This window comes from Phaseolus vulgaris, chromosome 7, assembly GCF_000499845.2.
Source record: "Phaseolus vulgaris cultivar G19833 chromosome 7, P. vulgaris v2.0, whole genome shotgun sequence".
Classification (NCBI taxonomy): domain Eukaryota; kingdom Viridiplantae; phylum Streptophyta; class Magnoliopsida; order Fabales; family Fabaceae; genus Phaseolus; species Phaseolus vulgaris.
In genome coordinates, this window is record NC_023753.2 from 27,081,252 (window position 1) to 27,153,340 (window position 72,089).

At 33.8% G+C, this 72,089-nt stretch overlaps 3 protein-coding genes and 1 long non-coding RNA gene across 4 annotated transcripts; 1 reads left to right on the forward strand and 3 right to left on the reverse strand.

Annotated features, from left to right (window-relative positions):
• Window positions 1-14,420: 14,420 nt before the first annotated feature.
• Window positions 14,421-15,775, reverse strand: LOC137829631 (probable membrane-associated kinase regulator 4). Its single transcript, XM_068636480.1, has one exon. The coding sequence runs from the start codon at window positions 15,618-15,620 to the stop codon at window positions 14,580-14,582; it is 1,041 nt and encodes a 346-aa protein (XP_068492581.1). The 5' UTR covers window positions 15,621-15,775; the 3' UTR covers window positions 14,421-14,579.
• Window positions 15,776-18,113: 2,338 nt separating this feature from the next.
• On the forward strand, window positions 18,114-19,782 carry LOC137829731 (uncharacterized). Its single transcript, XR_011084065.1, has 2 exons — window positions 18,114-18,252; window positions 19,405-19,782. It is a non-coding gene; the product is annotated as an uncharacterized lncRNA (long non-coding RNA).
• On the reverse strand, window positions 19,094-43,881 carry LOC137829730 (intracellular protein transport protein USO1-like). The gene is made up of 18 exons (XM_068636617.1): window positions 43,481-43,881; window positions 42,695-42,928; window positions 42,407-42,502; window positions 41,971-42,023; window positions 41,728-41,824; window positions 40,500-40,573; window positions 34,635-34,746; window positions 34,164-34,277; window positions 32,531-32,607; window positions 32,211-32,277; window positions 28,534-28,599; window positions 28,354-28,461; window positions 20,460-20,590; window positions 20,238-20,304; window positions 20,089-20,153; window positions 19,923-20,016; window positions 19,677-19,747; window positions 19,094-19,565 (listed from the first exon to the last, which is right to left on the reverse strand). Exons 1-18 carry the CDS (start codon window positions 43,619-43,621, stop codon window positions 19,238-19,240), a joined length of 1,995 nt encoding a protein of 664 aa, XP_068492718.1. The 5' UTR covers window positions 43,622-43,881; the 3' UTR covers window positions 19,094-19,237.
• Window positions 43,882-60,163: 16,282 nt separating this feature from the next.
• On the reverse strand, window positions 60,164-68,794 carry LOC137829536 (phosphatidate phosphatase PAH1-like). Its single transcript, XM_068636357.1, has 11 exons — window positions 68,409-68,794; window positions 66,628-68,227; window positions 65,947-66,527; window positions 65,790-65,863; window positions 64,426-64,510; window positions 62,874-62,960; window positions 61,999-62,071; window positions 61,161-61,204; window positions 60,922-61,050; window positions 60,742-60,840; window positions 60,164-60,638 (listed from the first exon to the last, which is right to left on the reverse strand). Exons 2-11 carry the CDS (start codon window positions 68,078-68,080, stop codon window positions 60,585-60,587), a joined length of 2,679 nt encoding a protein of 892 aa, XP_068492458.1. The 5' UTR covers window positions 68,081-68,227; window positions 68,409-68,794; the 3' UTR covers window positions 60,164-60,584.
• Between the last annotated feature and the right edge of the window lie 3,295 nt (window positions 68,795-72,089).

The following is a 72,089-nucleotide window of genomic DNA, read 5'->3' on the forward strand; positions in this document are numbered from 1 at the left end:
TATGATGGGTTCTCGTGCGTCCGGTTTCTGGATGACCGGCGGGGTTGATAAAAAAGTTTTCAAATCGAGGAAAATTTCCTCACATTCGGTCGACCACTCGAAGCGGAATGCTTTTTTCAGTAGTCGGACGATTGGCCTCGTTCGTTCGGCGAGTTTAGGAACAAATCTGGATAGTGCGGTGAGTCGGCCGATAAGTCTCTGAATTTCCTGAATGGAGTTGGGACTTCGCATTTCGGAGATAGCTTTGCACTTCTCGGGGTTAGCTTCTATGCCTCTATGAGTTAGCATAAAACCTAAGAACTTCCCCCCTTCGACGCCGAACGCACACTTGTCCGGATTGAGTCGCATCTGGTGTTGGCGGAGGGCCTGAAAAACTTCTTTTAGGTCGGCAATATGTTGTTTGCATGAGTCGGACTTGACGACGATGTCATCGACATAGACTTCAACATTCCTACCAATCATGTCGTGGAATACGTGGTCCATTAGTCTTTGATAAGTGGCTCCGGCATTTTTGAGTCCGAAGGGCATTACTTCATAGTAGAAATTGCCGGAATCAGTCATGAAGGCCGTCTTCTTCCGGTCGGCCGGGTGCATTTGGATTTGATTATAGCCAGAGTAGGCATCAAGGAAGCTGAGGATGTGATGCCCGGCTGCACCGTCGACGAGACGATCAATGGTAGGCAGAGGATACGAGTCTTTTGGGCAAGCTTTATTGAGGTCTGTGTAGTCAACACACATACGCCATTTTCCGTTCGCTTTCTTCACCATAACCACGTTGGCTAGCCATGTGGTGTAATGGGCCTGCCGAATGAATCCAGCCTGTAACAATTTGTCTGCTTCCTCACGTGCGGCTTGACGTCGTTCCTCGCCTATATGTCTTTTCTTTTGAGCTATTGGTTTAGCTTCTCTATACAGTGATAATCGGTGAGTGATAACCTGTGGGTCTACACCAGGCATATCAGCGGCTGTCCAGGCGAAAAGATCGGAATTTTTAACAAGTGTCGTCCCGACGGCCATTCGGTCGTCCGGTTTCAGCGAAGTACCGATGTGCGTAGTGTGGCGATCATCGCGAAGCGGGAATGGATGCAAGTCTTCTCCTGCTTCCATACGGGGATCGTCCATGCGAGGGTCGAGGTCAACAAGGGCTATCATTTGACGACGGGACATGTGTCGTCCGGAACGCCGTGTGGGGGAACGTCCTCGTTTTTGCGGGACTCGGTCGTCCGTATTGGTTGTATAGAGTCGTCGAGTTGGCTCACTTTTCAAACTTGCTACATAGCATTCCCTAGCGGTTTTTTGATCGACATGGATGGTTGCAATGTCGTGGTTAGCCGAGGGGAATTTCATGGCTAAGTGTGGAGTGGACACAATGGCTTTTAATCTGTTAATGGACGGACGACCGAGCAGGATGTTGTAGGAAGTTTGTGCGTTAACCAGGAGGTATCGTACGTTTATTGTTTTATGGAGGCCGTCTTCCTCACCAAAGGTTGTGTACAAGTCTATGTACCCCTTAGTATCGACCCGTTCACCTGAGAACCCTACAATTTGTTCGTTATAGGGCTGAATATGTGCTTCTGGGATGCGCATTTTCTTGAAAATGTCCCAATACAATATGTCGACCGAGCTACCCTGATCTACCAAAGTCTTGGCAATTGCGAACTTGTCAATTTCTACAGTGATGACCATGGGGTCGTCCTGGGCTGGATCTATGGCTGTAAAGTCTTCGTCAGTGAAAGTAATCGGAGGTATATGTGGACGCTTCCTCGTGGTAGCATGAGCGGACTGGATGTCACGAAGATGTTTCTTTCGGGCGGAATTTGAGCACCCGCCACCGGCAAATCCTCCAGCTATATAATTTGTTTCGTGGTTCGGTTCGCCCAAGTTAACGGGTCCAGCAATCATGTTGATGACTTCGCGGACTCGTTGGCGAGGTCGGGCGTTTCGGTCGGGACTTGTGCTACGGGGGCGTGTACGCCGAACGGGGCTTTCGCTGCGTTTTCGCGAAGTCTGGCTACGGTCAGTGTGGCGTTTGTAATCGTTACGGTACGACCGGTCGACACCACGGGAAGGACGGTCAGTATTCCGTGGTGGGGATCTTGAACTCCTTGTCCTCTTGACGAACTGCCGTAAATGGCCAGCTTGGATGAGTTCTTCAATTTTATCCTTCAAAGCTTGACATCCTTCGGTCGTGTGACCGAAATTCTGATGGTATTGACAACGCTTAGCAGTATCTGCATTCGGTGGTGTTTGATACTGCTTCAATGTCGGGATTAGGTCCGTTTGTAGTGCTTCATCTAGGGCTCGTCCCCTCGGCACAGTTAAAGGGGTGTAACTGTTAAACCTGGGGATTCGGCCTCCCCTATTCCGGTCGGACCTCAGAGAGGTTCGGACGGTTCGTTTGGTTTCGACTTCTCTTTCTTTACTTTGGGTTTGGTCTTTAAGGGCTCCGAATCCGACAGCTTTGAACCGTTGATGGTAATCAATGTGTTCTTCGATTTGCATGAATTTGGTTGCTCGAGTTCGAAGGTCCTCCATGTCTTGAGGTGGTTTCTTGATGAGACTTTCAGTGAAACGGCTCGGTCGGATGGCCGAGACCAAATGGTGCAATGCAACCTCTTGTTTGAGCCCTCGGATGTTCATGCATGCTTTGTTGAACCTATCTAGAAAGGTTCTAAGAGATTCACCTTTTTCTTGTTGTACCGCTAGGAGAGACATGGAGGACATGTGATGCGGTCGGCTAGTGGCATATTGAGTGGAGAATTTTGCGGCTAGGGTGTCAAAATCGTTAATGGAGTTTGGAGGCAGCTCTGTGAACCAGGTAAGAGGTTCTCCCTGGAGCGACGTGGGAAATACTTTACACCACACATTGTTATCTGTGGTATACAAAGTCATTTGCGTCTTGTAGACATTTAAGTGTTCGTCCGGGTCGGTCGAGCCGTCATAGAGTTTAATGACGAGGCCTCTCCATTTGTCAGGAAGTGGAGTGGTGATAATTTCGTCTGTAAAAGGATGACCCCTTTTCCTTGACTTTCTTTCGACTGTTTCAGCTCTGGAAGCAGGATTGGTATTGGCAGGTGTAGGTATGCGAGAGGCGGTTCGGTCGGCCATATGGGATTGGCCTTCTCGTTCGGGATTATCGACCTGTTGTTGGAGTCGTGCATTCTGCTCTCTTAATAAGGCGATTTCTTCTTCTTGGCGGCGTCTATCTTCTTCTTGGAGGCGTCTATCTTCTTCATGTTGACGATGGTCTTCCATCCCCTTTTGTCGCAGTTCCTCCATCTGAGCTTGGAGGATTTGAATCATAGTCATCTGTTCTGCCATAGCGTCGTTGTTGTTTCTTGTCGCAACCATTATAGCTTCAAAAATTGAAGATTTGCCTTGGCCCCACGGTGGGCGCCAATTGTACCTGAGTGGAGAGATGGGGCCCAGGCACGGTCGGTTGACGTGGTGCAATTGCTGACGTGTTGACCTTCTTCTCCTCTGGTCGACTGTCCTTTCTTGCTGTCTCCTTTGGTCGGTCGTCCCTTCGTGCTATCAACTTCGGTCGGGCGGGGGAGGGTACCTGCGAAGGCAATCCGACGCTCAAGTAAGTATGAGATTCTAAGCGCAGTTTCGTAAGTGAATGAAAACGTACCTTTCTCTGGCTTGAGCACAGTATTTATAGGATTGCCTAATGGGCTTTCTATCCCTTGGGCTCAGGGTGGTTATGGATATGTCTTGTCAGTCGTGCTCCGGAATACCCGGGGAACATATCTTCTCTAAACGCATATTCCTTATTCTTCGGAGGTGTATCTTAACCACCTTAGCTTGTCACATAAATGCCCTTACATTTATTGTGTATACGGCCGGTCGGCCACGTGCGTTCGTTTCCATTTAGTGTATAAGGCCGGTCGGCCACGTGCGTTCGTCCGGTGCCTACCAGTACAATTCCCAATTACAACGTGCTCTAATTGGGTTTCTTTTTTATGATATTATATATTTTATGTATTCAGTTTATTTCAAATTTAAATTTATTGAGAGATAATATCGTGTTATCAATCATCAAATTTAATTGAGTTATTCTGTACATAAAAAACGTCTCAATAAGTGATTTAAGACTATTGAATAAAAAAAATTAGATTTATTTTAAAAAAATAATTTATTTTCAAAATAATATCTAGAATTAAAATTGTAGACATGAACCGAAAAAGCTTGTTAGAAAAACAGATTTAAATTAATGAAAACAACTCTTGATGCACTTTTCCTTTCTCATAATGAAATGTGCACTTTAGGTTCCGACAAGTTGCAGCAAGTTGCAGGCGAGTGGGGTAAGAAGTAGTTTTGTGAGTATTGTGTTTGGATTTTAGGGTTCTTAAGCAAAGACATGCAATGCAACCCTAAAGATGGTGGGAGAGCTGTGAAAATGTTAGAAAATTTCAGTCCAAAACATCCAAATCCCCGCAGACATTAGTATTAATCACGTTTGTCCCTGTTCCTGCTTCTATATTCACCGAATCTTATCTATTTTGAAAACGATATTATTCTATAAAACACCACTTTTCACCTTCATATCACAACCAAAATTCACTTTTAGCATATCGCATCTACTAAAACACCAATATCCTAAGAATATAGATATTTTACAACTCCAAAAAGTGTCTATGAAAAATTATATATACGTTTTTACAACATAAACGTATCAAGAAGAGCCATATTCAGATATTTACTAAAAGGCACTTTTTATTAGAGATAACATGGTTTGGCTTTTGTGATAGGAAGATTCAATCCTTAATTATCAATATTTATTAAGAAAAATATTTAAAAGAATAAGTTAATCTTATTTATCTCTTTCACATCAAAATTTTAGGGTCGATATAGATTGAACAAACTTTTGTTAAATCATTTTGATAAATAAATGAAAAATCAATTTATAAGATTAGGTTTGTATTTATTTATGTTATAATATGTTCTTATTTGAGATCTTAAAAAAAAAATTTACAAAACTAAATTTTTAATACAAACATGAATTATATATATAATTCATATTTAAGAGAAAAATGTTCTATAAAAATGTTCTTAATGCACTCAAGGCTAGCTCATACTACTAAAAGCTGCAATTTGTGTTCTAGTTTGCCTATTAACTTAATCCTATTTTTTTTCTTTCCCTACATTTGTAATTAATCTAATTGAAAATTTTAATTGATTTGGACGAAGTTAGCCAAATACAAGTAATATATATACTGATTAAAAAAAAAACATCACTACAAAATCACTCTAGATTATACTTCGAAATCCCTCTAAATTAATTCACAATATAATCCTGATTCAAGAGAGTGAAAAACGTAAATAAAAACGGGCAAAAAGAAATATGTGTTCTGAACAAAACAGTAAAAAACTCCATGTTTATGATTAAAATGAATTTTGAAGTCTCTCTTAACTTGAGTTCTCAATTAATTATTATAGCATGATATTGTTATTAATAAGTAACTCGTTTATATCTTAATTATTAGATTATTTGTATCACACTAATATATTTTTCTAAATATGTAAAAGAAAAACTATTATACATCTTAAAAAAATTACGAATTAAAAACTGAAAAATTATTTAAACCAAATCATAATTTTTTGGTTCATAAATAAATTTTCTGTTTGGTTCAAATGTGTTTTTATTTTTAAACTAAATCAAATAAAGTTATATATAAATTTTAAATTTGATTCAACTGCATATTAAAAAAAACTAAATCAAATTATACAGCAAATACCTCTCATTATCACAGTTTAAAATTAATTAATGCCATGCATGTCGTAATAAGTACAATCGTATAGCAAAGTTTGAAATTTATAGAAGATTATAAATCTTTTAGGGACACAAAATAGTAAAAAGGGTGGTGATAAGGGACAATATAATTTATATACAATTTCTAGACATGAATAGTTATAGAAGAATTTTCTTATTCTTTTTCTACGAAATAGATGAATTAAGATATTTTTTTATCAACAAGAAACAATAAATAAATATGAATCATTTAAGGAGTGACTTATCATTCACACAGAAAATAAGAAGAAAAATATAGGACCTCACTCCCCTGTCTATCCCAAACTCCCAACAAAAACTACCAACAAATCATTATCCCAAAAAACAATAAAAAAAGTCCACCTTTAACACCAACCAAAATATATCGTCATGTCAAACTCCAAAATACATACAAATATAATCAGTTCACCGAACATTAACATCCAAAAGTAAACGACATTTTTTTAACCCCTTTACATAAAACATAACACCTTAACATACTACGAACACAACAACTACATAAAACGTACATAACCTTTACACGACACAATTATTCCACCAAAGAGTCACATTATTCAAATGTAAGAAACAAATGCTTTTATTGCAAAAATATTCTCTTAATCCATCCAAGAGAGTCTGCTTACAACCAATTACGACTCTTGACTAATTTAGAAGATAAGTTCTTTTTAAGTGAGTGTAACAAAAAGATGTGAGTTTGTGGGAGGAGATAAAAGAATAATGGAAGTGAGACATTGAAGATGTTGTTTTTGTTTTCTTTGATACTTACAATGTATTTATGATTTTGGTAAATTAGTTAATACTGGTATCTTTTAATGAAATTCACTGTTAGCTTATAGAAAATTAATGTCATATCATGTCAGATATACTTTTTATTATTTGTTCCTTTGTTGTTTGTTGTTGATGAAGAATATCTTTCTGGTTGGATATGAGACACTTTTATTGGTTTCTTCTTATGTTGTACTTTATGCAAAATATCTAATGCTACATTCTATATACTTCTATTTTTGTTCTTTTCTTTTGAGACTCAACACACATTTTATATATATATATATATATATATATATATTAAAATAAATAAATATTTGATTTTCTTTATCATAGCTGTTTCGGTCCTAATAAACATGTTTCTTCAACCTCGATCAGGCAAAGGATAAAATGATCGCTAGGTGGTAACTGATTTACCCAAAAAAATATTTAAAAACTCAATATTATGTGATTATTGACGCAATTTTAACAATTTAACTTTTTTTTAATAATAATGATTCCTACTTATATTCATTTTTATTTATTTAGTTCCTATTTTTTTTATATTAATGTTATGATTAAAAGGTGATTCCCAAATTATCAAACACAATACGAATCAGTAGAAGATTGATGATTAACCGACTTAGAGAAAACACGAATATAATTCAGAAAAATAATTATTTTGAGATTTTCTGTTTTTAATATGTAAGAATGCACAGAGTTGGTTTAATAAACTATTCGGTGCATGTTAGGTGCATAAACAATGAAAAAGTACACTAGAAACGTTATAGAATACGAATTGATTTTGTTAACTTTACAAAAGCTTTTTTATTATATTTTAGATTAAATTTTTAAGTTTTGAGCATCAATCGTTTAAGTGGTGACAAGTATATATAAAAGTTTTATTATTATTTAAGCAAAGACGTTATGGTTTGAGATTTGGGCAAAGAAATGTTAAGATTATTCTTTTTTTTTAAAGCCATGGAAAGCAATAAAAGTCAATAACTTTGGTAATTCTTGTTGTTCGAACATCATTTTGTAACGTTCAAGCGAAGAAAATCAATAATTTCATGTTGAGACCTTAGACAATTTAATCCATAAAAGTATTATAGACAGTTTAATACTGACATATCACCTATGAGTTTTGATGATAGTAAACACTCTTGAAGATGGTTGGTGCCCCTTAAAGATATGTGTTTGATTAAGCCATTTGTGTAAATTTCATTTGTATTTATATTTGTTTTAAGAATGTCTTAGATATAGTTTAGAGGTTATTTAGGGTAAGTTTTTTGCTAGGTAACTCACCTCTTAACCTCCGACCATGTGATAAGAGTAAGCACAAATTTTCTGAAACTGTTTTTCACATGTTTTGCAAAAACATCCTTACGGCATAAAAAATAAATCTGTTCTTTTCTAAATGAATAGATTCTTTTTTAATCTGATGCATTGATTAAGTCCTTTTGAAAATCTGGTTTTATGCATCATGTATTTTGACTAAGTCTTCATTCCATCAAAACGACTGTGTTTTACATGTTAAGAATTGTCTGTTATCGTTTTGAAAAATAAATCTGTTCATCTGTAAATAAATAGAATCTTTTTAGTCTGGTGCTATGTTTACCTTAAAAGTTTTTTCGTTTTATCCTTGCACCAGAGTGTTTGACTAAGTCTCCTTCACATAACAGATTCTCTAACTGCTTTTGAAAATAAATTTGTTCTTTTTATAACAGCTTTAACTGTTTTTTGAAAATATGTTATAAGTTGTTTTTCTATAAAAAGAAAGGATTTACAGAGAATTAGCATGTGTTCTTGAAAGATTTTACAAATCAAAAGTGTGCTTGTTCTTGGTTGGCTCTAAGGCTTGGTTAGAGGTGTTGCTACTGGTCTAAGTGTGTTTGGTACGTTTTGTTTAGTGGATTTCACCTGGATTAAACTAGATGTAGCTCATTTGAGTGAATCAATATAATTGTTGTGTGTTCATTTCTCTTCATCCCGACACTCGAATTCTTGCTTATCTGTCAATCTGTTTAAAATTGAATCTGTTCAATCAAAAATAAATCTGTTCTTTCTGGGCCTGTTAATTACAACTGAAATGGTTTGATTGTGATAGGTTACCCAATTGGTTGACAAGCTAATAATTGAACCTTTATCACTTGCTTAAAAATTTGAAGTTTCTCTTTAAAATCAGTGTGTGGCTTGCAAATTAATCTGCATAACCTCAAGAATAACTTGGCTGATATAAACGTTTTTAAACATAAACAGTGTTAAAATAAATTTGTTCATTGCCAAATAAATCGATTTATTTTCTGTGTACTGCGCGAAACTTTTAAAAGGTCAATTCATCCCCTCTTGAACTTTGACACTATTGAACCAACAAACACTATGTGATTTATTTGTTTAATAAGTATTTATTATTTGAGCATTCTAATGTGTGTTTTGTGCTAGCCGAACAATCATTAGACCATTCAATGATACACCAGGTTGATGATACATTGTCTAATATTTCTTATATATTCATACTATGAATTAAAACATGCAGAGTTTACTTATTATGAATGGTGCATGGAACTATTGGTTTGCATCAAATATATTAAATAGAAGTGTCTTATTTGAATTGGTCTATAAGTAGAGTAAGGGGTTGTTTTGTACTAGTAGTTCCTACATTAGAACAAAGAGGATTTATGGACGATTAGGGTCTAAAGCGGGACCGATTTTGTTGGAGGGTCTGCTAATGATAAGAGTATTGTGACAAATGGGTACTTGTGTATGTTTGAGTATGTTGGTGTATTCATATTGATTTAACTAATGGAGTTTTTTAAAGATCTATCCTGTTTGATGGGGTTTTGATGGTTCTTTAGATTTTGTGAAATTTGATGTGTATTATCTATTTGACTTCTGTTAAGGGTGGTATATGTTGATAGTTTTGTTTTTGGATTAAGGGCTTTATGTGTTTATTTGTTGGTCTTTTAGAGACATAACATGAGGTATTTAGTGTGGAGTTTGAGATAGATAAGGGTGTGAGATTTGACCTCTTTTTATTTTTCTTATTTTGTATAAGAGTTGAGTCACCCATTAAATGATCCATATTTATTTATTATTTCTTCATAAAAAAATTACTACGAATTAAAACCGTAATCAAAATATAATGATAAAATAATTTCTATGCTAATATTATATGACGCTATGTGTTATTTTCATTAACTTACCCTTTCATGTTGTGTACTTATTGGATGTTACCGCTATAATCGTATTTAGAATGCAAAAAAAAATTGTTCTATAACTTACACGATAAATAAGCAGGCTTCTAAAAAATAATAATATAAGATTTTTTTATATTATAATATATTTTCACTATAGGAAAACATCAAATTAGTTTTCAAATCATAAGGTTGGCGAAAATAGTTGGCTTGACTCTAAAGAAAAAAAGGTTAATTTTTTTTGAAGTTAAAAAGTATAAATTTTTATATATATGTAAAACATAAATATTGATTAATTTGACGTTAGTTATTTAATAAATAAAAATATGTGTTAGTGTTGAATTAACATCGACATTAATAAAGTTCACTTCCTCTTGAACACTAATATAGTTAGCTTATTCGACTCAATGTGGCAGCTAACTATTTTTAATTTTGTTTAATGAGAACAAATATAATTTTGTTTAATGAGAACAAATATTTGTGTTAGTATCAAATCTATGTACACATATATGTTATGAATTTGTATATTTTTGTGAGAACAAATAAAAATTAATTGGAATTTTTTTTTAATTCAAAAACTCAAACTTAAAAGTGATAAATGTTTTCGATTACAATTTTTCTCACTCATTTTTTTATATAAACTCTTCACAATCATCTCTTTCACTATTTTTTTTTCACATATTCATCTCCATCATCTATCATATTTTTTACTTTTTTTGTTTGTTTTAGTTTTGTTGAAAATAGAAGTATTTTAGGAGAAACTCTTTTTTTTCATTTAGCTTCAGCCACATACAGACATACATTAAATTCATATTTAAATAACTTTTATGTTAAATTAAATACTTAATATATATTCAACAGTATTCACTATATATATATATATATAATTACTAATATGTTTTAAGCTAGATGTAATAATTGTCTGTAACCTTTCACACATTTTAAAATAATTTACGTTAATAGTGAGATATATGTGTTTAGATTATCTATATCTCGAATTCAAATTTATTTATAACAGTCATAATTAAAAAAAACTGTATTAAAACTAACTATCTAGATTTTCTAGCAAAAACTAATCAGTAGTAAACTAATGAATTTTAGCATATAGTAATATAATAAAAAGTGGTATATATTCTTAAATTACATTTATATTTTTTTTCACTATTATAATGATTTTTTTATTAGAAATTATAAATATAATCACTAAAAAAAATCATAAAATAAAAACCGATCAAAATAATTAGTTACAATAGTAACTAAATTAGAGACCATTCTAGAAACTAAAAATAAAATTGGTTTTTAAATTAGTTTATATTACTGTAAAATAGTTTCTAAATTGGTATCTAATTAACAACAAAAAATTTTGCTACCAAATTTAGAAACTAAATAATTGGTAATTTAACAAAAATAGAAACTAATTCATAAACTAATTTTTTTTTTTAGTTTTTAAAATGTTCTCTAATTTAGTTACTATTGCAACTAATTATTTTGGTTTCTAAAAATTGGTTTTTATTTCATGATTTTAAATGTTTATAAAATTTAAGAGATATGGGTTAAAAAAATTAGAAAAATTTAATATTTTAAAATAAAAAATTATGTAAAAATTGAGTAATTTGAAAAAATTTCAAGAATACGACGTAATTTACTCTAGGAAAATTAGACATATTCAGACTCCTTTTCTCAAGGTTAAGCCTGAAATCATATTTAAGTTATTTTTTTTTCTTTTAAGTTTTTAAACAAACGACTACTTACCCTTGAATAGAATAATAGACTTAACAGGTCCAAGATTCAGATAATATATATATATATATATATATATATATATAATATCAAAATTTAAAAAAAAAAAGAGATTATCACAATATTATTGATTATGTTTTTTCCCTTTTTTAAATGTCTGGTTTTACTTTTATTTTAACTGAACACAAAACCCACCATTTTAAGGAAATACAAGACTAAAAAGCTACTATTTTCTTTTACGTTGTGTAAGATCTAAAACTAATTTCAGAAAACACTTTTACAGAGTAGGGTATTTGTCTTTTAGTCTTTATTTATATTATTTTCACAACAGTTATAAACTCTTAATTAAGTTAATTTTGAGATATTTTTAGATTTTTTCATGAGTTTGGTTTAGTCCCTCTTTCTTTGATATTTTTCATCTTTACTTTATAGTATCTTTCATATAATGGTACTGAATTTATGGTGTCTTTCATATAATGGTACTGAATCTATGGTATCTTTCATATAAAGGTCCCTGATTACTGAACTTTGGGTATCTATCATGTTTGATAGTAATATCAAATATGACTTTTATAAAAAAGAAGCATCTTTCCAAAGTTGAGATATATTTTACCTTGAGATGATTCTACAATGCTCCAAATAGATTAACATTACTTAGAAGGAGTAACAAGTAGTGTAGAATAGTCCAAGAAGAGGGTACATATCCTACCACAGGCCCCTACAACATTAACATCTATCACCTCTTTTCCTAAGGGTCGAGTCTTATTCATAGGGTTACTCTAGATATGTTCACTCTTCTGCAACATTCCATATCAATGTGTCTTTTGCATGTGCCCCAAACACCCCGTCTTCATTCGTTGGATTCTCATAAATAACTCACAATGCCTTTCACAAAACGATCAAACCATCCCTCATGCACATGTAGGAGCAACTTCATGCTTGCATTTCAATATTTCAGGATGCATGTACTAATCAAACTAACTGGTTTATCACATTTCTTCCTCAACTTATAACCTTCATCAGATTTCTATGTTACCACTTTACCACTTCACTTCATGCATGTACAAACCAGACTAGGAATTCTGATAAGGTTTTAAACTTGTTGGTTGATAAATTACATGAGGTAAACTTTGACAAGTTAGAGATATGGACAGAAGAGAGAAAAGTACAGTTGCTTTATGGCTTGATTAGGACAAATTGGTGGTGGGGAAAAGAATTGGTTGTTCTTTGTGCTTGTTCTATGTGTTTGTATAATTGGTGCACAACAGCATCCACTTATACTTGCAACTTCAAAATTTTGGGCATGTGATTCGCCCTCTGAACTATGTACGCGTATTTTAATGTTTAGTCAAAATCAAGTGAAAGGAAGAAATGCACGCCTAGTGAGGATTAATGTCTGTCTGTAAAGCTGTACACTGGGTTTTGTTTTTTATATCACTTATAGAATACAGATTTTGAACTACCCAAATCACCTATATATACATACGATCATGAGCTTTAAGAATACATACATACATATATATATATATATATATATATATATATATATATATATATATATATATATATATATATGCAAGCCTAGCTTAGGGTGGGACCATTACATTGCAGAATGAAAATCAGAATAATTATTATTATTAGTGCTCCTTTTAAAATTATGGATATGATCATAATCATTTTCTGTTACTGTTGTACTTTGGTAATTGCAACAAGGATACATAATTGCACTAGCTAGTTGTGCTTTGATCTTCAGTCAACCATGCTGCTTTGCTGGGAATTCACTATTACTAATCATGACTGTTCTCAATAAAGTATATATATAGTGGCCAAACAACAACTTTCAGGTACCATATGTGACATGATTTCCACATTTTTAAAATAAGGCTATTCCATTTGTGTTTAAGCTTATCTCCCCATCAAAGGGTTGTTTCTGATTGTAATCTTTGCTCTTTTGGTTGGTTACAAGGTCAGTTTTCATTGACATTTTAAGATGGACACTTTTACTTTTTCAACTTCATAGAGAAGACTGCAAAATATATTACAAAGGAAGGGTGGGAGAATAAAATATGTCGTTCATCACTTTTAATTATACAGTACTATAGTCTATCTGTTTGTTATCTGTTGAACACTGAAAGAATAATGGCACATAATCTTAAGCAGTCATTGGGAATCTATCTTGGGAAAAAGGGTCAGTTTCAGAACAAGAGGACTTACTTTTTACAGTGAATTATAGAACAAACAAAAAATATGGTCAATTAACAGCAAATAATTGAGTTTTATAAGTAAAGGTTTTCTTTTTGTATGTTGAAGTCCCAAATCCACAAAATTCACCATAGAGCACACATGTCAATCATAAGTTTGGACCAACTTCTAAAATAGGATTATAAAAATATATACACTTCCACCTCCACCTCCACCTCATTTATACCTTGTTTTCTTCAAATCCCTTACTTTCTTTTTTATTATATTGCCTATTACATTTCTATCTCTCTTTTTCTACCATCCAAATCCATCTCACAACAAAGATGAGGATGAGGTAGATGATTCATGGATACCAAATACGCGTTACAGGTATGAGAGTATGCAGGTAATTCACGTATAGTTTATCACTTTTAACATTATAATTACAGAACATTATCTTAAAAAGAACCTGAAATGCGATCCAGTAAATTCTGTACCATCAGTATTTTCTTTTGTAAAAATGAGAAGACTCTTGCAAATGCCTATTGGAGAAATTTTGTCATGGTGGATTCTTGCTCGTTAGTGATAAGCATAGTTCTTTTGAGAAAAATTGAAAGTTACTTTTGGCCAAAGGAATTACTCCTCTGAGATAAACAATAATAGTATAGTATTAATAATAATTATAATAATAGTGAAGCTGCTAAGTGTTCACTTCTACTACACCTGGGTAAAGTATATGCAACAAGTACAAGAATAAGAGAGAGAGGTGTAGAATATTATTTTATTTTTTAACAATTTAATGCTGGAAAACCCACTCTATTAATTCAAACAGTAAACTCCACCAAAATGCAACAGCATTTCAAAATGAAAATGCCTATTTCTTCTCTTACAAGGTTTTCTCAACACTCTTGGGGTGGCTATTATAGCTATTCTTTAACTCCCACCAAGTGCATTTTTGTAGCGAATTGAGAACAAATCCGGCTATCATCTGAACCATTCTTTGAACTACAGTGCTGCTGAGACTGTTTGCAATGAGCAATGGCTCCCTCAATTGAACCTTCCAACTCATAATTTGCGCTGATGCTTCTCTTGAAAAGTTGCAAATCATAGTACCCAGCTGAGCTGAGAGAAAAAGATGAAGATGAAGAAGAGGACCCGGATGAAGATGTGGACAAAGATGAAGCCTTGGTGGCACAATGTCGATGACCAACCCCAGAGAAAGATCTCCTGTGGTCACAGAAATCATCTTCAACTTCAAGCATCTCTCTTTTAAGGGTCTTCATCACAGCACAAGTTACTTGGTGCTGCTTGTTATCATAAAAACTCTCAAATGGGCTTCTCCTAGCAACCTTCATGTACTTGTTCTGACACTCTTTGCACTTGAACGGTGTTTTCTCTGCTCCCATGTTGCTTGCAGCACTGGCACAGAACTTGTCTGAGCAACCAGATTTGTTGAACAAAGTTTTGAGATAAGCTCTTGAGGCCTTGAGTCTCTTACCAAGCAAGAACTGCTTCATCTGCATCAGTTTCTTGGGCCAAGACTTCTTGGGAAGATCATCAATGAGGTTGTTCATGTCAGAAAACAACCCAAGTGGATATTCAGTTGGGATCACATCACTGCCAACTAAGTGTGATTCCGAAGGTGAGATATTGGATTCAGTGAAGGGAAAAGTTCTGTGTTCCAACGATGAGGCTGTTTTCACATACTCAAAGTTGGCATTGGAGTTTTCTATGAGCTTTTGAACCATTTGCAAACGAGGGGGAAGGTGAAGAGGAAGGAGTTTTCCCTTGTAGAAGAGGTCATCTGCAGGAGAAGTTGACGACTCTTTCTCACTCATCTGGAATTCAAACTCTCTATTGGATGGTGGAGAACTAAGGGAGTATGAGAAGAAGTTGGGGGAGGAACACAGTTCCATGTCAATGTAGTCATCATCTACATGAACCAAAGTAACTTGTTTTGTGGCCATTTCATGTGACTCTCTTGTGATGATGGTTTTCTCTATTGGTGTCTGTCAGAGTATGGAGATAGATGCCTATGGGAAATTGAGCTTCCTCAAGGAAAGAGGGCAGGGTATTCTATAAAAAGTGCTGATGTTGCTAAAATACAAAACATATTTTATTCATTTATTTATTGCGTTTATTAAGATTTTAATCTTATCACCTTTGTCTTCACTTTACTCTTCTACCGTGTCAAATAAATACATCTACGTTAATACAAAAAACTCTGTGCTTTAACTTATGTATGCACGCTACTTTTCAAGCATGAAATAAACCCATTATTTTATCTTGCCTTACTATTATTTATTTATTATTCCACCCTTTTTGTTTATCCAAGTGTATAAAAAAATATTGGCTCCCAGAACATGCATAACTGTGAATCATCCAGAATATTCGAAAAAGCTTAAAGGGGATTCAAAATTTGTGGTCCTATGTTATGCAGAGATATTGTTAGTCAGTGAGTGAGTAGTCATGGGTGAGGGGTTTCATTTTTATATTTTTTTTTTCTTCAAGTTTAATAGTTGTGTTTTTCCAATAAATTCTATAAATCATTAATAAATATGACTTGAAAGTAAATTCTATAAAAACCAATTAATTTTCCATGCATAACCATTTTGTATTAGATGTCTTTGATCAGTGCATAAACTATTTCCTCATTATTTTTTTTAATCTCTTTTTTCTCCCGTTATGTATATAACTCAAGGCACTGGGAATGCACTGTAGAAAGAGATGCTGCTATCTGCACCAATATCTGTCAAAGTAGTAATAAAAGAGAGCAATGATGAACCTTGAAAGTACCCTGGTTGCTTTCATTATTCTTTTTCTTTCCCCTTTTCTGCCATTTCTCCTTTGTGCACAAGTTCAATCTATGATCTAATTCTTACCCTTCCCATGATAGATTTGGTTTATTGAGTACCAACAGTAACTTTTACAATGGATAGCTAAGGCAAGTTCTACTTAAGCTGCACATGAGCATTGAAGTCCAGTCCCTATGAATAATTCGTAATTAGTGGTTAACATAATTGGGCCATGCCATGTGTTAGATGAACACTTTCATTCTTCTATTGTCCTGTTCCATATGAGTTTGATACGTCAAAGTACAAGAAGAGAATCTGCAACTCAAAGGAAGATGTTGACACTGACCTTGTTTTTATTGAAAGTTTCAATGTAACACACTAAACCTTCCAATTCGTTCCATGACAAAGAAAGTATGAATGGGATGATTTATATACTAGATTGATATCTAGTGAGGAAGCAGGTACATAGGGAGGTCTCAATGAAATGAATCTAGTATCTACATCCCTGTCTAGCCCACTGATCCTTATCTTCTTATACATGATTAAGGGTACTTGGCCAGCACAATACGTGTATGAGAGAGGCCTTAATGCATAATTGTTCAGTAAGACACTAAAAAATGATTGAACTTTGTAATGGTTAAGTTAAATGGTGACTTGAAAGGTAAATGAAACATGGTTTGTCAATTTTTTTTCTAGAAGTGTTCTTCAGTTTGCACATTCGATAAGGATAAAAAAAAATTATGAAGGGAATTTGTTTTTCTAATTTACCTTTTCATGCATAATCTATAAACTGACCAATTCTACATTATTCATCCTTCCGGAAGGCCCCATCCATCTTTCTTTCTCAATTGGCTTATGGCCAATAATTCACCTTCATGGTAAGTGATATGTGCTCATTTGACCAGGTCAAAAGGTAAGATATTTTTAATCTTTCAACTTTGGCTCTTTGCATGTGTTATATTACTGATATAGGGATTCAAACTTTGAGATTTGACCTCAAACAAATACAAAAATGAATGCATTGGGAAGTGACAAGTAGGATCCTATAGCCTATAGCATAGTACTAACGAAATGGTGAAGCATAAGTTGATAATCATAACCCTCTCTCCAAAGCCAAAAGGACTAGCGTTGGTTTCGAGATTGAGAGGGGAAAAAGCCACTAACAATGCTCGAGGGCAGTTGTTTCTGTCTCCCTTTGTCGAGTTCTCAGTCTCAAGCAGATTCCCCAACCCAAGTTGAGTTTAAGTAAAACTCACAAAGAAAGAATGTTGCTTTCATTCTGTTTTCAAGACCTATTTTTTACTAGTCTGATATGATGAGTTGTTCAACAAGGCCCACAAAAACAATAGAAGTTAAAAGCTCATGACATCATATGATTGTTAGTGATGTTGTAATGGAAAGTTTCTTCCACCCCATGTAAGAATTTATCAATTAATAATGAAAGTTAAGGCCTTTACAAAAGCAAAACACAATTTATACCATGAAGGTAAATACCAAGTGCAATTTATAGCAAATTTAAGGGAAGGAAAAAGAAAAGCCTGCTGGTTTCAGACTTTTTTCTTTAGTCATCACTAAAGGACTAGAAAAATGTCAGTGCCACACATCACGTGCTTCTTATGAGACTACGTTCACATGATCACTTTTCCAGAATGGCCCTTTTATTTTAAAGCTCATTGGCTAATTGTGAGAGAAATAATGGGCCATCCATAACAAGAGTGGCAGCAGCCGGATTGAGTGGAGAGTGTCATCGCAGAGATAAAGGGTCTTTCCTTCTATCTTCCACCCTTCCAGGTGAGCCCAAATGGTATCAACCTTATCTTTTTCCTTTTACTTTTAATCCATCAAAAGGTTATTTTACTTTTCATAATTGGCTCTCATGATGCCCAGAAATGCATGCAAGTTATTCGTTTGGAGGGTAAGTAAACAATAGTACTACTACCACTGATGTCCGTCCCCTTGGAAGGAGGGAAAGAAATTTTAGTACAATTCTACCACAACAAATGTCCCCTACACTTTGAATCAACAATCATTCAAGTCAAAACCCAAACTTATCAGTAATAGAAATAGGGTCATGGAAACCAGTCAAATCAATTTAAGCCCTATGAAAACCAATACAAAAATTATGTCTACCTAGCTTAATATGTGGTCGCATTAATGCATATTACTTTACTAGTACATTAGTCCAATGTTTAGTATATTACATAAACTTCAATATATATTTTATTCCATTTGGTTTTATCACTCTTTTTTTTATCACTGAATATGTAAATTAACTCACTAATTGGATTAACTGTGTGAGGTTATTCCAGCTTACTAATGGTTTTGATTTGAATCCTATGTATAACGAGCTATTTCTACCCAAAAGAAATTATCTCAGGTTTTATTACAAGAAATCTTACTTGAATTGAATAGGTAATTCGAGCCGTATTTGTATTGTACATGACCCAAAATCATCAAAACCATCAAGGACTAGGTACAAAACAGCTTGTTACTCTAGTCAGTTATGTTATAAAAACGATTTTTCTCAGTGACAAAAATGTTACACAAACAAGGCTTATCTAAGCAAGTTACATGGTTGAATATATCTATCTACATTTCATCAATGATGAATATGATACAAAATACGACTATGGGTGTACCAAAGCTGTTTCATGTACATCTGTTGAGCGAAGTAGTCAGTTATCTGAGTATTGGAGTAAGCCAAAATCACAGCCTTCCCAAGACACAGCACAGTGTTGCCTTTTCAATTTCATTCTTTTTACAATATCAGTGGTTAATATTTTTTTTATTCAACTCCTGGTGTGACGATCTTTGTCAAGATCATCAAACTCCCATTCACTTATCTCTTCTGCTGAGTCATCTTCACTTAATTTATCAAGTTCTATTTCTATTTCTGATCTTCCAGGCATTATTGAGAAAGAGTTTTTTCTCACTACATCTTGCTTGTGTTTTTTAGCCGAGGGAGGAGAAGGAGTTCTGGAGACTATTTGACTTGATGGTGTTTCTGACCTTTCAGTTGGAATCTCAAGTTCCATTTTTGGCCTCTCAATAGATTCAAATTCGTCTTTTATTTTCTCAATGGCATCAAACAGTTGTGTCACCTTGTCGCTGTCTTTTCTATATCAAAATTGTAAATGTTAAAGGGAAGAAACATTTATATATGTATGTTAATATGGAAAAAGAAAAAGACAAGAGGCCAGGGAAGAAAGAGAGAAAGACACAACATACCTGAAAATGCCTTCCTTTTGAATGTGATATTGCTTGTTAATGGTGTCCACTATATTCAGAGTGGCTAAAAACTAACAAGTAGAATAAGAAATAAGCATTTGTATAAGACCACAAAATCTGGCACAACAGTTTGACTGAATTTAGCCCTATCATGTCATCTCACAAATAAAATTATCTTCTAAGAGAGGCCTGATACATGTTCACTTCACATATAGTGATATAAATCAACATTGAAAAGAAAGATACCTTGGATTCAATATCCAAGTATTCGTCTTCAAGCTTTTTCCTTGGATTTGCTAATTTCAAACCTTCATTGTCTACTATTGATGACACCGGTAACCTGATATAAAAATCAATGGTTGGAAGCATGGTTTTTACCCAATAGACAATTCAGAGAGGCATGACACCATACCCTGGTCTGAATCTTAAATTCTCCACAAGTATTCTTATTTGAGTAACAGACGAAGCCAATTTTTCCTGACATATAAGCAAGCCGGTGATCAGAAGATTCGGAAAATGCAGTATGATAAAGATAATGATCAATCTAGGGTGATTTGTTACCTTGTAAGAATGCAGAAGAGGAACCACCAAATCCACAAAATGATAACCATATCTCTCCAGTTCAGCACTTTTATGTGCAATAAGAAAATAGACAATACGAATATTAATAAATGAAAACATGCACTTTGCAAAGCAATTTGCATAATAACTTTGAAATTTGTTATATCTCCACATTTATTTGATACTATTTGTTTGCCAATGCGATTAAACTACAAAACATACTTGACCTCCTCATCCTTTCTCTTTATTTCTGAAACTTGGAAGACCCATGTGCTCTCTAGAAACTTGATCCATCTATCAACAACCGTCGCTTCTACTGTATAAGAACCAATGGCTCGCACCATCTCATCTTCCTGATATCAGAAAACTTTATGACAATAAGACAAATAACAAAATGCATTATATCATATTATTGATTCTAGGCTAAATGAGAGATGAAAGAAACAGTTTTCAATTATGAGAAACTTACTTCACAAGAAGTACAAGTAGTTTTTCACATAAAGGTTATTGATATGAAAAAGTGACAGTTGACTAAAACTTATAGCTGTCCACAATTTAACAAATGTCCTATACACTAATAACCCCCTTCAACTCAATTGGCTGAAAATTAGAAACAGGTTCTTATCTACAATAGGGATATGATAAACTTAAAGCTTCTTAGCTAAAACTTTCTCTTTAACAAAGAATATATCAATTTCCATATGTTTAGTTTTGAAGAACTAGATTATGAGTAACTACTACAACACTTTGATTATAACTGCACAGTGCTGGAATGAGAGAGGAAATTGATAATTCAATTAAAAGTGTTTGAATCTAGGTAGGTAACTTCAGCAGTAGCGTGAGCAAGACAACGATATTCAGCTTCCGTGGACGATCTAACTACGACGGTTTGTTTCTTGAACCACCAAGAGGTTACTAGGTTTGCACAAAAATAAATCATTACACCTGGTGCAGAGGCAATCATCAAACAGAGGCCCAAACAGCATTAGAAAGAGTTTTAGTGGAAAATGGTTGTGAAGAAGGAGCAACTTGAAATGTAAGAATGATGCACAAAACCCTTTTAAGTGTGTCAAAATATGCTTAACAACCATCCAATGAGAATTCATAGTATTTGTCATAAATTGACAAACTTTATTCACAGCATAACTCTACTTTGGTCGTGTAATGGTAACATATTGGAGCACCAGCAACTAATCTATAAAGAGTAAGATTGTTGAAAAAATTTTAGCAACCTTTTGAAAGTTTGCAATGAGATATCATAGGAGAAGACACAAATTGAACTTCAATAATCTTAGAATGTGTTCTTCATCTACTTTCTTCTCTTAGACATTAAACTTCTTCAACAGATATACATATTCTTTTGTTTTAATCCTTCTTTTATATTTTTTTCATTTAGTCAACTCCTCTTTCGTCAAATCTGAAGTAAAACTTTTGTCTTGCATATAAATTTGAATATTTCTAGGTTGTTTGCATATTTAATCACACAAAGTTTGTTTTCAAAAGACACCACCTTATAACATTTCTTTAATAGTTAATACTTTACAAATTTTGATTAATCTCAAAAACATACAAGACATCAAAAATTAATTTAACACCTGAATGAATTTTAATTGCAATTGTTCCTCTACTTTTCACAACAATTTGTTCACCATTCCCTACTCTTACTTTAGAAATATCATATTTGTTGAAATCTTTAAAAAGTTCTTGATCATAACTCGCGGTTTGTACAACCACAATCAATAAGCAACCATTGTAGATTTGTTGGTTGTAAAACATGATGTTGCAAGAAGTAGTTCCTTTTCTGATTCGTCATCAACAATCTTGACAACTTCTTGGAGATGTTGGGATTTGCATATCTTTTCTATATGTCCCATTTGACCATATTTCTGACATTTTACATTTGGCCTTCACCAACACTTGTTGTGTTGATGATTATTTTTGTTGCATAATCAGGAGAATTATGTTATAATTAAGTGCAGATTCCATTTTATATTTATTAGGACAGATTTGTTAGTGATTTGATTTTATTTGATTTGTACAGCTTTAAACACTCATTATTTCTGACTTTCATTGCCTATTATTTCTTTCCTTAATTAGGTTGCAAAATAGTCTATAAATAGAGACTGTAATCACATTTGTAAGATATCTCAGAAATATATTTCATCTATTTCTTTCCACTTGGTATCAGAGCTCCTGATCTGGGAGACTCTGCTTCTGCAATTTTATTTTATTTTTAGCCGCCTTCATTGCTGTAATCATTTTCCTTGACAGCCTTCATTGCTGTAATCATTTTCCTTGGCAGCTTTCATTGCTGCAATTTTATTTATTTTTGGACAGCCTTCATTGCTGCAACTTTCTATTTTCCTTATCTTTTCTCCATTGACCACCACCATCACCTTGCACCATTGACCGTTACTGCCACCACCATTGACCGCCGCTGACCACCACCACCGCCGTCGCTCGCCGGAAACTGCACCGCTCGCCGGAACTGCAACTGTTCGCCGGAAACCGCCATCGGAAAATTTTTCCGGCAGATTTTTTTTTTGTGAACAAGATAAAATTTTGCCAATCTGAAAAACTCAATTGGTTTTGAGCTCTCATGGACTCCCTTAGTAAGCCATCTAGCTATTGTTCCTTTACTATGAGTGGTAAGACTTCTAGTTTTTTATCCTTTAATGCTTCTAGTACTGAAAATATCTGGATTATAGACTCTGGTGCTACTGATCATATGACACCTCATTCCTCTTCTTTTTCATCCTACACTGCTTTATCTGGTAACCCATATATTACTGTTGCTAATGGTTTCACTACCCCCATTAATGGTCGTGGTAACATTCACCTTCAACCTTCATTTCCTTTAAAAAATGTGCTTCATGTTCCCAAACTATCCAATAACCTCTTGTCTATTCAAAAGATTACCCAAGATTTAAATTGTGCAGTGGTATTTTTCCCCTCCCATTGTGTTTTTTAGGATCTTGCCACGGGGAAGACTATTGGAATTGCTAAAGAGCAGGGCGGGTTATATTATTTACAGCATGAAGAAAGTAAAAAGTGTGCTAGACTACAGGCACACACTTCTAATCTTCAGCAAGGTCGTGAATCTTGGTCATCCTCTCAGATATGGCTTCAACCCAGACGTCTTGGTCATCCTCCATTTAGTACCCTAAAGTCCTTATTTCCTGTTGTATTTACAAAAGTGTCTGCTGAGTCATTTCATTGTGATGTTTGTTAGTTTGCTAAACACCATCGGACAACTTTTCCTCCCAATGGTAATAAAAGTTCTAAACCTTTTGATCTTATTCATTCAGATGTATGGGGACCTTCACCTATTCCTAATATCTCGGGTGCAAAATGGTTTGTTTCATTTATTGATGATTGTACTCGGGTTACTTGGATATTCCTCATGAAAGATAAGTTTGAAGTTTTTCACTTATTTGTAAAGTTTTACAGAATGATTCAAACACAATTTGAAAGTCCAATTAAGAGATTGCGTTCTGATAATGGAAGAGAATATGTGAACCAAAACCTTTCCAAGTTCCTTCAAGAAAATGGATTTGTTCATGAATTAACCTGTGTGGACACTCCTCAACAAAATGGGGTTGCTGAAAGGAAAAATCGTCATCTCCTTGAAGTTACTCGAGCTTTACTTTTCCAAACATCTGTTCCTAGATCTTACTGGGGGGAAGCAGTCCTAACTGCCACTTATTTGATTAATAGATTACCCTCTCGGGTTCTAGAGGGTGTTACTCCTATTCAGGTTATGACCACATTCTATCTTTCTATTCCCATGTTGAATAGTCTTCAGAATCGTGTCTTTGGTTGTCCTACTTTTGTCCATGTTCATAGTCCTTATCGGGGTAAGTTAAATCCTCGCGCCATCAAATGTGTCTTCATCGGTTATGCCCCCAACAAAAAGGGGTACAAATGTTATCATCCTCAAAGTCGTAAAGTTTATATTTCCAAAGATGTCACCTTCCATGAAACAGAGTCTTTGTTTCCCAATTCTCAGCTTCAGGGGGAGAGTATTCAAGAAGCTGAGGACCTTGAGTTGCCACCTTTTCCTTTGTTGCAGGATTTTGTTCTTAGGGAGAATGACAAAGACCCTATGCCAACATCATTGCCAGAGAAGAATAATGAGGACAAATACTTTGGGAAACAATATCAACGAAGGCAACAAGAACCCGTCCTGGTCGAACAGCAACTTCAATTGTCCGAACCGGAGGTAAGAACTCATACCTATGAGACTTTTGAGGACACCTTAAATGAAACTAACCTAGACGATTTACCTATTGCCTTGAGAATAGAAAAAAGATCTTGTGCCAAATATCCTATATCCCAATTTGTGTCTACAGAAAAACTTTCTATGCAGCACCAGAGTTTTCTTTCAGCTATTGATTCTATCAGAATCCCTACATCGGTACAAGAAGCCTTAAAAGATGAGAACTGGATTCGAGCCATGAATGAAGAAATGAGCGCATTAGAAAGGAATGAGACTTGGGAGATTGTAGAGAGACCAAAAGATAAGAAAGCAGTGGGTTGTAGGTGGATATACACAGTTAAGTATAAGTCTGATGGCACACTGGATCGGTATAAAGCAAGGTTGGTTGCAAAAGGGTACACTCAAACCTATGGGATCGATTATGAGGAGACTTTAGCTCCAGTGGCAAAAATGAATACAGTCAGGATTATTCTCTCCCTGGCAGCACACTTTGGTTGGGCAATGCATCAATTTGATGTTAAAAATGCCTTCTTGCATGGAAGCTTGGAGGAAGAAGTATACATGGAGATTCCACCTGGTTATGGTGTTGTTAATGAAGGGAATAAGGCGTGCAGACTTAAGAAGGCCCTATATGGTCTTAAACAATCATCCCGTGCTTGGTTTGGAAGGTTTACTCAAGCTATGGTATCTTTGGGGTACCGACAAAGCCAAGGTGACCATACTCTATTTATAAAACATTCTCATAATGGTAAACTCACTCTACTTTTGGTCTATGTAGATGATATGATTATTACAGGTGATGATGAGATTGAAAAACAAATTTGAGGGAGAGACTAGCTGCTCAATTTGAAATGAAGGATCTTGGGAAGCTGAAGTACTTCCTTGGGATAGAGGTTGCTTAGTCGAGACAGGGCATCTTTATTTCTCAAAGGAAATACATCCTTGATCTTCTCAAAGAGACTGGTAAGTTGGGTTGTAAGCCCACTGGAGTGCCAATAGAGCAAAATCATAGGATTGGGAATGATGAGGAAAACCCAAAAGTGGAGAAGACACAATATCAAAGACTTGTGGGAAAACTCATTTATCTATCACACACTAGGCCAGACATAGCCTATGCAGTTAGTGTGGTTAGCCAATTTATGCATGATCTAAGAGAAAGACACTTGCAGGCTGTAAATAAAATTATTATTCAGTACTTAAAAGCCTCTCCAGGAAAAGGATTGCTATTCAAAAAGGGGGAAAACTTATCCATGAAAGTATATACTGATACTGACTATGCAGGATCGATTGTTGATAGGAGATCCACCACAGGCTACTGCATGTTCTTGGGTGGAAATCTGGTAACATGGAGGAGCAAGAAGCAAAATGTAGTTGCAAGATCAAGTACAGAAGCAAAATTTAGAGCCATGGCTCAAGGGGTGTGTGAACTCTTATGGATGAAGATCATACTTGATGACCTAAAAATAAAATATGAAGCTCCTATGGGCTTGGCGTGTGATAATAAGTCCGCTATCAGTATTGCACACAATCCGGTTCAACATGATCGAACAAAGCACGTAGAGATAGATCGACACTTTATTAAAGAGAAGTTGGATGATGGTCTTATAGCCACTGAGTACATCCCTTCAAGACTCCAATTGGCAAATATGTTTACTAAGGGACTTCCCACAAAACAATTTGAAGATCTTACTTGCAAGTTGGGAATGATAGATATACATTCACCAACTTGAGCGGAAGTGTTGCATAATCAGGAGAATTATGTTATAATTAAGTGCAGATTCCATTTTATATTTATTAGGATAGATTTGTTAGTGATTTGATTTTATTTGATTTGTACAGCTTTAAACACTCATTATTTCTGGCTTTCATTGCCTATTATTTCTTTCCTTAATTAGGTTGTAAAACAGTCTATAAATAGAGACTGTAATCACATTTGTAAGATATCTCAGAAATATATTTCATCTATTTCTTTCCACTATTTTTCTTACAATAGGGACAAGACAGAAAAATATGATTATTTTTGTTGTTTTGGATCTATTTGCTTCTTTTGTAGTTCTTGACAAGTAAAACACCTTTGATAATATTAAGTAAAGTACCTTCAACAACATGATCTTCTCTCATTAATCTTGTTCTTATTGTGCTTGAAAGGCATGTATCACTTCTGCCAAAGTAATTTTTGACAGATCTTTTGTATTTTTCAACGAAGTAATAGATGTTTCGTATCTCTCTAACATAGTTACCAAAATTTTCTAAATTAGTTTAGAATCCGGAAACTCCTTATCCAATAATTTTAAACACCCAACAATTATTTTGAGTATTCTTTAACGGTCTCGGACTCTTATTAAATTTAGCACTTTCATGTCTCATTTCCTTCATATTCTTCTTTCAAACAGTCCCAAATTTCTTTGGAGGACTTTAGGGTCATGATTCTAGTGAGGATCATTTCTGAAACACCAACAAACAAACATGACTTCACCTTTGCCTTCTTTGTTTTTCTTTCATTTTGACTTTTGATAGGCCATGGTGGGATTTTTAAGTAGCAGATCAACAATATAATCCTCTTCCACAACTTCCCATAAATCAAACCCCTCTAGATAGGTGTTCATTCTTACAACTCATAGATCGTAATTTTCACCATCGAAGAGTGAATAGTGACCTTGAGAAATTTCCTTCTCCTTCCATTCTATAGGTCTAATAAGAACAATGACTCTAGATACCACTTACTAACTTTTTGTGTTTTTGGAAAATATAAGAGATATTTATTCATGTACTCTATGTATACAAAGCAAAAAATGTAATAGAATATCAAAAACTAACAATATCTCAATCCTAAATTTCTAAATTTAAATAATAATTATTTTTATCTTTATCTAAACAATATTTAAATTGAAAAATTTCCTAAAAACTAATTTAAATAAAAGATATCAAGCAAATATTCTTAATAGGAACAGACACTATTTCATAGTCAGTATTACTTTATCAAATATTGATATACTCACCAAGGCTTTCAAAGTTGATGAATGAACATTTCGAGCATGGTGTTAGTTCATCCAATAGTGAGTGGCACAACAACTCCAATGAACTTAACTAAGATAGGCTCTAAATAACTATGATATCAGCTTAGTAAGTGAGTTTATACATAACTCAGCTTCACAAAACCAACTTATAAGATATATATATATATATATTATGATTTGGCCATTTCCCTAGTTAATGTGGGATCTTCCATGGGAGGGATTGTTAAAAAAAACTTATCTATTTTGTTTTAATTCGTAAATTGAGTTAAAATAAAATAGATAAGTTTTTCTAACAATAAGTAACAAGTTCTTTCATGGCAGGTTCAAACTCTCCATGTTTCGCTTTATATAGTTTTTGGGAGTTTCTTGTTTTTCACCATAGGTTTTGGCCTAGTCCTTCAATATTTGTTTGTATTTTTTTTTTATGTTATTTTTCATGTGATAGCATATGATAGTTGAAACATGGACTGTCATCTAACTGAAATGTCAGGTTTTATTATGATGCTTAACATGGGTTTTATAAAATAAAAGTAACAAGGTGGTCCACTGTATCTATAATTACAAACTTGTGCCTTTCGAAACTGTCTCACGATAAGAAAAGAAAGGGAAGAGGTGACTCTAGACAAAGAGGAGGGATTTTCATGTAGTGGTGGTTCAAAACCATCACTGTGTTAATTACACACAAATATAAATATATATATAAATATATATATATATATATATATTGCTTTGTGTCGGTTTTTAACTGCTAATAAATTTATCATAAAAGAATCAAGGATTAAATACACAATTGAGCCTTAATTTTAATATAGCCCTCTAAACGTGAATATTTATTTGTTTTCATGAAGATGTGAGCCTAGGGCATGAAATAAACTTGTACCTTTGTTTTTAGAAGTGCAATAATTTCATTGCTTGCTTCATCAAATTGCTCTTTTTCTTCTTTTGCATTATGCAGGCGTATACGTGCAGATGTCAACAAGGTGTTGACCTGCACAAATATTCCAAGCTAATATAAGGCAAGCAAAGGATGACACCAACAGATCATAATGAAGACTAAAACCTTTTTCAGTTTGTCTTCAAGCTCGTTTTTCTGCCTCTCAAGTTCTTCAATCTCTATGGATAATTCCTGCAAAATGGCCATTGTATATCTATTTCAAAAATAAGTATGTTTCAGAAGTATGTGGATTCCTCCAAATTTCTTTGGAGACATCATCATTCAAACTCCTACAACTAAAAAAATTGTCCAAAAATTAAAAAATTGTACATTAACATGACTCATGAGAGAATAAAATACATTTGAGTATGACTTTATTAATTTGTACTTCGATAATTATGAATTAAATTTATTTCACAAATAAAAAAATTGTGCTGAGCAAGTTTAACGCATACAACAATTCATATAATTGTAATTTGCTAATTAATAGAGATATTGGCTAATCGGATTAGTTTGGTTTTTTATTAAATAGTCACTCGAACCAATTACTCGAACCAATGCAATATATTTATAATTTTAACTTTCTCAAATTTAGAAATAAATTACATAATTTTGTTTTTTAAAGTTCAATATAAATTTATTATTATGTTTTTCTATAAATATATTGCATTGCATGTAAAATATAATTAAACAGTAAAAAAACCTTCAATAGACATGCTCATTTATATTGTTAGTTGTTAATTAACTCTAAATATATAACATTGTATCTAAATGCAATAAGTAGTTTAGTTTGGTTCTTTATTTTCATTTATATTCTTAGTTGTTAATTAACTCTAAATATATAATATTATACTTCTAAATACAATAAGTAGTTTAGTTTGGTTCTTGATTTTCCATTCAAAATCTGAACCAAACTGTCTCGTTGAGAAAAATGTATCTAAAAGTAAAAAAGAGGACAAATTCTTCTTACACCCAACCTTTTTGAACCTCCACCCTACATACTTTTAAATTTCTAAAAATATCCTTCATTTTGCAAATGAAAATTCAAAATTGAAAAAAATACATTTTGGAAAAGTAAATCTGGTATAGATTATTGTGTTCTGAAAATAAAAATCCAAAAAAGAATTCAAAAATCAAAATCTCATTCTGGAAAAGCAATTCTGGAATGCAAAAAAAAATTGCAGAAAAATATTCTGGAAAAGGAAGTCAGAAATGTATTTTTATATCTCCCTTTTATTTTATGGGTATTTTTATCATTTCACATTAAAATTGGGTGTCAATTCAAATTTGATAAGGTGATGGAAGTAAGGCCGCTTCTGCCTGCACCTCCATACATTCTTGTGCCACCCTCATAAGTTGTATTCCAAAATGGTCCTTCTGTAAAAAAAAAGTTAAAATATATGAAGTTTATGGTGTGGTGTAGTTTATATTCTGGATTAGCTTCCGAATTATGTAATCTATAAGCTTTTTTCAGATTTGGGATTAGCTTCCGAATTACATGATCTAGAATTCTTTTCTGGATATGAGATTAACTTTCGTTCCAGATTATGTAATCTGAAATACCATTTTTTTTAATATATTCTGGATAACATAATCCAAAATCTATTTCCAAATCGAGATTAGCTTCCAGATTATGTAATCTGAAATTTATTTATTTTTAAATTGCTTCTGGATTCTATAAATCTGGAGAACACTTCTGAATCCGAAAATATCTTCCAGATTATATAATCCTAAATGTTTTTAAAAAGTGAAAAAAACGAAGGACACTCAAACCAATGCAAGAAAAGAGTGGAGGTCCTTGAGGGTGTCGGGGTAAGATAAAATGGAAGAAGAAAGAAGGTGAAAAAGGTGTGTGAGATTTTAAAGGTTAATTTATTTTTTTGCTAAAGGACAAAAAGGTATTTTCACATTTAGTATGGGGTGCCGCAAGAATGTATGGAGGTGCAGGAAGAAGCAAGCAACTTGGAAGTAATGGTTTTGATGGATGTTTGATTTTTTGGACCAATTTAGTTTTGAAGACCTTTGTTTGCTAGCATGGAATGTATTATGTATAGTTCCTATCTAGAAGCAAATTTGCAGTAGCTTTTGTAGAATCTTTCTCTTCAAAGGCTTCTATTACTTTATTTTTAATTTTGTTATTGCTCTCATTGATATTCATGAAGAGGATATCACTATTGAGGAAGATAAAGGTCTCATTCTTGCTTCGGAGTTGCATTTGCAAAAGGTACTGAAAAAAGGTGTCTTCAAATTCAGTGTTTGCTTATTTTGTTTCTCAACCTATGCAGAATGATGTTGAATAAACATTTTCTGCTTTTGAACAGAATTCTAGTTGAAATAATTATAATGATTTTCGTGGTTGATGATGTGGTCGTGAGGCCGTAACAAAGTTCAATCTCAAGTTTTCTTTAAAATTGATCATATAAACTTTACATGCTATCATCGACATTAGCAGCTCCAACCTCTTGCTAGTATGCAACCTTCTCCATTGTTTCAATTTTGAAGACCAACATGGAATCAATATCTCACCACAATGGACCCAACCCTCACAACATCAGAATCAGTGTTCTACATAGTGAGCTTTATCTGAGCAATTTGGTAAACCACGACGACAAAAAGATAGGCTTTTTACCAGAGATGTTGATTGAAAGCTGACCAAAGATTTTGAGATTGAATATCATGTTTTATTTTTGTTGAAATGTAATGTTATTTTCTTATTATTTCTTCTGTATGTATCCAACTTTAGGGATAGGGTTTAAGATAAGTCAATGTGTTTAGATAATTTAATACTCCTTTCTCCTGCAATTCCAGAGAAACTACCATTTGCAATCTTAATCTTTTTATTTCTAGAATAAGGATAATAAGTTTTAACTAAAGAGGAAAGGTCACTCATGAGATCAAAAGCAGTTGAATTAAAGATCCATGGTACACACATATTGGTGCAGTTAAGAGAGTTGGAGGCACTAAACTTACCTATTTGTGCCAGAGAACCACTAGGAATACTAAACAATGAAATAGAGTTTAACAACCTCATGAGTTCCTCAAGTTTTTCCTTACACAGACGTTTTTTGCCTCATTTGCACAAAATGAGAATCACCAAAAAGGACCCTCTACTCTAGTTTTGGAGCTCTGGAATTTGATCACTGCTTATGGATGAGGAACTATCAGCCATGGGCATGGCTACAAATCAGAGGCACAAAGATTGTGCTCTGATACCAAGTTGAAAATATGAATATTATTGATGACTAATCATGTAGGGTTTCCTCCTTTTTTATAGTGGAGAATTACATCGGGTGAAAGAAGGAAACTAAATCCTAAAAAGGAAGGAAAATGAAAAAAATGAATTACCTAAAATAAGCTAAACTAAAATAGTAAGAGTAATCATACATAAAATGGTATAATTACTAGCTATATAGGAAAACAAATCAACTACACAATCAAATTATTAAGAGAAATATTTCAAAGGATCAAATAGAGATTTAATCCTGTTCTTGCCTAGTGTCAAGAGGTTTGTGTAGGTATACTTCTCCATAAGCACACTTTTAAGAGAGAAAAAAGGAGAAATTAAACAAGTTTTCCTTTAAGTTAAAATTAGTTTATCCATAAACTAATTGTAGAATTTCTCTCATTAGTTTTAAGAAGAGTTTATTTTAAAGAATGCATAAACTAATTTTAGAATATGGAGAGTGTATTTCATTTTTTCTTTATACTTTCCTATTCTAAAAGTGTTTATGAAAAAACTTAACCAAACATGTACTATATCTACAATAAGATAAAACTATCGCTTGCTATTGACGAGAATGTACCTTCTCAACTAGGCTAACCTCGTCAGATTTAGTTACCCGAAAGTGAAGTGCTTCTTCTTTTTGAGATCTGGTTGAGAACAAAGTATGAAACAAAATTTAAGAGAAGAAATCAATTAATATCTGTTTGGTATTAACTCTGAACTAGCCTAACAGCATACATGAGTATCAACGTGTTATAGAGTTACAAAAGGCATATCCATGAAAATGAGCTGAAAGTATGCCAATACCTTTATATGATACTCAACAACGGTGCAAGTGTATGTGCAAGCACAAAACATATAAGAAAGAAACTTTTTTTTCATAATAACTGTTTCTTTGACCTGTTTTCTGAGATGCGGGTCTCTGCTTTTGTGGTAGAATTTGCAAGAGACTCAGATAAAACTTTCAATTTTTCAACCTGCAAGTGATTCAATCATACATCGACAACAGCAAAAAAATGTCACACCAAATGCAGGAAACTACGCATCACTGCACTGGAAATAAAAAAGACTCTTTTTAATTGCATAAGCTGTGAGTATTAATGATGAAAAATACAATACATCATGAAGAAAACATTAATGTATTCTGATACGGTCCATATTACAAATTTGATGATAAAACTTATCTATAAGAGGAGGAAGATGAGGTAGTACAATGCCAATGCACCCAATTAGAACTAAGAAATAATCACATCATTCTAGAAAAAGATAGGGTGTGACTCATGTGAGTTTGTTCACATCATTCTGGAACTATAGAGAATGTTGAATTTATGCCTAACTCAACCTTGCTAAACAAGCTCAGTGACATAAGATTTCCCCACACTTATATACTATAATTTCATCTTATGTTTAGTTAATGTGGGACCTCCTCATGTTGAGGACTTCATGTGTTCATGCCGAGAACATCAAGCGTGTGAATCGAGGGGGACCCAATAACGAGTGGTATGATAGGCCCAAATCTAGACCAAGATAAATTCTTAATGGCCCAGATACCATATCATGAATGACTTTGATACCATATTAAGATAGTCATTTATAAGTGGGGGCAAACTTCATTATTGAGTCCATCCTATGATGATGAGTTAGGTTTAAACTCACTATCTTAATTGGTATCAGATTCATTCATAATATGGTATCAGAGTCTATCCCAGTCCAGATTTGAACCTATTGTGTCACCCGCTATCGGGCCCCCTTGATTCCCACACTCGATGCTCTTGGCGCAAATGCACGATGTCCTCGGTGTGAGGAGGTGTGTTGAGGATCTTATATCAGCTAGAGATAAGACTAATTTACAATATATAAGTGGATCCAAACTTCACCTTATTGAACCGGTTTAATGAAGTTAAGTTAAGCTTAAATTTCACTACCTAATAAGAATTCTCGAAGTACTTAGCGGGTATTGTTCCTCTTTTATTGCCATATTGTATAAACTAAATATTAATACAATCTCTGGTTGTTGATACGAGCCACTCAGACTTACTATAATACAAAAATAAGTGTTGCTTGGCACTGATTTCCTGATACCTATCATATTCTGATCTTAAAATTCCCAGCTTATAGTAAAGAGTTGATAAAAATTAAGCATACATATTCTGAGCATTCTTGAATTAAAGTAATAGATCTTAGACAAGCCCTCTTTTTTCAGTCTTTGACTAGGTATCTCGCAGGCTTAGGTGTGAGATTAATGCCAAGTGGTTACATTGAATCGTGATTACAAGATTCAGATCCCTAACATTGTATGTGAAGTTTTCCTAGGGTCAAAGTTCAATATTATCTCAAGCAACCACTATTAGATTTCAAAGCCCCTTGAACAATGAATAGAATGAACAATTTTGCATAATACAATATCAAATTTGAATGGTTTATACATTCTTTTCAATGAAGCTTGGAGAAACAATTACTAGCAAGGATATGATGCTGCAACAGTAAAAGAGATTAACTAAACAAAAACTACAGAAAATCACTTGTGAAGGACCTTTTCAGTATGAAGCTGTGGAGAATCACCATAGCTAAAGTATTTCTTTTCCAGTAAGAGTTCCTCCAACTTAGAACACATTTGAATAACTTTTACCATATCCTCATCAACAACCTGAAATTAAACCAAAATGCTTAATTGTCACTAATGTATAAATATACAAATAAATGCACAATCTTAAATCTTTTAAAAGTTGCCTAAAATATCCTCATAAACCATATATGAAGCTCATGCATAGTTCAATCTAAAGGGACCGAAAGAGAAATTAAGTGTAAAAAAAGCATTCATTAAATTAGGAAAGCTTTGAAGTTTATGATAAATCAACCTAGAAACACTCTGATATAAAATATCCCCATGCACCACCATCACAAATCATAAGATATACATGACAACAATAAGAGTGCCCATGAGCAAGTGGATGAGAATGCAGTTCTGCCATTGCATCGAAGGGTACAAGAAAAGGAAGCTCACCTCTATTTTTGCAGCAGTTGTCTCTTCAGGTGCATTTTCAAAATTTCCACCTTGGTTCCCTGCCTTCATATTCTCAATGTTTTCCTTCAACTTACACGCTTCAACTTCTATTCTGAGAAAGGAGAATGTATCACATACAGTAGGAGAAAAGACTAATTATACTTGAGTCATAAAAATGGTGTGAAACATTCTAGATGAGGAAGATTACACAGCGTCTATGGAGCTGGGTAAAATCTTTTAAAAAAACATGGCATTGGTTGAAAGTTTCAGAATCCCGTAATTTATTCTAGATTTAGAATTCCTTTAAATGTTTGATTAAATATTAAATAGCAAAGTATATTCAAGGAGCATTGGTTAATTTCTATGGCTCGGTAAGCACATAAAGGCAAACAAATACTAATTAGGTAAATAAAAGAAGCCTTGAATTTGTTATTTAAACAGTGTTGTATTTCAGACACATTGACCAGTGTATACATCACAGTAAAAACTATTATTCGTGTATTAAAACAAGGGATGCTCCAATTGATCAAACATGAACAGAACAAATATTTATAAGGAAATGCTGTTGATGACCCTACCTGCAAGGTTAACAATGGCTGTAAGTATCGGTATGCAATAACTCATACATCAGAAAAGTTCGCATATACACATGAGTATTCTTATTGAAGAAAGAATGGTATACATTTATGTGATATAATCCTTATTTCAATTACACCTAAGGAATGTATATACATACAAAGCATTACAGGGATGACCCCAAACCCATGTACAAAAGAGTATGATATGCACCAAGTTTCTTACATATACAATCAATCTTAGGGCTTTTAGTGAAGATATATGTTCACTGATCATTGGAATTAACAAACTGAGTGATAATGTCTCCAGGATAAAATCTTTTTCTTGAATGAAGTGGCAATCTATTTTAATATGTGCGGTCCTCTCGTGAAATACTGGATTTGAGGCAATATGAATAGCAACATGGTTATCACAAATGAGACATCCGTATAACTTTCAGATCTCAGTTCTTTAAGCAATGGTTTGAGTCAAATAAGCTCAAAAGATTAGAAGCATCGCTTTATACTCTGCTGCTACACTAGATCTTGCCACCACACTATGCTTCTTGTTTTCTCAAGAGATCATTATTACTCGTATAAAAACAATATTCAGAAATGCTTCTCCTGAGTATCCCACAACTTGAGTAAGATTATTAAGTCCATAAAGCAAAAAGTTTTTTTGGGACCCCTTTAATGTACTTTAAAATACAAATGAATTTATTCCAATGTCCTACACATGGAGAATTAAGAAACTAACTCACCATAGTGATCACAAATGAGATGTCAGGACAAGTGATTGTGAGGTAGTTCAATTTTTCAACCAGTCTTATGTATCTCTTACGATTTGAAAGTGACTCACCCAACCCAGTAAAACTTTAGCATTGGGATCCATAGGTGTGTCAATGGGTTTGGAATTCATTAGCCCAATCTCATCTAAATATCCAATGCATATTTCCCATGGGAAATAATTACTTCAATCCCCAAGAAGTACCTCAGTCTGTTGAGATCTTTTGTCTGAAAATGATGACAAAGTTGTTGTTTTATTTGGTGAGATGACATGGTAATCACTACCTGTAAAAACAACGTCATCAACATACGTTATTAGGTAGATACACCCACCAATTGAATGAAGATAAAACACAAAATGTTCAGCTTCGCTTCGAGTCATACCAAACTGTTGCACTGAATCTACTAAACCATGTCTTGGGAGACTGCTTAAGACCATACAAAGATTTGTGGAGAAGACATACTAAACAAGAAGACTCCCTTTGAGCAACAAACCTAAGTGGTTGCTCCATATATATTTCCTCCTACAAATCACCACGTAGGAAGGCATTTTTCACATCCAACTGGTAGATGGGTCAACGTTGAAAAGCATCCATGGTTAAGAATAATCTAACAAAGTCTAACCCGAATATCTAATTATAACCTTTTTCTACCAAGAAAACTTTGAGTCGATCAACAATGCCATTAGGGCTAACTTTGACGCATTAACAACTGACTTCCCAAGAGGTAAAAGAACAAGATTCCAAGTACAATGTTCTAAAGAGAATACAATTCATCAAGCATGACTTGTTTCCACCAAAGTGAGCTAAGGCATCACCTATAGTTTTAGAAATAGACATAGAGGAAATGGAAGAGACAAGTGTAATGGGAGGAAGACAACCAACGATAACTCAAAGTGACACAACGAGGAGAAGGATTTTGAATAGAGTGTGTACCTTTACGAAGGGCAATAGAAAGATCATGCTCAGGAGGAAAGATCAGAGGAGGTGGCATCAGAGTATAGTCGGTAGTTGTCCTAATAAGAAGGCGTGAATGTTTCCTATAATGATAAACCTGGTAATGAGGCTGAGATGGTGGATCTGGAGCTACACCGATATGTTTGTGGGATTAAAGATAAGAGGGGAAAAATGGTGGTTTGGGAAGTCTTAAAAGGGAAGGAAATTGACACAGAGTAGGGAGAAGACTCGAAGAAGGTAACATCATTTGAAATCAAATAACAACGAAGGGAGGGTGAGAAACACTTATATCATTTTCTAGACCAAGGGTAGCCTAAGAAGAGACACTTATGAGATATGGACAACAGTTTATCAAAACCAAGACTAAGATTGTGAACAAAATAAGTCGATCCGAAGACACGAGGAGTTAAACGGTGGAGATATTAATGAGGAAACCAAATACAGTGAGGTATTTGATTGTTGAGAACGGAACATGGCATGTGATTGATAAGATAGCACGCCGTTAAAACAACATCACCCCAAAATTGTTGACGAACACAACCGTGAAGTAAAAGGGTTAATTTGTTTCAATGAGGTGTCTATTCTTGCACTTTGTCAACCCATTTTGTTGAGGGGTATATGCACATAAGGTTTGATGAAGAATATCAAAACCGTGAATTCCTGAAAAGAATGGGAGAGGTATTCACGAGTGTTATCACTACAAAAAGTACAAATAAAAATACCAAACTGATTTTTAACTTCATTATTGTGTCGTTAGAGATTCTATGATCAAGCATTAGACGATCATGCCCTTCTAGCCACCCTTTTGGCGATGTCCCCAATAGACGGTGACTTGGCCCTAGACGATCAGTGTTAATTGATGGATCGGCTCTTGATGACCGTTTTGCTAGAGATCGCCCTATGGGCGAATGCCCATCAATCTCGACTATATTCGCAGTGTAATATCTTATTACTGAGATTTTCGCAAAAACCCTCAACTGACCCCTAAAACCCTCAACTGATAGGTATTCGTTTTCTGTTGCGCGGATTTGGCTTGTTGTTATGAAATTCTCTTGGCAAGGTGTGAATCGACTATAAAAAAGGACATAGTTAAGAAAAATGAACAAATTTTTTATTTAAACAGAGAAATTATGGAAAAAACTTTCATTGATCTGGGAAGAGAATTCTTATTCCACTCTTTACCCGAAACAATTATAAAAAGAATAAAATATGAAAAACAATTCAAACAATGTTTCATTAAGAATAATCAAGTACATTGAGAATAATTATCAATGAATGTTACAAAATATTGAATCCTAAAGTGGATGTAACATGACTTATGCCCGAAATACCCAAGTGATCTAAAGCAAAAGAAGAAAAAGCTCTATTTGGGACACTCCTAGGAAAAAGAGCTACAACTATGTTTGTCTAATTGACATGAGTCATATGACAAGGTAGAAAACTTAGACAGACACACTACAAAATGTTGTAGCTTGGCAAGGCTAGGATAACCTAATTAAGCATAGATGAGAGAATGAGAATCAACCATCAAGTCAACATGAGAAGAAGTCTGGAAGATGATAGAGACCATGAGACTCACATTAGATGTCAATCATCCAACCTAAACTTCGATCCTACAAGAGAGCAGAGTTTTTAGTAAAAGAGATAATACAATCAAAGGAACGAGTAAGACGACTAAGGGATAATAAGTTAAATGGAGTCCCAATAATAAAGAAGGGAGAAGGTGAACAGTACCAACACCATAGTGACAAAAGATAAATAAAAGATGAGGAAAGAGAAAAGAGAAGAGACTTGTTACCAAACATATAATCAGTGGCACTGGAGTCAAGGACCTAAGGCTCAAGGGAGGAGGAGTGAGTGAGACCAACAAATGAATTGGTTGTGTGCATACAAAAAAGGTAGTGGAACTAGAGATTTGACCTTCCTCATACATTTGAGGAAGTTGTGGAAAAGAGTCAGATATCCAAAAGCATTAGATGAGGTGTCACCAAAAGAAGGGGGAACAAATGGAGTTGTTCAGGGAACAACATGCAATGCATAAGATCGGTTAATTGTGCAATTGAGCTTGTGGCAGTGGTCACACTTGAGATTACCTTTGCTAGGCTTGCGAGAGTGATTACGATCATCATGTTGAGATACAAAATCCTAGGAATCACTATGAGGGATCACTGAAGGTATGTTAGTAGGTAACAAGCCCAACACATGCAATAGAGTGGACCAAGCAGAATTTAATATGCGTACAGTAGAAGAACTCAAATTTGATCACGAATTGACGAAAACTCGTTAGGAAGATAAAGAAGGTTTGGAGTTGTTCAAACTGTCTATTGAGTTTTTAGAGATAAATGACTAAAATGTCTTAAAAGTTGTGATGATATAGCCTTTATGGCCTCTCAAAAATACTGTGAAGGCAATCGTCATGTTGATAATCTTGCCAACATTGGAACTAAAATAGATTAGACTTTAATTGATTTGATATTTTACCTTCTATCCTTAGTTTATATGCTTTTTCGTAATAAGTATCAACTCCTAGACTTTAGATTTTATAGCTTTTTTCTTTGGGAGGGTTGTTATTGTTTCTTTACATGGGTTTGGTTTAGTTCCCCCATGTTTTGTGTATCCATTTTTTTCCTCTTTTATACATCTTTCCATGTAATGGCATATGATTATTAAACCTTGGGGATGTCAACCTAGTTGGAATGCTAAGATTAATAGTGATGCCCTTGGCATGAGCGGCAATAAGAGGCAACAGTTCGTTGAACTCATGTAGGAAACCATGAACTTTGCCTATGTACTCAGCCACGGAGCCATCAATACGTTTAGGAGTGATGATACTCAAGAGATTTTAACAAAATGCCATAAAGGCGTTGAGTATCATTGGTGTGCAACAATCAAACATGTTCCCAAACCCTAATATGTTTCATGGGCATAAAATATTTTTGGGGTCGTCAATTGGAAATGGTAACGCCTGCAGTAGCGGACAACAATAGACGACGATGACAAGCACAAAATGGTATACATATAGTTCTCTTTTATTTCAATTAGCACAACTAAGGAGCCTATATACATACAAAGCATTACATATGGATGGGCCCAAGCCCATGTACAAAAATTATCTAACTTTGATTAATGAATAAAATATACAATAATAAAAAAAACAAGATTAACAATCAAGAGTGAGAATTATTTTCTAAGATTTTTTCTATCAAATCATATCATATCTCTATTTGATGGAATCAAATCATATGTCCAACCAACATAATCAAATTATATATTTAACACTCTCGCTCAAGTTGGAGCATATGTATCATATGAGACAAGTTTGTTGTTAAAAATGTCACCAACTCAAGATCTCTTAGCATGAGTCAATTTGTTACTAGAACTTATAGAGTAAATAATTACAAAGCTATTAGATATTTCCCGAACATGACTTTCTCCATGTCAAAGTTACAATTAATCTTCAGTATGTTTCATCTTTTTAAATCATATATTTAACAGTACATCCACTATTATATAAAACAAAACGCAAGTTCAAACAAGCACCACTAAAGTTATATATGCTTAGCAACAACCTCATAAGATCAGCATTTACTTTCAGCCCTGAAATTGCACTTTGTACATATTGAAGCAACTCTTCTCGCTTGGCCTGTTAAAATGTAAGGCAGATAGGGAAAAGGTATATGGTACAAAATAACAGCATATAAATCCAGTAGAATTCTTCAAAAATGTGTAGAAGTTCAATACTTTTGCAAATTCAAAGGTTGTGACTAGAGCACATATTGCATGCAATAAATCAAGATAAGTCAGAAGACAACTTCAGGCAACAAAATTAACAAGATCTTTGTCGTTATTCTTAAATAAGGAAGAGACATCATACAACAACACATCAATAAATTGTAATACATCTTCATTAATACCAATTAGTGTTTCATTCCTTTTCTCACTCTTCCTTCATATACTTAAAACTCCATAATTTCAATACATCTCAATAATTTTGAGCTTCACACCGATTAATAGATAATATGATCAAGATAGAACCAAGAAAAGTTTTTCTAGTCACATTTGATATGATGTATCAATGATAATGAGTGTCAAATTTAACAAAACAAATTGACTTGCGATGTAAATTTACACCTACTTATATATTATAATTTGCTCATATTTCTAATCGATGGGAGAACTCCTACACATCCCCTCGCACCAAGAACTGGGCATCTCAAACATGGGACTGCATATTTAAGAGTGGTTTGATAGCAACCTGATGACAGATGGTACGATAAGTCCAACAAATAGGTTTTGATACTATATTAGAAAATGGATTTTAAACCTAATTCAACCTCACAAAATCAGGTTGCAAGGTAAAGTTACACCCACTTACATATTATAACTTGGTCATAGTTGATATTGTTAGGTTTTCTGTAATGACAGAAAGAAAAAGGCTTTATTCATCCCTGAGTTCATTGAATTTCAAAAGAAAACGAGTATACAAAGGAGTCTACTCCTTTCACACTGGAAATTGTCCAGTTTGTATCTAACCAAAATCTGCATGCCTTCCTAAGAGAGGCCTTATTTATGGAAGGCAAATGCAAACAACTAGGCCAACTAACTAACTATTACAAAAATCTAACTAATAGGTCAAAGGATAAAAGAAGGTTTAACTCCTATTTTTATCCCTTTTGCTATAATACACTTTTAATGTCCTATTTGTATCCTGTGGTCTAAGAGATATGGATGTCCAACAGTATATATAAACCATAAACAAATAAATATACAAGACAAAACCAATTCTAAAATCATTACCAGAACTTCATCTTCATATCTAGAAAATGCTTTTGCCAAATCCTGTACACTGGATAACAAGGCAGTATGTTCTTCCTTTCCTCCTTTAATACAGAGTCTGTACAAGTATAGCCATGCCAAAACAGAAGCAGTTTTTTAAGCAGGCTATTTCTATTATGTCAACAAGCAACTGTGTTCTACCAATATTTAGCTTCAGATATATCAGTTTAAGAAAATAAATTGTAGAGACAGAGTCAAAATTACCCATATAGCTCTGAAATTAGTGAAACTTCTTCCTCATTCGGTGCATCAAGAATCTGAGTTACACAAAAGAGGTAACCTGCGGTTAAGTTCCATAAATCAGCAAATATAAAGCTCAGCCTCTTATATAATATCACTGAAAACAGACAATTTATAAAGAACTGTATCATAACTCACAACACCATAACTTTTTCACAAGAAAAAAATAGTAGTTTGAAGATTAAGATATATTAGGAATCTCCCATTCAATAGCCTTCAATTAAAACTAAGTAATATACATTTTTATTTTCATTTGGGAAGTACAAGCAAGCTCTCAATTTGATTGCAATTTCATACAAGTATACACTGTCAAACCTAACCCATGGAACATAGAAATCCTCTAGTAATACTAATCCAAAACTTGCATTGTAGTAATTATAGATTGCATTTCTCAACTCACCATTGACAATGTTATGCCCTCAAGAGCAAGACTGGAAAGAAAGACATCCCGGAAATTTTTCAGTTCATCCACATCATCAGGGTCTACATAGTAAATCTGTCCATAGTTATATACTATGAGCATGAATTACTAAAAGGTAAAGAATAAATAACAACAAAAGTAACAAAAACTTTGTTTTTGTGAAATGCTGAGGCAAATGCAAAGAAGTGACCTAGCTTAACATAGTGAAGCCAAAATTGTAAAAGCAAAATAAACAGAAATAATAAAAACAGCAAGAGTTTCACAAACCAAAGTAGGTTGCTGTGTAGGTGAATCCTTGAATTCATCATGAAGAAACTGGGAGTCTGCATCTTTTTCATTGGTGTCTACATCTTTTTCATAGGTAGCAGTAAGTCTCTCAACTTCTTTTAGCGCAACCAGCCACCTTCGTAGCAACTGAACTCTCTCTATCCCTCTACACGAAATAGAAACTTCCTCTAACCGTTTTACAGTGTGCCTGAAGCTTTGCATGTTCCGAGTCACCTTTTCATTATAACCATTCATATTTCAGACACACATTTAAGGAAAAGGAGAAAACCTAAATACACTGATTTTGGTGATGTTTTTACTATTCTTCTATCAGAATTGAAGTTTTATTTATATAATTTGCATAATCCTTTAAGGTAAACTTCTATTGTACTTCAACTCCGATAGAAAAAGAGCACACAAACAACACTTGGTGATTTATCTCAATTTTGTCCTGGGAAAGAGCGTAACAGGCATGCACTATGAGTGAAAAAACTTTCAATCAACAAAAATCATCCTTAATTTGATTTTGAATTTTATGATAATTATTATTGTAAAAGTTAATACCATTTGTGATTGAGATGGCTGTGCATGTATTATTTATTCAAGAGAAAAAGACCCCAAAAACAACTAAATAAAAACCGCAAAACATGACCCTTTTAAGGCCCAGCCCAGAGATTTCTTACACTGCAAGGTACCATTTAGCAAGGTGAAACCTTCTCCCGAACCCAGAATTAAAAACCAAAAGGGCAAATGAAGTTTGAAAGTTTCAGGAAAAGGGGTAGTTACAATGCGGTCCTGAATGATTCTGGCGCCGCCGGCGACAGCGTTGCTTGCATGGAGCACGACGGTGTCGGTGTAAGTGCGAACGGCACGTCGGATATTGCCACCTTCCACCGCCTTGTTCACCGCCGATCTTACCCATGACATTCTTCTTCAGACTTCGCCAACTTTTTCTTCTTCTTTTTTCTTAACGATATATATATGAATGTGTATATAAATTCTCTTGCAATTTTTCCCTGTGTATTGGTGTGTTGTGATTAAGGAAAATGAAAAGGGAAAAGAAAGTTTTTTCAATGGAAGTTGAGGAAGATAGTTATTGTGGCACGTGTGAAAAATGATGCAATGGCGAAGAGAGAAGAGGGAAGAGAGAGAAGTAGCGAAAGAAAGAAGAAGTCAGCTTTTGTTTTGGTGGCATCAATTTCGGAAGTTCCTAAATCCATTTTTGTTCTTCCTTCTCGTTTCTCTGTCTTCGGCTTTATTTATTTTATACGAATAATTTAAAAAAATAAAGTAATAGTAATTGTAATAATACGTGTAAAAGGCAGTGAATTTTTCTATGCACAATTCCAAAAAATTATTCGGACTAATATGGTTTAGCAAGGATATAAGTAAAACATGAGAAAATTTATTTTCACCAAAAAATCGAAATTAAGTAGTATTTTAACCATTTGAATTTATATTCTACATGTTCTTACAACAAGGACCAAGAACACTTGAAATGGGTTAATCAAGACTAATCCTTCAATCTTGGGCTGAATACTATCTTGGGCCGGGTACTTCTCTCCTTGATGGAAACTCTTGGCTTCTCCTCTCGGCTGGTGCTCTCGGCTTCTCCTCTCGGCTGGTGCTCTCGGCTTCTCCTCTCGGCTGGTGCTCTCGGCTTCTCCTCTCGGTTGGTGCTCTCGGCTTCTCCCCACGGGTGGTGCTCTCGGCTTCTCCTCACAACAGGTGGGGGGTACCTGCAAGTCGCTCCGATGCCAAAGTCAGAAAAGGTTTAACGTTCATCAGATAAAATCACTCTTACCTTTTTTCTTACTCTGAACTTCTATTTATAGGATTTCCTTAATGGGCTTTTCTCCTTTTCTGTTGGACTTTCTCTTTACACCTTTTTATTATTTACACACTCCTCCTGTGGGTTTTAAACTTAATTGGGTTTCATTTTTATAGTAACATTTATATTTTATTTTATTCTTTAACATATATCTTTTTCATTCTCGGTTTAATCCTCTCGGTTTCAACCTTTTTCCCTTGTTTACTCAATGTTGTTCTCGGCCTAAACCTCTCGGTTTTAGCCTACCAGTACACTAGCCCCCGAGACAAAAATATTTTTATTTCAAGTTTAAAGAAATATTTGTGTCTTAATATAATATAATAATGTTTGACGTTTGATTTGATTTGATATGGAACGCTTTGATTTCTGCGCTTTATTTTGCTCAGTTTTCATGACTTGACAGGAACTTGCTATTTTGACCGTTAGATGACATATTTTTGAATGGTGCCACATTGTTTATATCGTTTGAAATTCTAGGGTTTTGTCTGGGCTATAAATAGGTTTGCCATTGGGTTTTTTATGATTGTGTGAGCTTTGCTGCTGTTTAGAAGGAAGCATATTGTCAATCTTCGTTCAATTCTTGCGAAGGTAATGTCTCTTTCAAGTTCTTCTGCTACTGATGAATTTTCAAGCGCGGGTGGTGAATCAACTGGCCGAGTGGTTTGAGAAGAAGTTCCTCCTGAGTCAAAATCTTCTTCTGCTACTCCATCTTGTATGAATGATTCAAGTGGAGCTCCTGCTGTTGATGTTCCTCAAGAATTTGAATTTATCGTACCCCAGAAAAACCTTCGTCCTGGTTATCAATGGGTCAATCCTAAAGTTCGAGAGTATTTCTCGAAGTATCGTTCTGCTAACGAACTTCGGAGTTTTCTTTCCCGTTCTCAAATTTATTATTCTGATATTGAAAATGATATCATTTCATTTCGGCGTGTTGGTGATGTTGATAATGTGTGTCATGGCCGAGAAGGTGATAGCTATGAATTTTTTTATTTTTATGCTTGCTTTTTCAGAGATCTTCATATTCGATTGCCTTTGAACAATTTTCAAATGGGCGTTCTTAATTTTCTTAATGTTGCTCCTACTCAGCTTCATCCTAATGGTTGGGCTGCGATGCAAGCATTCAGTATTTTGTGTAAATTATTGTCACTTTCTCCTAGTCCTTCTGCGTTTCTATACTATTATAGTTCTCGGCCTGGTAAACGGCCAGGGTGGCTATCCCTTATTAGCAAGTCCAATGTGTGTTTTCTTAAGCCTTTTACGTCGTCGTATAAGGATTTTAAAGGAAGTTTTTTCAAAATTCTAATAGAGCCAATAGGAAGAGAATATTTCTTTAATGGAAATTCTCCAAAATTTCCTCTGTATTGGACGAAAGATCCTGTGAAGTTTAACTCAATATCCTTTCATTCGATGGGTGTGGCCGATCGTCATGTTATTGAAGTTTTTAGTCGTTTCTCGTATCAAGTTCCCACTCGTGCTTTGCTTCAGTTGTATACTTCATCACATCCTCGAGAAGATCTTACTGGTACGTGGTTATTCCGCATTTTCTTGCTTTTTAGGATAAGTTTTTTAACTTTGCTAAATTTTTTATTGATTTTCAGCTCTGATGGCAAGTACTAATCCGAAAGCTCGATCTTACTTTTCGAAACTGCTTAACAAAGTGGGTGATGTTACTCCCCGACGCGAGAATGTGGTGAATCCTGTTGTGGAAGTAGAAAACGTGGAGCCAGTTGCTAATGTTGACGTGGTGGAACCGACAAGTAATGTTGATGTTGCTGGTCCTTCGAAGAAATCAAAGAAACGGGATAGGAGCAGCAAGAAGTCACATTCATCTTCTCGGTGCCATCGCCATAGTGGAAATGTTTCATGTGAACCTCTTCCCGAAACGATTTTTAGTGCTACGAATAAATATGCAAAATTCGTTCAAACATCTTTTAGTGAATCAACTTACAATATGCTGAAGAATATGGATGCTGCTTCATTAGCGGATTCTGTTATTGAATTATCAAGTAGAAATCTTTTGATTGGAAAAATGATGAAAGAGAATAATGGAAACTGCGTGTCGTTGTCCGAATTTGAGAAGCTAAAGAATGATCTTGCTGAGTATAAGGATAGAATGAACTCTTTATCATTAGAGTTAGAGAAAGTGGCAGAACAGAAAGAACAACAAGAAATCGAAAATGAAGGTCTTGGAAAAGAAATTTCTGATTTGAAGAATGAAAACCTGAAATGTATTACGGAGAATGCTCAATTGTGCAAGGAGAATCAACTTTTGACCGAGAAGGTATCGGCGCTATCTTCTGCTAAAGAATCTGACAAGAACACCATCAAACTTATGGATGAGGAGATTAATCAGCTAAAGACCAATGTTTTTGAAGCCGAAAGTTTTATATTTGAACAACACAAACTTGGCTTTGAGAAGGCTCTTCAACAAGCAAAATACTTTTATAAAATTCTTATTGATGAAGGTAATTTTGAAGTTAAGAAGAACTTTTATAATGGTGAGCTAGTTCCTGCTAATGAGATTCCAGATAATGATGCTGAAGATATTAATATTGAAAATTAGGTATAGGGTTTTAAGGTTTAGTTTGTCGGATACTTCTCGGTTACTTGTGGAGAAGTATAATTGTTTTGGAATGTTAAGCTTGTTGGATATTTGCATTCGTGATGTAATTCCTTTTTTTGGGAACTTTTGTTAATATAAATGTTTAAGCTTTTGTGGTTATCATCGTAATTTTATCCTGTTATGTTCTGATAATTCTGTTATAATCGTTGAGGCTTGCTAGTTTTCGGTTCTTTTGTTGAAAGGCGTTAGAAATGTTAGAATTATTTGAGTTGACCTCTCGGTTTCTATTATTAGTTTAAAGACGACATTTTGTTGGAGCATGAAGATATTAACTGTTATGACTTGGACCTTTCGGTGTTTTTTTTTTATATTTGTCAAAAAATTGTGAAGTATAAAATTATTAATCAAAAACCTTTAATTTATTAAGGTTGATTCGTAATTGATATATTATTGACTGGAATATGCAACTGTCGGTTTAGTAATGTAAGTTGTACGAGTGACTTTCGGTTTTTGGAATTATGTTTTAGCTCTGATCTTTCGGTTTTCGTTTGAGATAAAATGCTTAAGATTGACAAATTTTAAAGGAAGATTCTGATAGCAGGGATTTTCAAAAAACGAAAGCTAATTCTGATCTTTCGGTTTTCGTGTGTTTTGAAGATTTTCAAGAATGAGAATTATATTTGTTTGTTCGGGAGGGATTTCACCTGAAATGAAAGCATCCAAGCCCGAAAAAGTTATGTAAATCGATTCTCGGGTGGGATTTCACCTGGAATGAAAGCATCCAAACCCAAAAAAAACTATGTAAATCTATTCTCGGGTGGGATTTCACCTGAAGTGAAAGCATCCAAAGCCGAGAGTTTATGTAAATCTATTCTCGGGTGGGATTTCACCTGAAGTGAAAGCATCCAAGGCCGAGAGACGAAGAATGTATATGTACATAATGGAAGATAACAAAACGGATTGTTTCTTGAGAATTCCTCTTCATTATATGATAAGTAATTTACATCTATTCTAACTGAAATAAAATTTTAGATGACTTGCATTCCAGGTTCTCGGTATCATTTTCTCTTCCAAAGTTTCTAACCTATAAGCTCCATTTTGTAAGTTTTCTAGCACTCTAAAAGGTCCTTCCCAATTGGATGCCAATTTTCCATGTCGTGGATCCTTTCGAGCATCAGTTCGCATTCTCCACACCAGATCCCCTTCTTTAAAAGCCCTAAATCTGACTTTTGCATTAAATCTCTTCATTGCTCTTCGTTTGACTGCAGTCTCTTTTATTTTTGCTTTTTCTCTAAGTTCTTCAATAAGATCAAGATCGGTTCTCAAACACTCATTGTTGATATTCCAGTCTTCCATTTGTCTTCTTAATGTGGGTTCATTAACTTCTACCGGTAACATTGCGTCTGTTCCATAAGTGAGATTGAACGGCGTTTCTCCAGTTGATGTTTGCGGTGTGCAACGATATGCCCATAAAATCTCCGGTAATTTCTCTGCCCATAATCCTTTAGCAGTCCCCAACCTCTTTTTTAATTGTCCAAGAATAACCTTGTTTGCGGCTTCAGCTTGTCCATTCGTTTGTGGATGTTCGACCGAAGTGGTTGTGGGCTTGATTCCCAAATCTGCATAAAATTCCATAAGTTTTTTGTCAATGAATTGTCGGCCATTGTCACTTACAATAGTATGTGGGATTCCGAATCGACATATTATATTTTTCCATATAAACGTTTGGACTTGTTGTGCCGTTATCTTTGTCAATGCTTCTGCTTCTATCCATTTTGTAAAGTAGTCTACAGCTACTATCATGAATTTTGTTTGGCCTCGTCCAAGTGGGAATGGGCCAAGTATATCAATTCCCCATTTTGCAAATGGCCATGGAGATATGATTTCTTGCAACTCCTGCGCTGGGATATGATTTAAGCTCCCAAACTCTTGGCATTTTCTACATGTTTTGACATAAACTTCACAGTCCTCTCGGATTGTTGGCCAATAATAATCAGCTCTACAAACCTTTGTTGCCATTGTTCGAGCTCCACAATGCAGTCCACAAATTCCTTCATGAAGTTCTTTGACCACATATTCTGCTTGTTCTTTGGTCAAACATTTTAACAAGGGCATAGAGTATCCCCTTTTATATAGCTCATCACCGATTAGAATGAAATTAGCGACTTTCTTTGCTATTTTGACATCCGGCTGAACACCTTGCTCCTGGGTCTTTATGATTTCGATGTATGTGTTTATCCAGTCATCTTTGGTTGTTACAATATTGAAGCATTCGTCGAGACTAACTGTCGGATGACTGAGGGTTTGTTGTATGATGGAATTGTGTTGCACTTGTCTTTGTTGGCTTGCTAACTTAGACAATGAATCTGCTTTCATATTTAATTCTCGTGGAATGTATTTCATCTCGGCCTTGTTAAAACATTGCATAATATTTAAGACTTTATGATAATATTTCATTAACAAAGGGTCTTTTACCTGATACTCCCCGTGCACTTGTCCCACCGACAACTGTGAATCCGTTTTGCAAAGGACATTTTCCACTCCCATGTCTCTGGCTAATAACAATCCTGCAACAAGAGCTTCATATTCGGCCTGATTGTTGGATGTTTTGAACTCGAATTTGAGCGCCATTTCGACTTGGAAGTTATCGGGTCCTTCAAGTACTATTCCTGCTCCGCTTCCTCTTTTGCTTGACGCGCCATCTACATACAAAGTCCACTGGTCTTGTTGTGCTGATGTTGGCATCTGAATGATAAAATCTGCAAGAGATTGGGCTTTGATTGGTCCTCTTGGTTCGTATTTGATTCCATATTCCGAAAGCTCCATTGACCATGTCACCATTCGACCTGCAAGCTCTGGTTTTTTTAAAATTTTAGATATTGGAAAATCTGTTCTCACTATTACCTGATGATTCTGAAAGTATGGTCGAAGGCGTCTTGCAGCATACACTAATGTTAGGGCAACTCTCTCAACTTTGGGATATCTGGTTTCGGCATTTTGTAGGGTTCTACTCACAAAATATATCGGTTTCTGCTCTGGGTTTTCTTGGATTAAAGCGGCTCCTATTGCTTCATTTGAAGTAGCTAAGTAGACTATGATGGGTTGATTGGGTACAGGTTTTACTAAAATTGGAGGTTCAGCCACCATGCTCTTTATTTGAGATAAAGCTTGCTCACATTGTTCACTCCACACAAAATTTTCAGATTTTTTCAACAAATTTATAATCGGTTTAGTTTTCTCAGCCAATATTGGCAGAAATCTTGATAGTGAATTCAACTTCCCTACTAGCCTTTGCACTTCTTTTAAGTTTTTTGGTCTTCCCATCTGCATGATTGCCTCACATTTGTCAGGATTAGCTTCAATTCCTCTGTTTGTCAACATAAATCCTAAAAATTGTCCTCCTCTGACGCCGAAAACGCATTTTTCTGGATTAAGTCGAATATTGTATTTCCTTATTTGAGCAAACACTTCTTCAAGGTCTTCCAGGTGTTTCTGTATCTCATTTGATTTAACAACCATGTCATCAACATACACTTCTAGGTTCTTTCCAATTTGTTCTTTAAACACTTTGTCCATCAACCTTTGGTATGTTGCCCCAGCATTCTTCAAGCCGAAAGGCATGACTTTATAACAATAATTTGCAACATCAGTGGTGAAAGCTGTTTTCGGGATATCAGGTGCATACATCTGTATTTGATTATACCCCGAATAAGCATCAAGGAAACTCATCATCTCTTGGCCAGATGCCCCATCAACTAGCCGGTCTATGTTAGGAAATGGATATGTGTCTTTCGGACAAGCTTTGTTCAAATCGGTGTAATCTGTACACATTCTCCATTGTCCACTTGGTTTTTTGACGAGTACCACATTAGACAACCACGTGGTATACTTAGCTTCTTGGATAAAACCAGCTTGTATTAACTTTTGAGTTTCTTCAATTGCTGCCTGTCGTCGTTCTTCTCCTAACTTTCTTCGTTTTTGAGATACTGGCTTTGCTTCCCGGCAAACAGATAATTTGTGACACATTACCTCTGGATCAATTCCAGGGATATCAGACGGCCGCCAGGCAAATAAATCCTTATTGCTACGCAACAGTGTGATAAGTTTGCTAAGCAATTCATCAGGCATACTTCCACTTACATAAGTGCATTGTCTGTCGTCTTGGCCTAACAGTACTGCTGTCGTTTCTTCTTTCGGTTCCAGCCTTTCCTCATTCAATCTGGGATCCAAGTCCACCATGGCTACTATTTTTTCAACCTCTTTATCCACCTTCAAATTCATTTTTAAACCTGCTGCATAACATTCTCGAGCATCTCTTTGATTGACATAAACTGTAGCTATCTCTCCTTTTTCTGTTGGGAATTTCATGGCCAAATGTGGTGTTGACACGATTGCTCCTAACTTATTTAAGGAAGATCGTCCTAGCAACACATTGTATGAGGTGGATGCATCCACCACCAGATATCGGATTTTAATTTTTCTAACTTTGCTACCTCTTCCAAATGTTGTCACCAAATCAACATATCCCTTTGTGTTAACTCTTTCGCCTGAAAAGCCAATGATTTGTTCTCGAAAAGGCACTATGTCTTCTTCTCTCAAATGTAACCTTTTGAACGTATCCCAGAACAAGATATCGACCGAACTCCCTTGATCAACCAGGGTCTTCATGACAGCATATTCGGCTATTTCAACCGTGATTACCATAGGATCATCATGATCTGGATCAATTTCTTGGAAGTCTTCGTCTGTGAAAAGCATTGGTGGTAAAGTTCTTCTTTTGAAAACATGATTAACAGACCTGATATTTCTCCAATGTTGCTTTCGTGCGGATGAGGATTCCTTCCCAGAAAAACCTCCTGAGATCGTATTTATAAACCCCCTAACCGGTCTTCCCAAACTTCGCTCTCTGCTTCGTCTTACTGATTGAGTGTTTTGATAGATTCTATCTCTTCTTTCGTCTGGCCTTCCAACCCTTCTTTCGTCTCTTTTTTCCACTTGTTTTTCTCTCCTTTCCAACCTTTCAACCCTTCTTTCACCCAGCTCTCGCCCCCTCGTATCTCTCTCTGGACTCAACCATACTCTTGGATTTCCCCTTTGAACAAAACGTTTTAACTGTCCGGCATGAATCAACTCTTCTATTTTATCTTTCAACCCAATACATTCTTCTGTATGATGACCATGATTTTTATGATATTCACAATGTTTGGTGCGGTCTGCCCTTTCTGGTGTTCTTGCTTTTCTTGGTGATGGTATTATTTCGGCTGCCATGGCTTCCTGTAAAATTCTTGCTCTGTTCGTATTTAGAGGTGTGTATTGCTGGAACTTTCGAGCTCTGAATTCTTCTCGGGCTCTTCTTGCAACAGGCGGGTGTTCTCTTTCTGTCACCCTCTTCTCGCCTCCATCAGCCCTTACTTGGTTTCGAAACTCCCTTAATTCTTCCATTTGCATAAATTTTGATGCCCGTTGCCTTAGTTCATCCAGATTTATCGCAGGTTTCTTGCAAAGACTATCGGCAAATGGTCCCGGTTTTAATGTCGTTATCATATGATGCATGGTGACCTCTGGACTAAGATTTCGGATTCCCAAAGCAACCTTTCCAAAACGTTCCATGAACATTCTTAAAGACTCTCCTTTCTCTTGTCTTATGTTCACTAAGGCGATTGACGTTAAATGATGGGGACGACTAGTTGCAAATTGAGCACCGAACTTTTCTATCAACGTATCAAAACAATCTATACTCAAAGGTGGGAGGCGTGTAAACCAGCTCAATGCTGCCCCTTTCAGAGTTGTAGGAAATACTCTGCACATAACAGCATCATTCCATGTATACAAGCTGATTTGAGTAGTATATATTGCAATATGCTCATCAGGATCCGTACTTCCATCATATTTGTCAATGGTTAAGTTCTTCCAATTGTCAGGCAACAGAGTATCGACTATAACATCATAAAACGGATGTTTTCTGGAAGACGTTCCTGCACGAACCCCAGAGTTTTCAAGCCATCTTCTTCTGGTTTGAGAATTTTCATTATATATCCTCTCGTTCACTTGTATCCCCGGTTGGACAGTTTCGAAAGATGAATTCAAAACTGTTTCCTCTTGTAACTTTCTCCTCATGTGTGCGTTTTCGGCTCTTAACATACTCAATTCTTCTTCATTATTCTTTTTTAACATCTCGAATTCTTTTTGTAATTGGACCAACATTGCCATTGGCATGTTAACATTGTCTTCCCGATCTCCACCTTGTTCTCCTCCTTGACTCATCTTGTCTTTAACCCTTCTCAATTGACCCTCGGCCCCACGGTGGGCGCCAAAATGTTCTTACAACAAGGACCAAGAACACTTGAAATGGGTTAATCAAGACTAATCCTTCAATCTTGGGCCGGGTACTTCTCTCCTTGATGGAAACTCTTGGCTTCTCCTCTCGGCTGGTGCTCTCGGCTTCTCCTCTCGGCTGGTGCTCTCGGCTTCTCCTCTCGGTTGGTGCTCTCGGCTTCTCCTCACGGCTGGTGCTCTCGGCTTCTCCTCACAACAGGTGGGGGGTACCTGCAAGTCGCTCCGATGCCAAAGTCAGAAAAGGTTTAACGTTCATTAGATAAAATCACTCTTACCTTTTTTCTTACTCTGAACTTCTATTTATAGGATTTCCTTAATGGGCTTTTCTCCTTTTCTGTTGGACTTTCTCTTTACACCTTTTTATTATTTACACACTCCTCCTGTGGGTTTTAAACTTAATTGGGTTTCATTTTTATAGTAACATTTATATTTTATTTTATTCTTTAACATATATCTTTTTCATTCTCGGTTTAAACCTCTCGGTTTCAACCTTTTTCCCTTGTTTACTCAATGTTGTTCTCGGCCTAAACCTCTCGGTTTTAGCTTACCAGTACACTACATATTAATTAGTTATAAAACAAAGTTTGATATACTAATTTATTGTAGTAATCGGCTATTGTAGGACTGATTTCAATTTTATTTCACTATTTTCAAAAATTTCAATGGAGACTTTTTTCTTAAATGTTCTAATGTGGCATCTTCCATCAAATTATAATCATAACGAAATTAATTACAGAAAATAAATGGATGACGCAAAAGTGATATAATTATGAAGATAGATATTCATATTTTATTATTTTTTTAAATATTGGAAATTCAATCTCTTCGAATAGAAATAAGACATCTCATATTATATAACTGAGTACAAATCTCATATTCAATTTTGTAAAGTTAAATTAAACTTAAAATTTCATTCCTTAAGATAGTATTAGAGTCATCTAGAATTTATTTTAACGAGCGTTTGTTGATCTTATCAAATCATCCGCCATCAAATCACCCATAAATATATAGTCTCACACAAGTTGTCAAGTTTCATGTCTTAATTTAAGGAGAGTGTATTGGACATCCCACATCGATTTATGAGCAAATTTATAAAGTTGAATTAAACTTAAAACCTAATTTAAATCGATTTATAAAGTTGAATTAAATTTAAAATTCAATTCTTGATAAATTCTTTTTGAAAATCATTCTCATTTTGGAATGCTAAAAAAAACGTGAATAGTTGATTTTGGGATTGTAAGAATACTACATTGTAGACAATTTGGATGGTCCATGTTTTTGGTGTTTGAATTGTGCGTGACTTCGTGGTGACATGAGTCAGAGTATTCTTTTGGGTTCTCTAATTTCATTATAAGGTCAATGTAAACGTTGTGATGAATAGAAAAGCTTGTTAGTGTTGGACTTTAATGCTTTCATTTTGTTGGTGTTGTGATTAAAGAATTGTTTTGGTATGAATTTATTGCTTGAACTTTTCACTTATGCGTTTCTATTAGGTTTTTGTGGCCTACCACTTGCATTTCTCTTTGTGTCTATGGTTAATAGACCTCATTACCTCCAATATAGCATATTTTATGTTTTATATTGCTTGAAATTATTTGTGTATTTATATATTTGGATAGGGTTTTTATGTGAGTTGATTTGTAGATATTTTCATTTATGGTGACACCTTTACTTAAGATTGAGATTTTTTAACAATTAATGGTGAGGATATAAGGAAGATTCCCACTGGACACGAACTTAACCGAGTGGTTAAGTGTGAAGGTGCGCACTTCACAGAGACAAAGATGAAAAACAAAATATGTTGAGAATGAGATGCAATTGCGGAATTGAAAAAAAAAAGGCACAAGGTAACATCAATGGTGGTCATGGCCTCCCAAATGATGCACCATACTCATGATTATGAGTGAAACCCAAGAGCAACAAAGAAGAGAAACAAAGAGACAAAAACATAAATGGAATGGAGAAATGGAAGGGAAAATGGAATGAGAAAACTTATGGTGGGTGAGAAATGTCACCCCAATTGGAGGGTGATGTGCTCCAAGATGAGTGTGTTGGGCGCTACTTGAGAACTTCCAAACCTAAGAAGACATAAGTCTCACTAAGAGCTCACACAATTTGTGCATAGTTTCTTTACTTCATTCAAATTCAACTTCTAAAATACAATGGGTAGGCCTCCTATTTATAGGTGAAGGAGACTGAAAAACAAGCAAGAGGGGTAGGATGGGAAAAGGAAAAAAATGGGCAGCCTTATGCTTTGTTTGCATCCGAGTGAATACTATTCACTCGGATTGAAAAGCGACCAAAATGTGCATTTGTATCTGTTCATTTGTGAGGAAAGAAAAGCAATGACTTGCGAGAAAGTAGTAAAAGCAATCTTCTATCTGCAGTGAAGAAAAGCAAAGAAACCAAAAAAGTTTTACATAATATTACGAGAAAGTCAAAATTACCCTTGACCTTTTATACATATAAAATAACAAAATAAATATATATATATATAAATATATATATATATATATTATAATGATAATAAATTATAAAAAATAAATATAAATTACATACTTAATAATAATTAAAATAAATTTATTAAATAATAATATTAACAATAATAAAAATTAATTTTTATTTTTATTTGATATTTTAATTAACTAAAATTTATACAAAAAGTCTGATATTTTATTATTTAAATATTTTTTAAAGAAAGGGTAAATTTGTAAACTTACATTTTATACATTTAAAAATAAATAAAAATCTTCTTACAACCATCATATCACTCACAAATTTCAATAAACTTTTCTCACAAATCCACTCTAATATACCCTAATCCAAACAACCTCAGTTTCTTTACACTTTCTTCTCAAATCACTCCAAATCCACACTCTCAAATCCTCTCCTCAATCCAAACACAACCTTAGGGGTTGACTAAGTCAACCCCGCACCCTAGGTTTATTCTTCTAGAAACTAGGTCAAATTGTCTTCCTAAAGGGCTAGGAACAAGCTAAAATGATACTTACACCCCCTATTATGCTAAAGGCAACCCTAAATTATTTACAACATATTTTATCTCTTAAGAAGACCAAAAGAAAGAACAGTTGGTTCTCTGGTTTATGTCGATCTCCTCTGATCAGGTCCATGAGATCCTTGGTGGGGTCTTGAATTGTTTGCTGAGATATTGCTCGCCCTTTGCTTTGTTTTTTGCTTCCTTAGTCATCTTCATAGCTACTTGGTTTGTATCAGGTTTCCAGTTATTATAGATTATGTATGAGTTTTTTTATATTGTGGTCATTATGGTGAAGTTTCTTAATAATGATAAATTAGAATATGACGGTGAAGTTTATTAATAGTTATAAATTAGAATATGATGGTGATATAGTGATATTATCTAATTGTGATTTTGAATTTTTTTTATGAGAATTAATTTAGTGGGTCTTATGATTCTCTAAAGTGATATATAATTTATCATATAAAATTATTTACTTGTAATGCAAGGGAGAACTATATAAATTTTGAAAGAAAAGTGAGTTTTTTATGTGATAGTTTTATAAAGTTGAATTAGAGTCCAATTTTGGTTTTACCAAGGTAAATTATGACAATCAATTTCATGACTTATCACTCATATTTTCATCTATTTCTAGTGTGAAATCAATATTCTTACTTGAATTAAATATCAAAACAGTTCTTCTTCCCTTTTCTCATTACACATCCACTTCGTTTGTGACCCAAATATAGAGATATTTTGAAATATTAGGAATTTGAGAGATATGAGATACCTTTCAATATAAGGGTTATGGTATTATGAAGGTGTTGATGTGTTAGAAAATGGATTGCACTTTGTGAAAAATATGGCAAAATACAATAATGTAATGTTGAATTGTGTTTTAAGACTTTTTGAAACTTTTGTAAAGTATTGTCTAATGATACACAATCAAACAATGATTTTACTTGACAATTTGTCGATAGGTCTTCTTTTAGTTAGTGCAATGTGATAATATGTAATGAACAAATACAAAGGAGAGTAAGATTTACGGTGTTATTTTTACATTGGTTTGTCTAATAATACATATTGCGTCCTATTCTCAATCAATTGAGTTTTCCTGGCAGACTACCACAACAAAGTTACAAACCAAAAATTAAGTCACTCGTACCTAAAACTTAAACTATTATTTGTGCATGTAGCTACTGCTAATTAAAAACTTCAAATATTACTTGAAACACATTCATTCATAACTAAAAACCTAAATATTGTTTAGACATCAGTTATTCATAATGAATCAATTGAGTATTGTTTGAAATTAAGTCATTATTAACTAAGACAAAGTATTTTTTTTTCTAATACACAAAATATTTTTTTGACTAATACACTAAGTATTTTCTGTGGCTGCTAAATAAATTTATATCAAACAACTCATCCCTACCAATCTACTCTTTATAAATGAAGAGCACATTTATGTATACCAATTCCCACACCCCTATACGTACCCAAATCACAAACAAGCTTATCAAAACTCCTCAAAATTCAAAACCTTGGGTGTAACATCCCAAACTTAGGGTATAATATTTTCTCATAGTTTATTATTTTGAACTTTTTCATGTCATCATATAGGTGAAACAACATCAAATGAATATAGTGATATAAGAAAAAAAAAATCTCAAAAAAAATTAGGGCAAAATTTCTGTAACAAATGAAGATTTGTTACATTCCTCACGGTACAATATTTTTTCCTCCAATGTTTTAATTACATTATTATTATTAGGTAATGTAAATATTTTATTATTTTGAACTTTCTAATATATCATATAAATGAAACAATATCCAATAACTATTAGAGTGATATAGAAGAGATAAGGGTGCAGTTCATGTACTGTGCAGAACCTATCTCTCTCAAACCTTATCAAATACCCCAAATTTTATAAATTTTCGATGAAGCATTCAAAATCAATTATAAAGGGAAAAAATATAGGTTACGAATCAATTAGAATTTAACCAAAAGAAATCATGACCCTAAACGCAACAAAGAAAATTTGGAGAAAGAAATGGTGAGAACAGTGAGGCAGTTGAAAAAAATTGAGTTGATATTAATTTTTTCTAAAATTTTCAAATTTTATTTTTTATTATCATTTCAATAAGGGAGGAGGACATATTTATCACTTATTATGTTATACCATTTTATTTGTCTATTTTATGTTATTTTATATATGACATAACCTCATATTATTGGCTTATTACACATTCACTGTAACTATAATTATTTAAAATGATGTTCCTATATATTATTCGGTTATTGTGAATATAACAAGTAATTAAATCAATTATATATTATGTTCTAATTTATTTTTAGGGAATTATAACCTTACTAGTAGGTAAGAAAATATATGTAATATTACATGTGAAACCTCTTATAATAAAGATATTGAATAAAAATATATAAAGGTACTACGTAGTACCAAAAGTGGTATATTTTTTATTTCAAAAAAAATACAAATTAAATTAAATTGAATGGTTAAATGTAAAGTAAAAATAGAATGATTATATTACTCTTGTTCATAAATTACTTTAGTAATTAAACCGTTATAATTAGATTGACACTATGAGAACTCTCTTTTACATATAGGTTCTAATTTGTATAATTCAAAGTGACAAATAATATAAGGAACAATAAATTGATAAAAGTGGTACAAGTTTTCAAAATATGACTGCAACATTGTTAAGAAACCACCAAAATCTCGAAGGAACTATTGAATCACAAAGCTTAATTGAATTTAGAAGAAACAAACCTTCACAATTTGTTGGAAGTTATAGTCCAAAAAAAGGTTTAATTATGGATTAAGGAAATTAAAAAAAAATCGAATGGTGAATTTCTCCAATAACCAAAAGGTAAATTACGTTGTGATTACTAATAACGTTTATCTAGATTGTCCTCTACTAATTGTTAGTAAGAAATTTTTATAAATTTAATTTGTCTTTTTCTGTCACAATTAGGTATAATCTTACGTATGAACTGGTTATCTTCCAAGGAAAAGGAAAAGTTTGTAATAGTTTCACAACATAATTTTTTTTATTGATTTTCTTCTTATATAATTAACTTAATTTTTATAAAAGGAAAAGTAACTTTAGCAAATAAGTTATATACTCTTATCTAATCTTCCTCTTATCTTGAACACAATTATGTGACTCAATGAAGAAAAACCTAGTTTAATTGTTTAAAAAGGGAAAGGACACAGAGAAGAAGAGTCATCAGAATAGGATACACAATTGAAGCTAAACAAATCATAAGTCAATTGAGTAGTCCGTTCTGAGATTACAATATTGAGGAAAACAACTAAGTTTTTCACAATACAATTCCAGATGATGTATAGCCAGTCAAACAAGAGAGTTTACAACCTTGGCTTTCATGTTTCATAACTGTTCCAGCACTTAACTCCAATGAGGTCCAATTGGTTTTCTAATGATTTTTGCATGATAGACCAACTAAAGATAAACATCAATACCAGGTTAAGACTTGAAGCACCATATTATGGCATGAAATACAAGCTCACTACTTAACTAAAGATAATATCAATACCAGGTTAAGACTCAAGAAGACTCGAAGCTCCATATCATAGCATGAAGATACAAACTCAGCACTTAACTATAGATAAACTTCAATACCAGGTTAAGACTTAAGACTCGAAGCTCCGCATCATGGCATGAAATACAAACTCAGTACTTAACTAAAGATAAACATCAATACCAGGCCAAGAATTAAGACTTGAAGCTCCATATCATGGCATGAAATACTTAGTACTTATACACCTCATCCACCCAACCCATAATTTGAACTACAGAAGCTGCTTTGGTAAGCATTTATGTCATTATTCCCTAATCACCCATATGAAAATTGAAAAGTAAACTAGGTGTAGTGCACCACAGCATAACAACTAAGCCCAATGTTATACAATTCTGGTGATATGAGGATTATAATGAATCAGGATTTAATGCCAGATAAAAATGAACAGCAGGGACATGGTCATCCCCATCAATGAAACAATATAGAAGGATACTCTCTGATCAATTATGATTGTGTGTAGGAGGAATTTCTGGTTTTTCGGTTAACATCTAGGATGTTTCAACTTCCATTCCAATCGATCCTTGTCAAAAGGAACTGAATATCTTGAGCAATGAACTAATCTAAATCTGGCAATGGCGTTTTCCAATAGTTCCATGAGTTGTAGTCCTCCTGCAGTATTTTAGAAGTCAAAAGTCAATTTTATTGGTAGTGAGGTTTAGAATTAAGACTTGAAGCTATTCCACTAACTTGGAGCTAGGAGCTGATTTGTTACCTGCTCGACCAAAGAAGTTGGTGGAAACATGTCATTCACAAGGGTATGTAATGATGTATACGACTTTGCACCAATTCGGTGACTAATAGCTACCTCACCCTGTTATTTCATAGGCATTTTAGCTGGTTAACAAGAACTAAAGTAACTATAATTGTTACAAATATGATCCAGGATGCACACCTTAGGGTTAATAATAAATATTTTGCCCTTCGGGATCCCAATCTTTCTGTAACTAAGTTCATCTGTATCTCTATTTCCAAATCCCGCGTAGAATGGATTATAGTCAGAAGGGAAAAGTTTTTTGATATCCTGCATAACAATAGTTTTAGGTCATATGTATTACATTGTTGATAAGATGCCTTCCAATAACATTTCATGTTATATATCATAGTGACATGGCTTTGTGTTCAGGTAGTTACCTCTAAACAAGCAATCTTGAATTCATGTGGTGCCCTTCGTATCACTTCCATCATTAAACATGCAAAATAAAGCGTCAGACATAAAAATCCACCTCCGCGAAAAAAGGGACAAGTCATAATAAACATATAAAAATACAAGCAATTCATGGTTATAATATTTTAGTTACCAAAATAATAATACAGATTACAATGGTGCAACACAGATCAGTTAAAGATAATTAAACTCCAAGGACTAACAAAAAAAGAATAGCAGGTTCACAACACAAATGCTAAAGCCAAGGAGAGTGGGTATATGATTAAGACTTATATAATTCATCAATACATAAATCCGAGCTCAATATATATGCAGTCACTTTAGTTTATCAGAGTTCATGAATCTTAGAACAACCCAGACAATAGTTCATTTTATAGAATTCCATGCTCTAGATCCTGTCCTTTTTTTGCAATTATAACAAATAATATGCTCCCTTTTTTGGGTGACGAAAGAATTACGAGCTTGTTTGTTGTAAAATTGAGTAGACTTGATTTTGATAGAATTGATTTTGAACAGTTGAATATAATTGGAATTGGAATGTATCCAGGTTATCTCAATATAGATTTTACATCAAAATGTATGTCACAGTGGGATGTGTTAATTTTGGCTGTTTCCCTAAAAACACTAAAATACATGATATTCATAGCAGTATACAAGACTTCGTAAAGACAGAATTATCAAACAAAAAACACAAGTGCATTGCTCGAAAATGAAATTTTTATTTTATAACATAGCTAACAACTAAATGCATAAACAAAATTGAAGCATCCATCACAACTAATATCGGGTTAGAAGTGCCCCCACCTTCTCGGTAAAGTGAGGGAAATAATCCATCAGGTGAGATAACAACAGGTCCATTTGGTAAGGTTTTTCCATCCTGCACACACGCAGTGTTTATGCAGCTTAAGTATTATTACAGAGACCATCATTGTCAAGAACTATGCAATTCTATTCAGGACAAAAAGAAACAAATATAATAATAAAAAGAGAGTATAATATGGAAATATTTACTGACTCTTTCCTCTCCCTAACATACAGAGACATCAACAGGTGTAAGAAAATGATAACATAATTGCCAAAAAAGAAGGGACCAACCCTCTTGATATGAAACAAGGTTAAAAATATAAATTTCTGGTTCAGACCAGGTACTTGCATTTAGTGCTTTAATGAAATTTACATGATAATAAATTTTAAAATCTGAGTAGTATAAAAGTCCAAATGCCTGGCAATACATGATTCAACTTCCTAATTAAAATGTTATTTAACTCTCTTTTTTTGTGTTTGACGAGGTGTAAAAAGTCCTAATCACGAGAACTGTGAACATTCTGCTTTATCACAGATAAGATTTTACTGTTTTCTTCTTTTTCTAATGCCAATTCCTTCAAACATATATTTTTTAGCACCTCCGGTTACATTATTTTTAAATCCCATGGTAGCATAATGCCACCTTTTCCTATGGCAACCTTGAAGTATCTTTATTGAGTAGCCAAATATGCAGACAAGAAATGAAATCTCAAGACTGATCATCCTCCACAATACTAATAAGGTAGTTGATGCAACATAATCTTAACACTAAAAAAGATCGTACGTTGATACAAATACTTCAAAAGTACAGGATAATTTTAAGATCAGAAATAAATAGTCATTATTAGTCACAGAAAACCTGGATTTTTAAATACCTGTTTCAGGTTAAACAAGAAGTTTCTAGTTAGATATGCCTGGACAATTGCACGGGCACTCAGAAAAAGTAGCTGGTATCCATTTTCCTGACAAAAAATCCAGATCAAGTATTTAGAAATTAATCTTCTAGAGATATAAATCAACAGGACAATAGACTTCACCAAAACACCATGCTTGCTAGACTGAATTTTACATTAGACAGATCGTAAAGTTATGTTACATTTTCATTCGAATGGAAATAAATGCAAGCAGAAATCTGAGGCATTTTGGATAAACATATAAAAAAAAACTCGTAGGATAAAAAAAATACAAAAGTAAAATGAAGAACTTTTCTCATAAATGAAAATTAACTTACACGCCTCTTCTTTCAGAGGCGTTAGATTAAAGAGTTGTTCAAAAGTTGAGATGGATAAGTTGATTTTAAATTATATAAGTTTTATTCAATTTATCTTATTTTCTTCTTCTATAACATAAGGGATCCTCGTCCTAAATTGCATAATAATAATAATAATAAATAAAGGAAAGAGTAAGTCCTGGACACTTAATCCATTTAATAATTTTCAAAGAAATAAAATTAAAAAAATCCAATCATTGAATCATGTGGTATTATAATAAAGATCCTTGATACAAATTTAGATAAACTAAACATTCATAGGAATCTAATCTTAAATTCTTAATAATAATATTTAAGAAATGCAAAGTGAAACAGTAAAAGAAAGTAAATGATGTTATCATGTATGGTAAACTTGAAGTACACAGGAAAACAAAAAATAATAATTTTATTGATAACAATCACACCAATTACATTTTCAAATTCTGTATTTGTAAAAACCAATCTAAAAAAAAAGGAAACAAAATATGCAGAAATAAATAGGAAGATTCTAAAGCTATTTTATCTTAATCAATACGGAGACCCTAAAGATACTTTTATCCTGATGAACCGCTATTTACAACAGGTAATGAAAGCAGACTGTCACACTAGTCACCAGACTATGCATGTTGATTGAACAAAAAATATTTGACCAGGCATCAGGCTCATTTGCTGAGCAATCTCAAGTCCAGGCTCAAAGGAGGAAGGTTTAGTTCCTTCTAAACCCACAAATTTATGGCTGCATATATATTTACATTTACGTAAGATCTATAAAACAAACCTCACCAAAGAGAGTGTACTTTAAATCACTGCAGATGCCATAAGCTTTTCTAGGCCACAGTTCAATTCATCCTTAAAATAGAATACCCAAGAGGTAAATAGAAGTTACCCAGCAACTGAATTTTCTTTTTTTTGTCTCTAATAAGAGTCCCTCATCAGTTGTACAAACTCAAACCAAAATTTGGGAATAATGTACACATCTATGTTAAGAGACACATAATGAACAACTAGCAACAAGAATTTGAAATTTAATTACACATTCCGCTGTACAATAATCTTCTTACAGAACTAACCCATGAAGATCTGTTTCCATTTACCTCACTAAATTTTTGCCATAACAATCCTACCCCAATTGAAATGAACATATGTTAGATCTGTACAAATAAAAAAAATATACATACCTTAATGGCACAGAAAAGCCTGGCCACTCCAGATTGCGTCCAATCTCTGCCAACTAAAGGCATGAACTGCCCCAAAACATCAGACCTAAAAGGAAAGGAAACACAAATCTTTTTTTACTGTGGTTCACAAATTATAATGCAACTGACTTCTATTACCTCCGTGTTCAGACATGTTTGTCTAATCATAAGAGCAAATGCAATTATGTTTAACATCATTTTGTCGTGAATGAACATTATAGCCCAGGGTTGTACACGGTTTTGTGAACCAAACCATATTCAATTTAAAACAGAATATGTAGATTGGATTTTAAATCAAACCACTTAATTTTTTCAAAACTAGTTTGGTTATTGACCAAACCAGATTCAAATTATTTAACCAGTTTATGAACAAAACTGGATTTGGTTCAAAACTGGGTTTTAATTCAAAACAAGTTTTTAAAACCAAAACTTATTTTTAAAATGGTCCAAAACTGATTTAAAAATAGTTTTATTTATAATTGGTTTTTAAAACCAGATAGCCAGACCATTTGTAAGGAGTGGAACTACTTAGACCTAAAAACCATGTATATTGTCTGCAATTTTCAAGAGTGGTTAGGTTTAATTCAACTTTTTTTTTGTACAGTCCTAATCTATAATAACAAAGACAAGTTGGGTATGGGTAAAAGTTTCTTAAAAAAACATTGAAAGTTGTGCAATCTGTAAGACCTCCTAATAAGAAGCAATACCATAGGAGAAATAGAGTTAGCCCAATTATTGTACAGTCACCCCAGTTGACGTGGCTTTTGTAAAAAGTGTAACCAACCAGCTATTCATTCAGATGTTATCTTCTCTTTAAAGTAATTGTTCCAGAGAAAGATTCATCAATAAGGATAGTTTCTTTCTCTCTCTATCTACCTTTTTCGTATATGATGCACTTCCTAACACTACCATCACAGGTAGACAATCCAAAAAAAATAGAAAAACGAAGATAATTCTCCACAAGGTTTAGTCAAAGGATCAACAACAGAATTTTACATAGGATGTGCACAAGCTAATGACAGATGCTTCAGACTAAAAGTCATTTAATGCACCATAAACTTATAGAAAACCTGACTCCAAAACGAGTAACAACTACAAATGTGAAATTTCATACTTCAAAGCAGATCCTGACCCTCTCTTCTTCATTGTCTTTCACTTTGAAACAGTCTAAATAATATCAACAATTACCAAAATTTGCATTATGGACACACACATGGATTTCATCTACATCTAATTTAATCCAAACAGAGTACAGAGTTGCAGAGAAAAATAACAATATTGAAGTAGGATCTATGTAAGTCGTTAAAAGAATAAAGTAGCCTAAAAAGCATTATTAGCAACCTTACTTGGTAATAGTTCCATCAACGTCTGAAATAACAATTCTTGCGTTCCACTTCCATAAATAAATATGAGCATCAACCTGTAATGCAATTAAAACTTCCCTCTTAAAAAAAACCGAAACCATTGTATATAACTTACACATAGTCAATGAATGTCAAAAACCTGTTGTGTACCGAGAACCCTTGTAGAGAAACTGAATGTTACCAAATTTTGACCATCTTTTAGATTTAAGGAAGCTATCTGGTCATTAGTGGGAACATTTGTTCTTAGAAATTGAATACGAGGAGACCCCTGGGTGCTGGATGTTGGAGTTTGGTCTGCAAAAGATCCAGACTCAGAATCAAGAAACACTTCCTCATTTGATGCATTGCCATTAGTATGATCAAATGTTTTGACCTTTCGAAAAGGAATAGGCCAAAGTCTCCATCTGCGCCCAGCAGGAGATGATCCTAGATCATTATCCCTAGACTTCAACCCATGATCCTGTTCCACAGGAATCGTATCTTTGGGCTCAACAGGTAAATCTAAACCATAAACAGCCATTCCAAGAACAAGAGGAGAAGCCTTTTCCCACGTCATGTATCTCTCTTGAAACTTGATAACAAGATTTGGATTTTTAATTATTGATGGAGCAGAACTTGTGAAGTCAACTGCAGAAATGCGATACGCTCCAAACACTTCTGCAGCAGCTACTGAACCCATGCCCAGCTTAAGTTCATGACCACAAAGTGAAATCTCAAATCCTGCAAATTAATAGATAAATGAGAATAAATAAACAGTGCATTAATATTAAATAAATAATTGAAGAATCCAAGTGCAACGCATTTGCAGCACTGGTCTTACCCAAACCCAAGTGGCTTTGATCCCCTTTATTTGAAGTTTCTATTTGGGGTTCCACTACCTCACATGTAGGCCTAACAGCTTTGGGTGCAGGGGTTTGTTGACTCTCATCTACCTCATTATTTGATACTGACTTGACAACACGTTCATTATTCTGTTCTGTTTCAGTAGTAACTGAACGATAGCCAGGATCAGTTTCAACTTCTCCGGATGCATTTTTCTCAACCTCTTGAATTTCCAATTCTGATTTTGGATATCCATTGCCATTAGAAAAAATAGAAGAACTAGGAGGTGATAAATCATCACCGTTTTTAGGTTGCACAATCCTCTCTTGTTCATTTTCATTAACTACAAAACAACTTGCATTAGATTCCTCTGCTGAATATCGAATCTCGAATGAAGAACCTGTATCTTGTAAATCAGCAGCATTTCCAGCCTGCTGACCGAAATCTTGTAGCTCCAAACAGCTTTTGAAAACATTCTCCCTCTTGATACCTGATGCAACCACTACTGAATCAGTTTTCACACGATCTTCTGGATTTTTAATCTCTAAGGATTCCTGTGTTTGACTAATATGTACCTCCTCTCTTTGACAAACTTCGTGTGAGAGCTTAAAAGTTTTATCATCACCATTAATGTTACAACAACTAGGATGGACATCAGTTGTTTGAGAATCCAGCTGACTAATATAATCAGCAGCCCAAGCATTTGCTCCAAACTCTCCATTGCCTTCACATAAGTCAGTCTCTTCATTTGGTCCCGTATGAAATTGAGGAGTTTTTAACTGCACAGACTCCTCAGTTTGCTCTGTTTCTGAGATAGGGGCCATTAATATATGACCATCAACACTCACCAAGACCATCTCTGGATGTGCACCCTGTGACTCTGCAAAATTGTCTCCCTCTAGGCTCCCATATGAATTAGAGTCGTATTCTGACAACTCAACTGACTCTTCAAAAGAAGATCCATCATCTGAAAATTCATAAAATCTCCTATCAACATCAGATTCTGCCCTTTGAATTTGAGGCACACGCCTAACTGGGGAATCACTCCCATCTTTCAACTTCAGAACCCCAGAATCCGAGATGCTATGATCAAGTCTATGACCATTACTTAAACAGCCATTCTTCTTTTCAATGGAATCTTGAACAACCTCAATTGAATCAATCACTTTATCATCATCCACCTCCTTCAAGAAATAAGCCTCCCCTGAGTTGTCAAGACACATATGAAAATTGGCCTCAACACCATTAACATTTATCTTAACATACTTTTCTGCACCTTTGAGAACACCCTGAAATTTACCAAACCGAACATACCAAGGCGTACTCCGAAATGTCCCATCTTGTTGCTGAACAACAATCACATCAATAGCCCCACCAAAGGGGTGAAAAGGGGTTGCAACTGAGTACACACCTTGAGATATCAAGCTTCCAACTTTTCCTACCACATTCATTTTATTTTTCTTTCTCAAAGGAAGAGAGAGGTCAAAAGAACAAAACAAACTTCAAAATGTAACCCCAAAGACATACATAAATTATTCCTCCTACTTTTGTCTCTTTCCACTGATCAGCATTACGGTTCCTGATCAACAACACCACCACTGCATGCAAACACAAATATAATTTATTTAAAAAATAACAATTTAAAGAAAAAAACACACAATGGCTAATTTAATGCACAAAAAAAGGACTTTTCCCACCCATATAGAGAGCAATGAAGGGGTGACTGAAAATCCAAAGTTGAAAACAGAAACATCAATATAAAAAGAGGGTGGTACTTACATATTCAGAATAAATCAGTGGACTCAAAAACTGATGGCGATTCCAGTTTCTCTTCCCTTTTGTTTTATTTTTATGTAATGATGCTGTGAATCCTCCACCTCCTTGTCCTAGGTCGTTGTGAACGTTTTCGTGGAGGGTTCAAAGTTTGAACTTGTGGAGGATTTGGATTCCAGAAAGAAATATTCCGGTTTCAGAAACAACCCTTCACTCAACGCCTTAAATAGTTACTCCCACCACGATAATCCTCAATTACTCCATTTTCGCAGCCATAATAACAGAATTACCTTCGCGGATAATGCATAAATAACGAATCGAACGCGGGGTTTTTTCGTCATTTTTGGTCCATTTTTGTGCTTCAGCATGGACGAACCACCCCTCCATGGTCTTTTTAACATACTCTTCACTCTTGATTTAAAATTTTTATTTTTGGTTATTTTTTTATATTTTCATTTAATTATCTATTTGAACTTGAATACCATTCATCAACATTTAACAATGTAGAAATGATATAATCTTTATTTAATTTTTAAATTATCTAATTTTAATGTTGTTATGTGTAAATAAATGACAGAATTTAAGATATAAAAGTAGAATTAAGAATTATTTATGAAATACATTTTAAAATAAATAACTAAAAAATATTTCCACGTTCTAAATATAAATTATACACGAAGTACACGAATCCAATCAAAATATAATTTGATTTTTTTTTCTTAAGATAAAAGCTTATTAAATTTTGTTTAAAGTAAGGTTGTATTTGTGGATGTTTTTTATAAATATTTCCATAAGCAAACAAAAGCAGAATATATATGCATTTAATTTTTTTTTCATAAACTAAAGCGGATGCATCTTAATCTTTAAATAAGTTAAATGAAAAAGAGTCTTTGTTAAAATATATATATATATATATAAGCTAATTTTGTTATATAAAAAAATATTTATTTTAATATTTTTCTACAAAATATGTATGAAAAGGTTAATCTACAAATTATCATAAAAAAAAGAATAGTCTTAAACTCTCTTCTTTACTATCTTTTCACTTATTTTTCATTGATTTTAAGAGTTTTTAGAAAAATAAAAATAAATTTATTTTAATTCTTACGCCACTCAATCTTGATAATGCCAATTAGTTAAACTCTGATTGGATTTAAGTACTCATAAATATATTAAATGAATTCAAGTTAAAATATTATATATCAGGATTTATGCAACAAAAGTGCTAATAAACATCATGACTTGTGTGTAGCAAAGGTTTATTCTCTTTCTTTTTTCGAATATTACTTCTTTATGGCTTGTGGAGGAATTTTATCAATTTTTAAATACGCACGCGTTGACCATGTGATCTGTTAGGTGAAGGTTTAGATCAAAAGAAAAAAAAAGCAGATAAAAAAATAGGTTGGAATTATAATTTAATTAACGTGTGTCCATGTTCTATGTTTCTCACTATGCAAATTTTCAATTTCCCATTCACAATAAATTTTGATGATAATTTGGACAAATTCATTACAAATTTACAATAGTATTTCTTCATAAACCATCAGTTCTTTTTATATCTTGGAGGTAATTTTTAAATATAAAATATAAAAGTATAAAAATCTTTTATAAAATTATACCACTTTAGTTCAAAATGACTGAATTGTATTTTTCAAAACACAATTTTATTTATTTATTTAAATAAAGTATTAGAAAAATTATTGTTTAAAAAAGTATTGTGTTCTAATTTAAGTCTCCAAGCTAAAGTGATGAATTAAAACACGACTTCAATAATAATATTACATTAAAAAATGATAATTACAAAGTGAAAGATTTTTATTATTTTTCGTACAATTTCATAAAATAATTAATGAAAAATGAATAAAAATTACTAAAATAAATAAATTGCGTAAAGGTAATATTAATTACTTTAAAATCTGATTATGCATGTTAATACGATTTATTCATCTTTATCATTTTTTAAAATTTTACTTCTTTTGATAATTAATTAGTAAATGGTACCAGTAAAAAATCCTACCAAGTGATGGGTTCTAAAACATGATTTAGAAATCTAATTTAATCATATTTATTTTTCTTTTTAAATTACAGCTTTTCTTAAAACAACTTCAATCGTCATTTGTTTATTACTTACAGTAATTTTACAGAGGTGTATAAATTATTTTTCTAATTAGTTGATAATGCAAATTATAATAACTAGTGGGAATATATACGCATTGTATCGCATTTTTTTTTATTATTATATTTATCTATATCTATATATAAAAAAATTTATCGGTTTCTATATATATAATTTTAAATTATATTTTTATATTAATATTTTATTTTTTGATTATTTTATAATTTTTTAAATATTAAAACAGTTATTAAAAACAGTTTTGAATTTAAAATATATCTTCATTTCTCAGTTTTTAAATAAAAGTTTTCATGTTAGGTATTATTATGCAACTTAAGATCTTTTATGTTTACACCTCAAGTAACAACAATCATTTACCATCACATGAAAAAACAAATGTTATTAAAAAATAAATAAAAATATGGGGGAACTAGACCAAAACACATATGTTAACAAAAACGATACATAGGTAGACTATACCTATTCATAAAGAATTCTAAGAACAGACTAGATGGTAGTATATTATACTAATGAAAAGATTTTCTAAGAATAACTCCTAAATTAGCTAACTTATCAACACACGTATTTCCTTCTCAAAAAATATGAGTAATCATAAACCTGATTTTCCCACAGTAATTAAGACAAGTATTCCATCAAAGCATTCAAGGAACATTAGTCCTAGTAGTAAACGCAACACAAACCAAAGCAGAATCACATTACAATCAGACATTAGTAAGCCCCATCTTTTGAGTTTCCTTAGTTTTTATGGATGGTTGTTTTTCAATTTGAATTTTTGGATTTTATTATAATTTTATTACCATTTTATTACGATTTTTCTCTCTTTGCTTTTCCTCATTTTATCTCTCTTCTTCCTCAAATATCTTGAAACTCAATAACATGACTTTCATGTTCTTTGTGTCTCTCTTACATACTCTTTCATTCCATACATTTCGTTCTTCGTCCCAACATACACTTATAAGCACAATACACACTCCTTATAACTCACTTTCTTATTTCTCTCTCTGACAATTTTTATTATCTTTCCACTCCTATGTTCATCTCACTTCCATCAGACAAAAATATTCATTCTTCAAGACAAGACCCAGAAGAAGAGCACGCACCCCACGATAGTCTTTGTAAGTGGTTTTCTTTTCTTGGTTGATTAATATTTCAATGTTTGATTTTCCTAACCAATGGAAATTCCAAAAAATATTTTAAAAAACAAATGAAATATCTATACGAAGAAAAACTTATAGAGAAAGGAGAAACTATACTATTCATTTGAAAAATATTGTTTCAGGAAGGAGATTGACATCTATTCAACATTTCGTTCGATAAAAATGTGGTTTATAAAGATATTATTGTTGAAGATGGTTGTTGCCCCTTCAAGACATGTGTTTGATGAAGCCATTTGTGTAAATTTCCTTAGTATTTACATTTGCTTTAAGAATGTCTTAGGTATAGTTTAGAGGTTGTTTAGAGTAGGCTTTTTGCTAGGTAACACACCTCTTAACCACAAACCATGTGATAAGAGAAAACACAAGTTTTATGAAACTGTTTTTCACATGTTTTGC

Coding starts and splice junctions, on each gene's coding strand:
- LOC137829730 (XM_068636617.1), bottom strand. CDS start 43,621: ATGTCATGGGTAAGATCGGCGGTGAACAAGGCGGTGGAAGGTGGCAAT. Junction 34,278..34,634: donor CAACTGCTGCAAAAATAGAG/GTGAGCTTCCTT, acceptor GTTTAATTTCAG/GTTGTTGATGAGGATATGGT. Junction 20,305..20,459: donor AGAAAGGATGAGGAGGTCAA/GTATGTTTTGTA, acceptor TGCACATAAAAG/TGCTGAACTGGAGAGATATG.
- LOC137829536 (XM_068636357.1), bottom strand. CDS start 68,080: ATGAATGTGGTAGGAAAAGTTGGAAGCTTGATATCTCAAGGTGTGTAC. Junction 65,864..65,946: donor GGGTTCTCGGTACACAACAG/GTTTTTGACATT, acceptor ATTGCATTACAG/GTTGATGCTCATATTTATTT. Junction 62,961..64,425: donor GGCTTTTCTGTGCCATTAAG/GTATGTATATTT, acceptor ATTTTTTGTCAG/GAAAATGGATACCAGCTACT.
- LOC137829631 (XM_068636480.1), bottom strand. CDS start 15,620: ATGGCCACAAAACAAGTTACTTTGGTTCATGTAGATGATGACTACATT.